The sequence below is a fragment of the Perognathus longimembris genome, chromosome 11 (genome assembly GCF_023159225.1).
Source record: "Perognathus longimembris pacificus isolate PPM17 chromosome 11, ASM2315922v1, whole genome shotgun sequence".
Classification (NCBI taxonomy): Eukaryota; Metazoa; Chordata; class Mammalia; order Rodentia; family Heteromyidae; genus Perognathus; species Perognathus longimembris.
Window position 1 is genome coordinate 34,563,296 of NC_063171.1, and position 72,089 is coordinate 34,635,384.

Sequence of the window (72,089 nt, forward strand, 5' to 3'; positions counted from 1 at the left end):
CCATAGTAAGAAATACATGTTACCTAATAACCCTCTGCTCACATACCTTCTGATAATTAAAGCAAAATTTTCATAAAATAAGCTAACTTTCTAAATGTAATGCATGCAAATGTATTTATCTATTCTATGTGTCTATTCTTTTCAATTCTACTTGCCTATTCTAGTCATTTAACTTAAAATGTCAGGTCAAAAGAAGGTCAAAAGAAGAATTTACTTTACAATCAAATAACAGGTCCTGATCAATAATCTGAAGAATATATTATACGAAGTATATCGTTTGGGTTTGGTCATGTACGTATTGAGGATTAAACCCATGGTCAACACTTGATAGATGAACATTCTATCACTTGAGCTATGCTTCCTGCTTTTGTACATATATCGTTGAGATAAGGGCTGGCTCTCTTTGCCTGGACTGGCCTTGAATCAGGGGCTGTTTGCCTGTACCTCCTGAGTAGCTGAGATTACAGGCATGAATTTCCACATTCAATTTATCTAAGATATTTAACACAAATAATTTTTTTAAGTTTTTATTATAAAACTGATGTACAGATAGGTTACAGTTTCATACATTGGCATTGGATACATTTCTTGTACTGTTTGTTACCTTGTCCTTCATACCAACACAAATAATTTTTTTTAAATAGGAAAAATTAGGAGAAAAATCTTTATTGCTATGTCCAGAGCTTAAAGATTATGCAATGTTGCTTACTTTCAAGTTGTACTTCAACTTACCCTTTAGGACTCACATTGGATCTCAAGAGGATAAGATTCAGTTCAGGTTAACTTTGGTGGAAATATTCTTTCAGTGATAAGAAGCAGGGACAGGCTGAAGGGAAAGAAAAGACAAATGCGAACAGGTGAATGGCCCTGTGGTAGGATCCAAACTTTATTACAATAATATTTGTGGAATTACCAGAGTTTAGGGAATACTATCTGATAGGTAGATATGTATTTTCCTTTTGAACTTTGGTCCTACTTAATCTCTATTAAAATTTTCACGTGTGATCTTCCTGATCATTTTTAACACCTCCCCACACATATAACTGCATAGAGAGCATATAGTAATTATTTGTGTGTTTTACTTTTTGACATTTGATATATGGTCTCACTACATAGCCACATCTAGACACAATTTCTCTATCCACTGCCTCAGCCTCCCAACTGCTCGGATTTCAGGAAGTACATAGTCATGTGTTTTGATTTCTCTAAGTGATGGTTTTGTGCCCATCCTTCCAGATGGCGTGAGGAGAAGTAGTTGGTTCTGAGAGGCTCTCACATTCCTCTACTGTGTACTCACTTCATACTGTATTTGGATCTTGAGAGCAAGGAGAGTCTTTTTTTCTAAATTTTTAGCATCCATCCAAGTGCCTAGCACATGAGAGATACTCATGTACAGTACACATTCCCCCACTGTGAATGAATGTGGGACTAAATGGTCTCCAAGGGCCCTTGTCAATATCTCTGACCAATCTGAAGTAGCCCAAGTTACTCTGCTTCCCAAGAAAGCCCTGCTCGTGGCCTTCACCTGCCTAACATTACTAACTTCAAACATGAATGACCTGTGTACCCTGGCTGAACCAGAAGTAGAATGTTGTGGTAACAGTGTTCTAAAGCCAGTCCTGTAATGATGCTGTGTCTGCAGCCCGGGAAGGATCCCAGCCTCCACCTCAAGCACACTGTGTGCTGTCGCCAGCCTGCAATTTCCAGGGAAGCTCTTGATTGGCCCAAAGAGCCCCAGAGGGCTGGGAGGAAGCTTGTATTTATTCTGCAAGAGAGAAAGGCAACCCCAGACAGTGCTGAAGTTTTCAGAGACCGGTTCTGCTGTTCAGAAGTTTTGTGCAAAGCTGAGGAGTTCAATAACTTGCCAAAATGTGTAAAGGACTTGCGGCTTTGCCCCACTCATGCCTGGAAAGGTGAGAACCAAATGATTTTAGTTTAAGAGACAATGGTATGGTGAATTTTTACTTGAAGTCTACCACCATAAGGTGAGAGAGGCATTGTGGAGATTGAGGTGCTTGATTTGGGGTTGGAAGTGTCGCTTAACTGTAAAAAATAAAGGTTTTGAAAGATCTAAACTGGGAGACTGACATGGCATGAGATATTCCATGCATCATTTACTGTTCAGAACAACATTCCAAGAGGATGCCTATTCTAAAGGTACTTATTCAGAGTAAAAATAATGTGTATTTTTCTTTTCCTTCTCCTCTTCTTTTTCTTTTTTATTCTTCATTTTGAGACACAGTCTCACTCTACAGCCTAAGTCTGGCTAAGTGCTCACTATATAGCCTACCCTGGCCTAGAACTTTTTATCCTCCTGCCCACAGCCCAAAAGTGTTGGAATTATAGGTATGTGCCACCATGGATGGCTTCAGAGCAAAAGAAAAGAAATCTATGTTTAAGAATGTAGATTCTAAAATCGAACTAAATGAGTAAAATCTTGCATCTAATCATTACTGTATCTCTCTGACCAGTATCTCTAACGTCTCTGATTTTCAGTTTCATTATCTGTACAATGAGAATACTTGAAAATGTCTACCTCAACGTCTAGGTATTGAGAACAAATGAATCTATGTGTTTAAAACTCTCCTATAGTGACTTGTATTAAAATCAGAAAGTCAGCGAAGAAGGCAGGTTTGCAATGAGCAAAGGGATTTCTCATTGTACTTTGCACCATGGTTCCATTGCATGGAAGAAGTGAATTTTCTGAGTGAAAGGCAAACCCTTGGAATGCAATGTTTATTGATTAGCTAGAGTTCCTAGACAAATGGAGCCATCCTTCCCTTGCTCTCTGGTTGTGCTTGAACTGGAAAGCATTCTAAAGGGAATCTTAAGTAACTAAAAATAAATAGAAGAAGAACAAATACCTATTTGAAAATTTAACCTGCCAATCCTACAGAGATAGGGATGTTTCTCCTTTTATTAAGAATGGATTTAATTAAATTTAGTTTGATCCTTCACTACTGAGTAAACAAAAGAGACCCTTACACAATCTAACTTTATTCCTAATTGCACTAGGAGTATTTGTCTAAGGAAGTCATATTATTTAGTGGGACATCTGAACTTCTGTTCTTTTGAAAATTTGAGTCTTCTTTCTGATGATTCTCATCCTACAAACTTCAAAATGATTTTTAATCAGATAACAATATAGCACTCTGTTTTATTTTCCCCAGAAGTGTTTTCTAATGATCGCTAGACTCCAAGGAGTCCTATTTCCTGCTGTAAAACCACAGATTTTATGTGCAAAGATGCACAAAAAAAGAAGCTGGTACTGGTTAAGTCATAACAGTTAGGAGGTAACTAGGGTCCTTGCTATTGACTGGACCCACCACGGGAAGGAAAATGGGTTCCATTGCTGGGTACTATTTATTGCTGCTCCTTTCTCTTACCTGATTTATAAAAAGCTCAAAAAACAGGCAGAGCACAGAGATCTGAAAGGCACCTATACTCCCTTGAATATGAGAGGACCAAGATGGTTTATTTCTCAATATTTCTGGCTATGGGAATTGTTACTAGACTTTTTCACAATGTTAGTGGATCCTTTTACCCATTTGTTATTTGAAATGATTACACACTTACATATAGTAGATAAGTCTCTTCTCATTCAGTGGTGAATAAGCAACTCCAGAATGATTGTACGGCCATCAGTCTGCCAGCAATTTAGGGATCCTGTGACATACTGCTTGGCATTTGGTGAGCAATCAATGTTTGGTTAAAGTTTTCACTATGATAAATGACTATGTTCATTAGATTAAAGAAAGACAGAATTCTCTTTGTAATGCAATATGCTACAAGTTGCAATTTGACTCCTTAGCATAGCTTTCCATTAAAAACTGATTTGTGCCAGGCGCCAGTGGTTCATGTCTGTAATCCTAGCTATGCTTCAAGGCTTTCAAGTTTCATACAAAATAAATGATGGCAACATGGCAAACATTGCATTGCAAAACATATCAGTGGGTCTTTTGTTTGTTTGTTTTGTTTTCTTTTTGGTCAGAACTGGAGCTCAGACTGTGGGCTTAGGCTCTGTTCCTGATCTCCTTTTTGCTCAAGGCTAGTGCTCTACCACTTGAGCCATGGTGACACTTCCAGGTTTTTCTTTTTTTCTTTTTGCCAGCCCTGGGGCTTGAACTCAGGGCCTGAGCACTGCCTCTGTCTTCTTTTTGCTCAATCCTAGCACTCTACCACTTGAGCAATAGCGCCACTCTGGCTTTTTCAATATACATGGTGCTGAGGTATCAAACCCAGGGCTTCATGTATGCAAAACAAGGCCACTAGGCCACATTTCCAGCCCACTTTTTCTGTGATTAATTGGAGATAAGAGTCTCATGGACTTTTCTCCTCAGGCTGGCTTTGAACTGTGATATTCAGATCTAAGGCTCCTGAGTAGCAAGGATTACAGATGTGAGCCACCATCGCCTGGCACAAATCAGTTTTTAATGGGAAGAATCAAACTGCAACATGTATAATATTGCATTGCAAAGAGAATTCTGTTTTTTTTAAAAAACATAATGACCATATTGTCATTTATCATAGTGAAAAGACTACTGGTTAGGAATGGTATCTAAATTTGTGTCCTGGAGCAAGTTATCTCACTTTCCTTAGACTCTGTTTTCTAATGTAACAAGTGACAATGTATCACTGCTTTCTAATATCCTTTGTGGCCCCAACCTAGTATAAGTGTGGTCGGACAAATATATTTGATCTCACACGAGAGATACAGCTAAAGACACTGTTTTTCTAATTTAGTTTTCTCTGAAAGTTTGGGAGAAGAGTGGAATAAAGAACAGCAATCTAGGGCCCAGTGCTGGACCTGCTAGAAAATTTTAGTCTGGAAGAAGAAAGAGAAAGAATATCTTTTAGGCCATTCAGCAGGGCTGAAGGTGCAAAGAAATGAAGGTGAGTGCACAGCTAATTTGACTACTGCGATAACATCTGCATACAGTCCCTGTCAACTTCAGAGACAGCCACACTTGGGCATAGCCTCTTGGACAGCACATCTTGCATATGATTCCATGGTGTCACCATCTGGATGTGGTTTGTCTCACAAAGATTTATATATTGGCAGTTTGCTCCTCCACCAGTAGGGTCATATGTTTGTGGTGTGAAACCTGATGTAGAGACGGGGCTCTGATCACTGAGAATACTTGAGATAATCAGCTAACAGCTAAAGGTTTATTTGGACTCTCCGTTTGGGAAGTTCCTTCCATGATTGATTGGCTCCATTGCATTTGGGCCTAGTACATCATGGTAAGAGTGTATGGCAGAGCCAAATGGTGCACCTCATCACCAAGGAACAAAGGGACAGATGAAGCGGGGGGGGGGGGTAGGGTCTCATAGTCATCTTGTAGGGTAAGTCTCCAGTTATGTAAAGATCCCCTAACAGCACTTCTTTGGGGGACCAAGACTTCTACAGAAACCTTTTAAGACAACTTGTGATCTTAGGATGTGCAGCTCAGGCATTAAGGACTTCTTGGCATTTGTGAGGCCATGGGTACTACAGTACATCACCACCATACCCGGCCATTTGAGTGTTTTCTATGCTTTCCACTGGGATTGGGAAGAACAATATTAACAGTGACCTGTTAGGGGACAATGGAAGACAAAGCTGTTTTGTACTAAATGAAGAGAGATTCAGGCTGGAGAAAAGGGAAAGATGAAATTAGCAGAAAAAATGGGAAAGAAAACATCCAGCATTTCTATCATTTCTCTGGAAAAAACCTTTGGAACAAAGTATGTCTTGTTTCTAATGATGCTCTGCCTTTGACTATTGGTGAATGTTAGGCAATTGTACAGCTGTGATTCTTTCTCATGGAACTACTACCACACCACCTCAATGAATTACATTTTATGTGGTACCTTGTTGCTCCTTTCCAATCTTGCTTTCATTTAGTCTGGGCTATGTTGAATTACCAGATGCCAGTTCTAATTATTTTCAGATCCCAGAAGCTTACATTATGAAGGGTCTGAAAGGTTATCTAATTTGTTTCTCTTTCCCCAGAAAGAACTACACATTGTGGAATAGATGGTATCTAGGGAGAACGTTTATTTATGTTTCTGGGGCAGGGTTAACGGCTTTTGTCTATCCCGTTGGCCAGAAAGCAAAGGAGCTAAACTGTAGTTAATTCAGCCTGGACCAACCCTTACAAACAGGAACCAGGATATGGCTGGAAGCCAGGAGATAGCAGGTTCCTATCTCTTTCTTCCTTTAAAGTTTCACTCAGTTCTCAGATAACACTGGATCTGTACCATATTTTAAAGATTGAGTCACCCCAAGGATCAAGACAGTAAAAGCTCAGTTGTTACTGACTGCCTGAGAACGCCATTCCTACTTCATTTTTGGAATACAAAAGTGAATTCAGAGTCCATTCTTGCCTTTAGGAAAGAAGAGTGGCCATAACTTTATCTCTATCCGTTGCTACCTGTATGAACTGGGGAAAGCCACAGAACCTCTCTGAGCTTCATTTCCTCAGAGACAATATTTATCTTGCTGGAAAGAAATGCTATAAAAAATAAAGGGAACAATGCATATAAGGTGACTACTTTTGCTAGTTGGGCCCTGAGTAACCTTTCATCTTTCTTTTACTTTTTGTATGTCGTCAGAAAAGCATCATTGAAGTTAGTCGATCAGACATCAAGACTTTTGATAAAATCTATTTTTTCATATTTCTGCATCACAACCTCATCTTTCATTTCATAAAAAATAAAAATAATTTGTATTTAGTGCAACATTTTAAACTATTTAATCCATCATTCCTTCAACACATTTCACCTTTTAGAGAAAATGTACTGATTTTTCCAAAAACATTAGAAGACTAATTAAAAACATAACTCATTTAAAAATTTAGCAAGAGACTTTTAATACCAATACATTTGTAGTAGATATCCAAATATCTTCCATGATCTTTTTTAGTTGGGATGTTTGAATCGTGATCCAAAGTTTCACACACTGGGGTTAAGTGAAACTCTCTTAAATTCATGTGCCAGTACTGACTGGGGCTAGAATTCAGAGACTGAGCTGTCCCTTAGCCTTTCTGCTCAAGTGGAGCACTCTGCCACTTGAGCTATACCTCCCCATCCAACCTTTAGCTAGTTAATTGGAGATAAGATTCTCTTGGATTTATCTGCCTGGGATGGCTTTGAACTGGAATCCTCAGATCTCAGCCTTCTGAGTAGCTAAAGTTTAGGTGTAAGCCACAGGTGCTTGGCTCCAGTTGTCTTTTTTTTTTTTTTTTTTTTTTGGCCAGTCCTGGGCCTTGGACTCAGGGCCTGAGCACTGTCCCTGGCTTCCTTTTTGCTCAAGGCTAGCACTCTGCCACTTGAGCCACAGAGCCGCTTCTGGCCGTTTTTTGTTTTTTTCTGTATATGTGGTGCTGGGGAATCGAACCTAGGGCCTCGTGTATCCGAGGCAGGCACTCTTGCCACTAGGCTATATCCCCAGCCCCTCCAGTTGTCTTAATTGCCTCTCTCTCTCTCTCTCTCTCTCTCTCTCTCTCTCTCTCTCTCTCTCTCTCTCTCTCTCTCTCTCTCTCTCTCTCTCTCTCTCTCTCTCCCTCCCTCCCTCCCTCCCTCCCTCCCTCCCTCCCTCCTTCCCTTCCTCTCTGTGTCTGTTTGTCTCTCTGTCTCTGTCTCTCTGGAATACTTCATATGTAAGAACGAGTATAGAAAGTCATATAATATGTGGGAAACTCATGGGGAATACAGGTGTCTCGAGTCATAACCTTGGCTCTTCAAACTATCAGAGAATATCAACAGGTATCTCTCTCTAGGCATGCTGTCCAGTTAGATGATCCTTTATACTTCTTTCAGCTCTACCAACTTCTTATTATGAACTGGACATCTTTTATTTTTGGATACTTTCCACTGGCATTTCCTGCAAGAAGCATGTTTAAAAAGCTTTTTTTAAAACTAATTTTAATCTCAATGGACTCAATTTAAAGCCTCATATCTCTTTAAAACACATAGTCATATCAGAAAAAATTGTTCCTAATTTGTCAAGGTGTATGAAGACACTGTAGAATGAGACTATTTGTTCTAGTGAATTCAATAAAGGAAAAAACACGGTCTTGACACAGCAAGAGGGTGAATTAAAATCTTATACTCTATAACTCTAACAGACCTCCTCCTCCTCCTCTTCGTCTTCCTTCTCCATCTCTTCCTTCTTCCATATTTTCTATTGGATTATTTTCTTTTTAAAATTTTTATTGTTATTATGAAGGTGATGTACAGAGGGGTTACACTTAACATAATTCAGGTAAAGAGTACATTTCTTTTTGGAGAATGTTACCCTTCCCCCTCCCCCAGTCTTATTATTCTTAATGTTGGTTTGAACTTTGTTCTTTTAAGAGTCTAAATTTTCTGAGGACTGGGAGGCACAAGTAAATCAAGGACACAGACCTGCATGACTTCAGAGGTGTGATACCACTGTTCTTCCACACTATGCCACACTTTTCTGCAATCTGTGGCCTGTGGCCTCTGGGTACCATCTGAGCACTGACCACAAAGAGATACCAGTGACAAGAGTCCGTGTCTGAGGCCCAGATAGGAAGGGTCAGGCAGGTTTCCTAGGCCTTTACATCATCCACCAACTTTCATTTTTCAGCTGGGCAGAACCCAGAGTGCTGAAAATCCTTGGAAGTTCTGTGAATTCAGATTCTGACTCTAGGAGTCCACACTGGGTAACATGGGTAACACATTGCAATTTCAAACCATAGTGTGGACATATGGCTTGCCTTTGGACCACATATTGGAATTTGGCTTTTTCTTAGGAAACCTGTAGGTACCACTAACTTAAATATAGGAAGCATGCATTATCCACACCAGCAATACACATGCATCTTTGGGCTCATTTACTTGGAGCATAGCTTCTCCTGGAAAGGGAAAATAGGGTATTTCTTAGCAAAGCATTCTACTCAGCCTTCTTTTTATGCCCTTAAAATGGAAATATCTAAATATCTCAGGCTTTCATGCATTCAGCCAAGCAGATTTTAAATATTTTGGACAGTAGGGACTTGATGAACATATTGGCTCATGAGCAGCAAAGGAAGCCAGGCCTATCACTTCATCTTCCCTACGCCTTCCTTCCCAGCTGCTGCCCTGACAGAACAGCACCAAGCCCAGCTGGACACAGTCTCACTTAGACCCTTGAAGCCCTCTATATCCTAGAAAGATGCTAGAACTATCCCATTTGACTCAGAAGAGGAGATGGTAGCATGAAGTAAAGTGCTTGTGAGAATCTGAAGTGCTCAGCTTTGCAAGTGTTTATTATTAGTAGTGAAATGTAGGGAGCTATTTTTGTCAAGCTATTACTTATTTTTTCTTGTGAAGAACATCTGTTCCTTGATGAGGCCCTTGTCTATGGGATTCAAGAGGTTTAGGAAGAATCAAAATGTTCCATTCAGAAGTAGCTTCCTGTATTTTGGCAGCTTATTTTAAATGGTGGTTGACAAGAGAAGCTTGGGTCCATGGGCGTGTGCGACCAAATAACTTACACATTAGGGACTTTCTCAGAAGGCCTAGTGGTCTGGTGGTTACTGAATTATTACAAAGTTCCAGAAACTTAGATCTAGCTTCTCAGTGTCCTACCTCCAAAACTAGTATGTCACCTGAACAAGCTCATACACCCTTGACTTTGCATGCACATACTCCGGATGTTTTTTTGTGACTTCGGTAAAATGTGGATTGTTGACATCAGAGATTTATACAAACAACTGAAAGTATGCCTGATCATGGCAGGAAAGAGTGAGTTTTCTTTCACAGAGATGAGTGTAAATTGTGAGGAAATTTTTCTTTCTCAAACCCATATATATTTCTTTCTGTCATGCTTTATATTTTATGTTGAATAAGTAAAAAAACTTTGGGTTCATCTCCTCATATACAATTCAGTTCTGACACTGAATTCGAGTTTTTCACACCAAGAAATTCTCAAATTGTTACAGATATTCATCAGGCATCTCTGTTACTTAGTTCATTTTCCGTAGCTATAACAGAATACTTGAAGCTGGGTGATTTATAAAAGAAAGAAATTAATTTTAACTCATAGTTTTGGAGGCTGAGAAGTCTAAGAGCATGATTTTCACATTTCATGTGGTCTTAATGGAGGCTCAGTGAATAATAATTAAAAAAAGCAAGCAAGATCCTTCATGGAGTAGCTAAAACCAAGAGTGACTCAGTCTATAACTGGCTGCTTCATAGTAATTAATTTAGTCCCATGAGAACTGTATTAATCCCTCCTCATGACCTAATCACCTCTCATAGTTTCTATACTTCTCAGCACAATTATACTAGGGACCAAGTTTCAACACAAATTTAACAGAAGTCAAACTACATGAAACCAGAGCAGTGCCTTACCAATCAACTCAATTCTAACACTATCCGGAGTTAGAGTGAAACTCCACAGGCTAAGGACTCAATCCCACAAAACTGGTCCCAATTCATTGCTAATCATAACTTTTTCCATAAACAGAGGTTTCCCCACAAGTCTTCCTTTGAGCACAATCATTTTATACAATGTCTCACAAAATCTAAGGGAATATTACAGGCCTATCACAGATAGATAGAGATGTGCATGTCAAGGCATTTGGGAAAGGATGTGGAGCTTTCAGGGTCTCTATGGGCTCACCACCCCACTGACAGCATGCTATGTCATCATTAAACTGCTGAGAAGGTCACTGAAACTTGTACTTCAGAGAATTACCTGGAAGCTTCATCGTTCTACCAGGGTAACAAATACCAATGAGAAATCAACTTTATAAAGGGAGAAAAGGTATTTTTATTCACACTTATAGACAGTTCAGACCATGATCCATTGGCCTTACGCTTTGGGCCTATGTTAAGGTGGAAATAGTAAAGCAAAAGTACTCACTTAATGTACATGATGGGGGGGGGCGGTAAGGAAGGAGAGGTAGGAGGAGAAGGAGGAGGAGGTGGTGGTAGCGGCCAGGGACCCACTATCCCTCTCCAGGAAACATCAGTGACATAAACCTCCCACTCAGTCATGCCTTCTAAAGGTCCCATCACCTACCAATAGTGTCATGGATGGGAGGCCAAAACCTTACATGGGCCTTTGGGACCAATCCTATAAGCGTAATTTCTTATTATTAATTCAATATCTGCCTTTGTCTCTCCCCACCTCCCCAAAAGGATAGGGAGTGAGGATGAAAGTTCCAAGTTTCTAGGCATGACTCTGTCTTTCTGGAGATCAGCCACTATCCAGGATCCCAGCAAGCATCTTCTCATACGAAAATAAGATGTTGCTATCACTCAGGAAATTCCAAGGGTTTTCAGAAACTTATGTCAACAGCCATAATCCAAAACCAAATGTAAGAACATCTTTATTACTCAGGAAATTATACACTTTTTAAGGGATCTAGGCCAGGAACATTCCTTATTATGCCACAGTTTGATTCCTGTTCCTTGGCCATGAGCCTCGTATAGTAAAATAATTACAAAATCAAGATACTGGCACTCTATTAGGATCACATTTCATTTTTAATGACTAATTCAATCCATCATATTATATGGAAATACCATTCAGTTTTGCACACACCCACTTGATACTATTAGATTCCAAAACCAAGAGGGGTCTCAGAAACATATGGATTTATACTTTCTGGACTCTGTCCTATTTGAACTATGAGATATCATCACTCACTCTTTTGAAGTTGTAACATGCTATTATATTTCCTTATTTTCAAGCTCTGTTTTAAAATTTTCTTTGCCTCAACTACTATTTTCCCTCTCCATTTATACCTTAAGTTTTGTGGTTCATTTTTGCTATTGTTGTTGTTTCATTTTTTTTACTTTGGGAAAGGGATACATTTGCCTACCATCTTGGTCTTGAATTTCTAGCTCAGAAAGATGGTCCTCACCAGCCCACTTCCATTCATACAAAGGTGCAGGCCTATTGGCTTCCTTTTATCACTGCACACTACAGCTACAATCACTCTTAACCCCAATTTTACTAAATTGGATGAGAGCAGAGTCCCCTTCAGTCTTGTGGAATTACCAGTATTCTCAGCATTACATTTGTAGCTTGGCTGTGTTAACCATCTCATGAAGTAAGTGGGGGAAAATGTGAGATGATGTGGGAAAATGTAAAAAGCATAATGAGGTATAGCATCCTTCCCCACTCCTTTTTCCCCCGAAGAACATACTATTCATCCATTACCTCCTCTCTCTTCTTTACTTCCATTCATGTTGAGTGTGAGGACACGTTTCTGAAGGTGTGTAAGCCCACTTTCACACATTTATCTCCACCACCTCCCTTCCATTTTAGATAACCAATGCTTCAACTACTTGGGCCCCTTCCCCATTGAACTATCATTCAGAGAAAGATATCTCTCTGTTTTGAAGAAATGACAGTCAACCATCCAAATCTGCACCATAGCTATTCCATTTCTTTTGTACAACTCTGAACTTATCATCTAACACCAGGGAAGCAAAGCCCAATCCAGATTCTGTCTTTTCCTATTTACAACCCTTTAAGGCTTACTTGGCAGGCATTAGTCTCACTTGCCAACTATGTTCAGAACCTTCCCACCAGGGAATCTTTTGCAGAGAAGCTCTTTGTGTCTTGAAACACACAAAATAATGTGTGCAGATTCAGCTCCTTGCTGTTATGCCGTTATGATGGATACAGGCAGTCACCACCCCAACCTGTATGTGTTCAGATGGCAATGACATGTCTTACTTTAATGCAAATCCTCATAGTCATTTCCAAAGGGCTGTGCCCCCTACTGACATTCCTTTAATGAGGTCAGTTTCCACTGCCCTTCTGCAGGCTATTGGCCACTACCTGTGAGTCAGTAAAAAAACAAAACATCATTACTAGGAAGTCAGCATACAATTCAGTTCAATTCAGGGTTCATTTGTTGTTGTTCTTTTATTATACCGACAATCTTCTAACAGGACTTGTCTATTTGTCTTGGAATTGCTGCCCACAAAGCAAGCATTGCTTTATGAGTCAAGTGCATTTACAGGGCAGCATCCAAGTGAGGACAGAATTGGCAGCTCCTCACCCCATTTCAGAAGCAGTTCTAGGGAGGGAGCAGTTTCCTGTTTCTGTCTCCTCTTAGCCTCCCCAAGGAGCATGATCTTTTCTATACCTACCACTTCTGCTTCATCATAGAACTCTTCTGGGCACTGGCATTCATCATGGAATGTTTCTCTGACATGATCCAAACAAGACATTGTGGGGATTTCAGGTTTCAAGAATATTTCATGTCTTTGGTCATAGAGACAGTTTGAACTAATGTCCCATAGCAAGCTACGAACTTTCACTCACCGAGAGTGGTAAAATAGCCACATGTCCCAGAGATTAAGATGTAAACATCTTTGGAGGGCCAATATTCAATCTATGATGGTGGGAGATGAGGAACAAGTTACCATGTAACTTTCTCTCTTTGAACCTGTTTCTATGTCCTCTTAGGTTTTCTTGTCATTTGAAGTAAAAATTTCTCAGGTACAGGCCATGTCTTATCTAGGGTTTACATCCTTTTTTCCCCCTTGGGATTTTTCTAAGCACCCTCTCTGGCAAGGCTTCCCCAAATTTCCAGGTCCCATGACAGTTTTCCTTGATGTCTATCCATTGTGACTTGCTTTTATAATAGATAAAATTACATTAGTCTGAAATGTCTCTGGTTTAAAAAAGGGTACTCAGCCCCAATCAGTCATATAATATGTATTATGTTCATTAAGATCTTGGTGTTGATCTTGTGGCAACTGGCAATCTGCTTGGTTCCTGGACTCTTTTCCACACTAAGACCAGATTTAAATTTAATATCTTCTTTCCCAGTAATCAAACAATATCCATTTATTTATTTATTTTATCATCTTTAAGTAGTTGTACAAAGGTTTTGCCACTTAACAAAACTGTTTGTGAAATTTGAAGAAAAAAAAAAAGAATTCAGCCAGACACCAGAGGCTCACGCCTGTAATTCTAGCTACTCAGAAGGTGGAGATCTGAGGATTGCAGTTTAAAGCCAGCCTCGGCAAGAAAGTCCATAGGACTCATCTCCAATTAACCACCAGAGAATGGGAAGGGGTGCTATAACTCAAACTGGTATCATGCTAGCCTTAAGCAAAAGAGCTCAGGAACAGTGACCAGGCCCTGAGTTCAAGCCCCAGGCCAGCAAAAAAAAAAGTAAGAATCCCTTCAGTGCTTAAGGACAATAAAAGCACATGATGCCTAACTGTCCTGAACACAGGAGGAAAGGATCTCTCAGAAAGCATGTGTCTAGGTTAAAGGAGAAAGTCACTAGGGCAATCTGACCTCTCTTTCTCTCTTTGTCTCTCTGTCTCATCTGGTAGTATACTATTTCTTGCTTCCTGAGGTGTGGGTAGTCCTAACAGGTTTATAGTATGCTACTATTCTAGCATTTGGGAGGCCAAGACAGGAGGATTGAAAGTTTAAGGTCAGCCTGGGCCACATAGTGAGACTCTGTTTAAAAACATTCCCCTCTGGATGTGGCCAAAAGGGAACCCTACTTCATTGTTGGTGGGAATGTAAACTGGTTCAGCCACTCTGGCAAGCAGTATGGAGATTCCTCAGAAGGCTAAATGTAGAACTCCCCTACGACCCAGCAACCCCACTTTTGAGTATTTATCCAAAAAACTACAAACAAAATCAAAGTAAAGCCACCAGCACAACAATGTTCATTGCAGCGTAATTTGTCATAGCGAGAATCTGGAACCAACCCAGATGCCCCTCCGTAGACGAATGGATCAGGAAAATGTGGTACATATACACAATGGAATTTTATGCCTCTATCAGAAACAATGACATTGCCCCATTTGTAAGGAAATGGAAGGACTTGGAAAAAATTATACTAAGTGAAGTGAGCCAGACCCAAAGAAACATGGACTCTATGGTCTCCCTTATTGGGAATAATTAGCACAGGTTTAGGCAAGTCACAACAGAGGATCACAAGAGCCCAATAGCTATACCCTTATGATCACATAAGATGATGCTAAGTGAAATGAATTCCATTTTATGGAAATGATTGTTATATCAGAGTTGTAACTACTTTCAACATCCCATGTGTATCTGTAGTTTCTACTATTGATGATGTTCGTGTATCACCTTCTTGTGATTGTATCTACACTATCTCTGTAATCTTATCTGAGTGTATGGGAAACAGTGTGTACTGGTATTAGAATTAGGAAATTCAAAGGGAATACCAAAATTGAGAGACAAAGGGTAAAATACGAGAGAAACAACAACAAAAGCAATACTTGCAAAACTGTTTGGTGTAAGTGAACTGAACACCTCAGGGGGGGATAGGGGGAGGGGGGTATGAGGGACAAGGTAACAAAGAGTACAAGAAATGTATCCAATGCCTAACGTATGAAACTGTAACCTCTCTGTACATCAGTTTTATAATAAAAATTAAAAACAAAAAACAAAAAAAAAAACATTCCCCTCTGCCACCCCTCTCCCCCGAAATTCTGCCAAGTAGTTAGGGCTTAGATCCCTTACCTTCCTTAAAGGGTTGCTACACCAGCTCTGAAATGTACTAGCATTACGACTTTGGGTGAGTTCATCAGCCATTTTACACTATAGTTTTATCGTCTTTAAAATAGGGGAGAATGTTTACCTTACAGGGTTATGAGTATTAGATAAATTGTAAACATTGTCAACATTGTGATCATTATTATTTCAATTCATTGAATCATCATTAAACCCAAAATTAATGGCCATTTACACCTAGTTAGGCAGGACCAGTGTCCTGATCAAGATATATTTGTACACATTAATGGACATGCTAAATTGAAATCCCTTTGTAGAACTATTTACAGATAATAAACCTGGAGTCTCATTAAAATATGAAGTGAAACACCTCAAAAAAAAAAACTGTTTGTGAATGCAATGTATTTTGATCAATGTCACCCCTTTCAACATTCTCACCCATCCCTCCCCTACCACTCCTTCCCTCACTCTTTTTAATTTTGTAAGATATATGTTGAATGCTTGATTACATTCTCTCCCTCTTCTCTTCATTCCTCTACTCCTCTCCCCATGACCCCACTTCACTCCATTCAAGTACCTGCTTCCTGGTGTTTATTTTGTTGAACTTTGACTGCCTTTCTACAGAATTATTTTAGTTTCCCTTGAATCTATCCTATTTCAGTTAGTAAACACAAGTTGAGGGAGTTAGTCTTATTCTCCAGTCTCTTCAGTGTGTAAGACCTACAGGGCAGCTGCGTTGCTGGCTGGAAGGAAAGGAAGGGATGCTCTAGCTAGCAGTGCTGAGGAGAAATATCCAGGCGAGAGACCTTACAATATATGTATAGATGTTAAGCCCTTCTTTGAAAAGCTTAAGAAATACTTTAGGAAAATGTGAACTTTCACATTAAAATTTGAAAATTTCTGGAGAAATAGGAGAAGGACAAGAAGAGGGCTTTGGGCTCCAAACAGATACCCCTCTTCTCCCTGACAGCAGGAATTCACTAAGATCATTCACCTTCAAATACCACCCCTTTTGGGAAGCTTTTTGTAATTCCAGGGAAAAGTTATCACTCCATTCTCTGAACTGTAACAAAACATTTTTTTTTACTTAAAATCTTTTTTCCTCATAATTGATATTACTATTTTTTTGAGACTGGTTTTCATTACATAGTCGAAGCTGGCCTCTAATTTGGAGTCTTCCTGCCTCAGTCTCCTGACTGTTGGGTTCATAACCCTGTATCACCATATCCAGCTCACATCTTACTCTATTATCCTCAGATTGAACTTTGGTTGGGTACTTAATATTGTATAATTTAATTTTTAGTAAACCCTGCAACAAAGACATCATTACTTGACTAGCGAATAAAGGAAGTAATTCAAATGAGGAATCATTTCTTACTTACTTTGCAAAATATCACCATAGTATCTAGTAGATTACACAACAAAAAGATTTCACATTTTGCTCATTTGAAGGATTTAGACCTATAAGAAACTCTCAAAATATGACATGATTGAGCAGAGACTAGATTAGGAGAAAGGAGAAGGTAAATATTGTAAAAGCACATTAAACCTATGTATGCAAACAAACAGCACAGTGAGCCCTACCGAAAACTGTTCAAAGGGAGGGTAGTGACAAAAGAGTAGCGTAGATGAGTTTGCTGGATTGAAGTAATTTTATACCAGATGGAACTATCATAATGAAACTCCATTGTATTATTAATTGATGCTAATAATTTAAAAAAACAGAAATTCAGCTTGCCATTTTATAGATGAGGAAAAGAAGAGTTAACACAAAAATATCTTAATGTAAATTAATATCAAAATGTAGGTGTGAGTCAATAGTCATTTTTTAAGAACAGAAATCTTGAGAACAATACCTGCAGTTAAAACACTCTTGAAAGACAAAGAAGAGACCATTTGAACTCTAACTCTATGCCACAATAATGGTTCTTTTATTCCTCCATATTATGCTATTGTTTTGCCAAACCATTTTCCCAATTTGGCAAAGATAAATATTGACCAAGTATTCTCTTTGTGGTATTGCATTTATATCTATCACAGAAATGCTTTGTGAGAGACCACATTTCTGGGAGCTATAGCTTTATTAAGTAAAAGAATATTTGTTAATGACTACTAAGATCTCAATTAATTTTACTCTTATTCCCTTTCCCTCCCTTTCTTCTCCAGTACCCGTTATTACTTATTTTTCTCTAGTGTTACATCAAGTGAATTAAAAGTAAGATGTATCCAGAATAACAGACGTTCAGTCTCTGAAGCCTATCAGCATAATTTAACTCAAAAGAATACAGCAATGCTCAGGAGCTGTGGATACCACCACTGATCATAGACACTCCCGTGGGAATCTCTTCTGACCCTTCCAAAACCTTTGGAACTTGAAATGGCCATAAATATCTGTCTTCCTCCATTGGAAGGGAACCATTTTCCCACTACTTATTATTTGGCTTTCAAATTGAGTTGCCAAAAGTCCAGCAATCCAGCCAACACTATTTTGAATAAGTTGGGGAATTGAAGGTCAAAGGGAAATGAACTGTTTCTGTCCCGTTCATCTTGTCCCTCCACTGTCTCCTTCATTACCCCCAATAACCTACTCTGAGTGATGAGTATGACAGAGACTGGCCACAAAAGCATGGGAAATATCTCAGTTTTTCATGGGAACCCTTGAGGAGGGTGTGGACAGTGCTTGGGGAAAACAGTAACATTCTAAAATATAAAAGACAAGGGGGTGTTAGGGAGCAGTAGAAGCCTCAAAAAACTCCGTTTTGTCATTCCACATGACTGTCCCCAGCACAACAGCCAGCCATGGATATTTTCTATATTTTCAAAATTGTTTTCATGGTGGAGAATTCTTGAGATGATTTTATCTTGAATTGAGGTGAGCTTATCTTGAATTCCAGCCTAGAAGATCTTTCTTTGTTCATCATATTCTAAGCTGATTGTATTCTATCTCTTGTATCCTATCCTGTTGATTCAATAAATGGTGATTGGCCAACTCTAAGTACAACATGCTATGACAGAGAAAGGGACAGTAGTAATACACAGCATTCTCCAAATATTTTCTACATAGTGAATGTTATTCTGAATGCTCAGATGTGTGGACTTCCTACCCTGGTGACATATCTGTAATGTAGGAACTCTGTTAAAATTATACAGAAAAATGAGGCCAAAAATTGAGAGTAAAATAAAGTGATTTCAAAAAGAAAGAAAAAGAACTAAGCCACAGACTAGTGGTTCACACGTAGGATCCCAGCTATTCAGAATCTGTGGTTGGTAAGAGAGAAGCATCCCAAAGAGCTGGAAGTTGTTTCTGAAAGGCTGGTTTAGTATTGAACCAGGAGAGGAAAGTCATGGGGAGGATGTCACAGAAATTCAGTCCTGGAAAAAGATGGTAACTCAGGTATGGAGAAGAAACAACATGTTTAAAGAATTTCCTAGGATGAAATAAGAGCATCTGTGACCAACTTAGCTATTAGGAAAGAGAAAGACAACCTAATATAGCTAAAGGAGCAAACAAATAATCAGAACATGACTGTTAGAGACACAGCTATAATGGGATTTTGGGAAGAAAGTTTGAGTGGAACAGGAATGCTAGATTCCATTCCTTGGACACTGGAGCCCTCCTTTCTGTGGCTTTCTCATGAATATGCTAAAGATATTGATTGTTATAATTGTAAAATCTTAACACAAAGAAGAGGTTCAAAGTTCTCTTTCTAATTTCCCTCCTTTTTCTTTCTTTCTTTAAAGATAAGGAAAATCAAATAACCTAAGATCACCCAGCAAATTGGTGACTAGACTTACAAGATGTAGTAAAAGGCAGATGTTGCACTGTTCTCCCACTTATTTCCTGATATATCATGTTCTATGGTGTGTTCTGTGTTGAGAGCTGACACCTTTTTCTGCAAATAAGGTAGATGTTTTTCTTCACCAGTATCAAATTCACTATATGTAATAATACAGCAACAAATCAGCAAGGTAATTTATGGAGGGCCACACTAAAGGTGCCAGGCACTGATATGAGTACGCTCATCATAAAAGCATTAAGAAGTAGGGACTATTATTATCTCTCCATTTTACAGATTAAGAAAAAAATAAGTAAGGTAAGGTTTAGAAACTTGCCAAATGTGTAGTAAGATAAATCAGAGAAGTTTGATTTTAGTGTCAGAGCTCTTCATCTGTCTTTTTAGTTGATAGACTTGAAGGTGGATATTAATTAACCTTCCTTTCTTCCTAAGTCCTTTCTTCCTTCTTTTTCTGTACCACTGCTAGGACTTAAACTTAAGGCTTGGCCACTGTCCCTTAATTTTTTTTTCATTCCAAGGCTGGTGCTTTACTACTTGAGTCACAGCTCCATTTCCGGCTTTGGGGTGAATATAAGAGACTCACACACTCTCCTGCCTGGCTTTAAACCATTATCATCAGATGTGCCTCCTTAGTATGAATATTCTTGATAGCAGCATAAGGCTCCACTTGACTCTCTAAGAACAACCATCTCAATGTATAGAAGGGCTGCTCTACAACCTCGTCAAGTTATATAACCTGAAAAGGGCTTTTCACCAATTAAAGTTAGACTCTGTTTTCTGTCAGGTTCAAGGAGGAGATTTCACACAGTTCACCATGTTATTTGTGATGGTAATGATGGACTAGAGGTCTGGAAAGTATCTTCTGAAATCATTTGGACAGATCAGGTGGTCATATGGCTTTGTTCTCCAAAACAGCTGCTGTTAATCTGCTGTTGATGACTTTTCTTTGGTCATGGAAACTTTGCCACATTTATTGTTCACTATTTCCATGGTTCCATCACAATTATGGATAGTGGGTTCTCCTGAACTCCTCCTGTTTGAATTTCAGCAAACTTTTCTTTCTGTGGGAGATTTTTTTCATACTTGAAACAGTATTGTTTAAAAAAAATCCTTTTCAATGGATGCATTGTTATTTGTAAGTGTTTTGTTTGAAGCTTTACAGACTCACTGTCACTCTAGGGTCTGTGACTTTTGTGTGAGTGTGGTTGTAGCTGCCAAGGGTGAAGCCAGTTAGTATGTACCGTATATCAATTCCTCTCCATAGTCTTCTGTCTCCCTGAAAGGCTGCATGGGTGTGTAGTGTTATTGGGGAGGGTGTGATCAGTTATGGACCTTTAAACCAGTATCCTACAGTCCTATCTCAGGGACTGGCTCTCTTCCCTCCCTAGTTTTCTACTTCATTGTTTTCACTAGAAAGGAATAGGTTCTCAGTCTTCCTCTTTGGGAATAAGCCAATCCATCTCCTCAGTGAGTTACCATTTTGGATGACAGAGTCTATAATGGAATATTACCTTCCATTCCCTGTCCACTTTGCACTCCATAAGACAACTCTCTCAGAGATGAGAAGCACAAACACCAGTGCTGTCATTAAGGGAAAAGAAAAATGCGAATAAAAACTTCAGTAAGTCAATAGACATATGTTATTGTTATCATAGTTAAGAGTTGTTTCAGATCACCTGTTTTCTATTTGCTTTGAGGAGGGGTAACTGCCTGACCCTGTAAAGGAGACCTTGCCTCTGGATTCAGAAGTCCTACGATTACATGAAAGCTTGATGGTCTCATATGGCTTTCCACACTTAGATACATCAAGTATCTGGGGAGAGAGAGAGTCATTTCTTCCCCAGGTGACAACCTATGATGACCACACTTCATCAATTAGAACAAGGACTAGTAATCGCCTTGTTTAGTTTGTATTTGTCTGGGCACAAACAAAGGGCCTACAAAGATGGCCCCTTCCATGTTGCTTGGAGGTGTACCAGGGCCTTGATCTCTCATTTGATTACTGCTTTACAGTCAGAATATCCTTGCATATCAGCCTAACTTGGTTGCTACCTTTTCTACTACAGAATCACTGGAAACTGCTTCTGGCCTTTCCCAGTTCTTCTTAAATTACTGTCTTTGATATTTCACTCCAAAAGACATGGAATCTATCCTAACAACCAAGAAGAAACTTAGCTTAATGAATTGACTATTAGTACACCAAGAGTACAAAAGAAACTGCTACAAAATGCTAGGTGGCACGACTGTTAGTAAAGTGAGCAGATGAGAAGAAGGAGAACAGGGAAGGAGAGGGAGAAGATGGAAGAGAAGAAGGAGGAGGTGTGGTGGTGGAGATAGTGGAGGAGGAGGAGGAGGAGGAAGAGGAGGAGGAGGAGGAGGAGGAGGAGGAGGAGGAGGAGGAGGAGGAGGAGGAGGAGGAGGAGGAGGAGACAGTGACAATAATAATACTGTCTAAGGTACTACATGCCATTCATAGGGCAGGCCCTGAGATTTTATAAAAATTGTCTCTTGTATTCCTCACAGAAACTTCTTACTTCAGATCCTAATGATATCCCCAGAGATAATATACAACTTGCATAACTTCACTGAGATAGTAAGGAGCTATGGAAAACCACTAGTCTAAGTCAATTTGTTTTTCATCAAGTCTTGATTAGTTTTAGTAGATAACTCCAGCTATTAATAGTAATGGTAGGGAACGTTTTTACTCAGTAATGACACTTCAACTTATAAAAGGAAGACCATGTGCAATAATGGAATCTAACTGTGTCCTGCTTTGGGAGCATACTGCATACTTATTAACAAGTTGATGAAAAGTGTTTATATAACTTATTCCATAATCTTGACAAAGTTCCAGATCTCTGTTCTCTGATTGCTACTATATGAAAAAGATTCACCAACTCAAAATAATATTCTGATCCAGGAGCTGGTAGCTTACACCTGTAACTTTAGTTACTCAGGAGGTTGAGATCTGAGGATCATGGTTCAAAATCAGCCCCTGCAGGAACGTCTGTGAGACTCATCTCCAATTAACCACTTGAAAACCAGTTCTGTGGTTCAAGTAGCTAGCCTTAAGCTGAAGAGCTCAGGGATAGGCCCAGAGTTCAAGTCCCAGGACTGGAAAAAACAATTCTGAAATGGGATTCTGATCACCTTGTAGTTCGTACCAGGCAACAAGATGTCTAAGAACCAATGGCTGCATATAGGACTAGGAGATGTCAAGCCACGGGTGTCAGCTCCAAGTGTGAAGAGCTAGATACATTCATACAAGCTTTCTGTGGAATGGGCATAGTAGATATTATGGGGACTGTGGACTAAAATCATCACTTGTCCAAATAATCTCAATATAATTATTGTGACTTTAGAGAGCGCATTACTGAATGTACACTAGCATGTCCTGCTAATTGATATTGCTTCTTCAATGTTAAGCTGCAGTCAGCTGATGTAACTATAGAAGCCATCTTTGGAGCAAACCCTTTCTAAAAAGCTTGCTGACCACCTTGGAGAAATAAATTCTTGATTAGGGCAAATAGTCAATTTTAACTAACACATTATGTCACAGTATAGCCACTTAAGTGAGAACTTTAATGGCGATGGATGTACCTGTAGTATTTCTTCAGCAAGAGCCTGGAACAAATGTGCTCCCTTACTTTATCTCTTCACTAACTTTAGCCCATGCTTCCTATGGCCAGCAGGGGTCATCTGCAGCACAGATGTGGCTAGATTCAGTTGACTGAATTCGGATTGTCCCATGCCAAGACCCTTCTTATAGAAACATGTCCTGAAAATCTTACACATCTCAACTCTCCTGTAGCTCTTCTTCCTTCTTGACTGTTCCTAACATAAGTCTGAAATTGATAATTAATTCTGCCTTGGATTGTCACAATCTTATACACAACCACACAAGACTGGTCTATGCCACTGGGCCACTTTTGTTATCTTCAATTCCTGATGAGTTAGCCTCAGATTTCCAATGATTGCAATTATCACCTAGCATCAGAAAATTCCCTGCATAGTGTGAAGAACTGCATGCTTGTTCAGGTGTCAACTTTCCTTTCCTTTTTCCTCTTCCTCCCCTCCACTTCTTTCCTTCCTTCTACTCTCTCCTCTTCTATCCAGACTCCTGTCTCCTTCCCTCTTCTCCTTTCCTTTTGTCTTTCTTCAAGGTGCTGGGAATTGTACCTATGTTCTTGCATGTGCTAGGCAAGCAGTCTACTGCCAAGTGATGCCAATACCCCCAGCCCCTTATCTATTTCAGTCTCATTAAAGGGTAGAAATTGAATTCCGGTATTTTGTGGTCCTTACAATCATTAATGGCTCTTCTCTCCTGTTAACGAAGTTAGAAGCATCCTGGTCCTCCAAGGGTCATTCTATGGTACACTCCAATATTCTACGCACCTCATACCCAACTTCAGTTTAACTAACCCAGCAATTCAATTCATTCTTGTATTTATTCATTCCCTAGTTTATACAGCAAGTCTTTATCAAATACTTATTAAGCTCTAGTTTCTGGACAAAATGCTAAGTATATAGATGTGAGAAAAACTGATCTTGACCCTGATCTTGGGGAACTGGCACTCACCTTGAAGAGAGAGAGGTAACAATTAAAGATCTAAGTTCAAACTGGTAAGTATCTGCTATCACACTTCTTTTATATTACTATACCAGTAGTTTTATGTTATTATATATGTTTCCTGAGTCTGTGACCTACATTTTGTATTATTACATCACACCTAATTCTATCAATAAGTGGAGATCTGTATATATATTACATATATATCTATTGTAGAGTTTGCATGCAATGGAAATGTGCCCTTTGATTGTTTGAAGTGTCTCCAAGACAGGAAGCATCCTTATAAGCATTGAAACTCTGGGTACAGGACGCTCTATGCAATAGATTGTCAATACATTTTACTTGAATGTAATCACATTTCTGAAAAGTCAACTGTGTATTTCTTAGTGTTCCTTTCCTTACAAACAGCAGGAAAAACATTTCCATTTAATTCAGCAATTAGCAAGTGGACTAAGGGGTTCATGGCTTCAAATTTTGATTTCCTGGCTCCCATAATCACACAGGGAGCAGACTTAAATTACACAACCCTACACTTCTTCAAAGTCTTTCAGCTTGAAACCAATGGGATGAGTCATCCCAGGGAAAAATTCTCTTCCTCTGAGATTTTAATTAAAACTTTTACCCAGTCATTTCCAATTGATTTTTCATTTCAAAACAAGTTTTCCTTTGTGAAACAAAAGGTTAATAAGAGGAAGGGGAGAAAGAGAAGAGGTGACAACCATTATTTCTTGTGAATAAGCATCAATATAATTTAGCCAGGAAAAAAAATACCCGGTGTGCAGTCAAATAGAGGCAGAGATTGAGTCTGGAATTGTAAACAAACTAAGTTTTGTTTTTGTTAGATAGGGTTGTTTTTGACATTATTTTAAAGTCAGGTCCATTCCTGTTTATCTTTAAAAGGTAAAATAATTCAGTAAATTCAAGCTTTCTTTTGGTATTCTATTTGATTTTTTCCATTCCTTCCGCACCCCTACCTCAGCTTTGGTATGTAGTCAGAGTAGAAGAAAGAAGAAAGTGGTAATGAAATATTTCTCCAGGAATCCGGAGGAGAAAAACACTGTGTGAACACTGATTTTCCTTGTGCAAAGAGTAAAATGTTTGGAATGGTTTGAATTTCAGCATTAGCCAATTCTTCAGCTTCTGTTACTGTTTTGTGGGCATAAATGTAACCATATTGTTCACTTTCTGTGTAGGCTTACAGTTCTGACTGAGTGATTGGACTTCTCGTCTTGTATATGCTATTTAATGTCCTGTTCTTAAGAAGACACTAGGCCAGTAGGTAAAGCCTTAGAAAGCAGTACTTTCTAAAGCCCAGCATTGCCTTTGTCCAGGGTATCCTCAGGACAATTGTGAGGTGTCCTTGTGTGTGTCCAGTCTGAGAAAACAGAATTTGCTTTTCTACAGGTGGTGTTGCAAACCAGAGTTGATTTCTAGAGCTCCCCACTCATATCAACACACAAAAGCTATTTAAGAAGTGAGATTGATAGAATAGAACTAAGGTTCTATTCATCCTGGTTTATACAAAGACTTTGTGGACTGTCTTGAGACTTTGGTCATCACCTATAAGTAGTACTTTTAAACTGGGAAAATGCATCCAGAATCATGAAGCACACTGAGTTTATAGGACAGAGTCCCTTCACTACCTACAGACAGATAATTCATAGAGACACTTTCCAATAGGTTTACTTCTTTCTTTCATTCATACCATATGCTCTGCCGCCTGGGTAAAGTTCATTCCTTTCTCCATCACCCAGCACTCTGTCAAGAGAGGCCAAGTGCAGCTTTCATCCTTCCTGGGCAGCATTTCACATTCAAGCAGTACAGGCTGCTTTTGCATTCCAACAACCACATTTCCTCTTCTTTTTCCAGAAGGCCTCTCTTTGCCTTGTCGATGTCTCCTCGCCCTAGTGGCATTGGTACTTCTCTGTAGTGTGGTGAGTGTGGTGCTGCTTTCTGCACACCCTCTCAAAAGGGTACTTGAAATTGCTATCAACTATACGCTTACTGAAGCCAACCTGACTCAATAAACCTGATCAATAATTAAACTAGTAAGAAAGAAATAAGGTAATGAATGAATAATTATTTGGCAACACTTACTTCCTTTGTTCTCACTACCCTTTAATGTACAGCTATGGGGTGATGTTCCTGAAAGGGGACTTATGCACAAATATCCTTCTGCCTTTTACAAAAGTAAATGGCTCAAGCTGGCTATGGTGTTGTGTGTTGATTGTAATCATAGCACTTTGAAGGTTGAGGCAGGAGAACTGCAAGTTTAAGGTCAGGCTCTTATCTCCAACAAAACATCAATTGTTTCATAAGACATAAGAAAAGGGAAAAAGAAATAGGAATTGAGAGAGGAAAATACAAATTAAATTAAAAATACACCAAACATTATTACATGTGAGATATTTTCATTATGAATCTAAATAGTCTCCAATACTCAAACAGTGGTGAATGCACTGTTGATTCATGCTTCAAACTAAAAGTACTTCAAACATGCATTTGACTTATGTACAGGAATTGAGGGGCATATATAATACCACCTGTCAGCCATCAGAGGAGAGCCTTATATTCTACATGCATTTCTCCTATACCCTGATAATGTTTCCTTCATATTTCAGATAAATGTAACGCAGGCAATTCTTACCTCCAGTGATACAATATGTAAAAGTTTGTGTCTAGTGTGTTTTGTTCTAAGTAATATAGGAACTTTTGTTGGTTTTTTGATTTGGTTCTGAAAGCTGAAAAACACAGATTGAGTTTGGGTGAATACAACAATTATTCGATTTAGTCCAACTTCTCAGATTTAAGATTATATGTCAAATATTGTGCTAAAGGATTCCCAAGAGTTGATGTATTTACTCATTGGAAAAGTCTGAAGCTACACAATGCTATAGGACCCAATTTCTGGACAGGAAAACATTAGATAATCAAAGGAAGACTTCTTACTCAGTAGGTTACATAAACTCATTTAGCAGAACATCCCTTAATGCTGTGTTCCACTGAGCCTGGCATGATAGGGCTTCAGTCAGTGAGAAGATTCCTCCAAGGACAGAAGCAAAAAGAAATGCGAGGGGAAAAAGATGCTTAATTCTTAATCATGGTTTTGAAATCATATTTACAATACCAAAAGAAAACTTTACATAACAATTAGGTACTTAGGACTGTTTTTCTAAGCTGCTGGAGTAGGTTTCCTTAACTTTTCTAACATCCATACTTGTTAACCTTGACCATTCTATTTAAATTGTCTCGTTGCCATCTCTCTATGGATAAAGGAGGCTTGTGTTTATGATGTCAAAATCCTGTCTGGACACAATGTGAGCCTCATCACGGCTCTTTAAGACTTTGGTTATGATTACCATTGACTGGTAGACAAATGTTAACTGATTTATGGGGCCAAAACGACGATATTTTTAGCCCATGTTGACAAATATTTTTGAAAGTTTACTATGTTGCCAAGCAATTGTGCCAGGCACAAAGGTTAAGAGGTATTTAAAACTCAATTTCTACCTTCAAAGAGTTCTATCCAGTTGAAAAACAGGCACATAAATCAATAACCCTAATGCAATATCATAAACACGCTTTATGCATAAAAGCATGTGTAAGGTGTTCACACTGACAGGAAAGGACAGTTCTGGGTTTCCTAGCACGCAATGACTTGTCTGTAGGTTAATGTTTAAGATTTACATAGTGCCTTCTAAGCTCAGAATTGTGTTAACATGATAGGATGATTAATTCTAGATTCAAAATGGAGCATGAAAATAGTTGTAGCTCGTGATGGAGAAGTACCCAGAGTTTTGACCATATTTACTCAATAAAATGCTGAAGCCACAAGGACTAATGAACATGGCTGTCATCTACCCATAGACAATTAACACACATCTGTGAAGGCTTGCTGCATATGAGCTACGCCAACAGCCATCATGGTACAATACCCAGAGCTTGGAAAAGAAAACTTTGTATACAACTATCAAGCAGATTTATACTTTATAACTAGAAATGGCTCAGGAAAATATCTAGTTTAACTCTCACATTTTACAGAAAAGGAAACAGAGGATTGGTGGTACAGAATATTGTGAGATCTATCTATCTATCTACCTACTTATCTACAATGGAATATTATTTAGCCAAAAAGAAGAAAGAAATTGTGGCATTTTCAGGGAAATAGAACAATCTGGAAATCATTGTATTGAGGAATTAAGCCAGATTTGGAAGGACAGCAGTCGTATGTTTTCTCTCGTCTGGGCAATAAACCTAAAATAAACACATATGTAAACACATACAGTAATATATGTGCATATATGTATATGTATACATATGAATATATGTATATATGTGCATATATATATACTAACTTTAGCAAAATGTGTATCAGAAAATTGAAACATGTCTCGTCTGATGTGTATATACAAATGGAATCGGTGAGCCTAACAAACAGGGAGATGGGGTGAGTACAGTCAAAATACTTTATGCACATGTGTCCAAATGGAACAAGCAAACCTGGCAAGATTGGTTTGAGAAGGAAGAGGAGAGAAAAGGTGACTCAGATCAGCATGAATTGCATACACAAATGGCCATATTAAAATGAGACCCACTTGTACAGCTAATCACTGCCACTTTTTTCCAAATGTCTTAAATGTAATCAGTGACTGGGACCAGAAGATTTCACAAGGGCATTCTAGAGACTAACAGCTTGGCCTCACTACCCTTCCGTTTCTTAAGCCATAAAATAATAAGTAATATTACTAGGGCATCTGAAATATGAAAATAAGAGAGTACATGTAAAACCACTAAGATTAAGAGATGATGGAAATGAACCACAGTCACAGAAAGAGCTGGGGAAGTGCTTATTTTAGATCTTTTATGTCTTTCTGCCATAAGAATGAAGGCAGTGGAAGGAGTTTTTCCCATCCCTGTTTGACACAGAAAGAAATCTCTTCTCAATATCTAAACACTCACCTGGTATTCTTGTTCCCCTTTGCATCATTTCTCTCAGGGCCAAGGAGATTAAGATCAAGTTGGGAATTCTCCTCCAGAAGCCTGACTCAGCTGTTGACCTTGTCATTCCATATAATGAGAAGCCGGAGAAGCCTGCCAAGACCCAGAAGTGAGTCATGTTTGGATTCCACTCATTTTCTTCCAGATGACAGTCATTCCTTAAGTGAATAGCACCAGCCATATCTATAGAACTACCCACTTCAATTCTTCATTGAAGATCATAAGAGTCCTTGGAGAGTTGGTTTGTAAAGAAGCAGGCTTTGAAAGAGAAATGATTCCATGTCAGGCAACATAATTTTGAACACTGGTAGAGTTTTTATAAAACAAAAACAAAAACAAAATCAGACCTGCCTTATCTTTTAAAATGGGACCCTATTTTTCAAATTGCCACCAGATATGCCCCAGTGATTCAGCAGACAACATGTGATCATGTGCAGCATTGGGTTAGGTAACTATCCCTGATCCCATTATGCCCTGCTAAGAAATGTCCAAGGCTCTTCCTCAGGCTTTAATAAAGAGAAGGACATTGTCCTTGAAAAGATGAATTAAGCAATTTAATAATGTCTTCCAAAGGTTCATCTGAGGAAAGATAGACTACTACTTCTGGGAGAAATGAATATTTGCCTATTTCTATTTAATGTATATCACATTTCCCCTAACTTATGAGTTAATATTCCTCCTAAGATTTATTCTGTCCTCCCTCTTTTACCCTCATTTAGTTCCCCATCATTACAACTTCCACATCTCTCATCAACTTGGGCATGGTAGGAAATAGAAATATATAATGTAAAATATATGATGCTGTCCTATATATATACTATATGCTATGTATCTACTATATAGTATATAATGTATATCATACAGTACATGGTATAGTATATGGCTGTATATATACACATGTGTATATATATACCATACATACAATACAGATTATATATCTGATATCTGATATATACAATGTATATCATATATGTATCATATCATATGATATGTATTGTACATATGACACATATCATAATATATATGTCCATATAGATCTATAGTGATAGATCTCTCTATATGTAGGTCTTTATCTATATAGAGATATGATTGAAGGTATATGTATATATACATAAGTAAGTGGTAGAGCCTGGTACTGACATACATACATGTGGTAGAGCCTGGTACTGACATACATACATATATGTATGTATATACACATATATGTGTATATACATACATATATGTGTATATACATGTATATGTATATACATACATGCATACATATATGTATGTCAGTACCAGGCTCTACCACTTACTTGAATCACACCTCCAGTGTGGCTCTTTGCTGGTTAATTGGAGATGGAGTTCAAGCTTTAACCACAGTCTTCCATTTCTCAGTCTCTTGAATAGCTAGGATCACAGGCATTAGTTACTAATACCTGGCAAGAAACTATAGTTCTAAATGGACTACAAGCTATGGCAGTGAATCTAGATCTCACTGTTCACATGGGCCCTTGTTTGCCTATTCATCTTTCTTCCAGAGCTACCTATATCATTCCTGTCTAAATAGATCCTCTTCATCTTCCCTTCAAAAAGCAGTGATACCCTCAGAATTCAAGAAAGGAGAGAGGGAAAGGGAAAGGGAAAGGGAAAATCCTCTATGTCACCTAAAAGCTTTGAGATCACAGAAACATAGGGACAATATAGGAATCCCTTTTAACCTCCATTTCTTGTTTTACATTTAACACTTTTAGAAAGTAGCTAACCCATCTTTTGCCCAAGTGACCTTCAACTTAATATATCTGACTTGGTTGGGAGATTAAAAAATGCATTATAATTTATAAAAAATCCTAAGTGGATATTTCCCTTCTGTTTTCACTACTTCAAAGTGATTGCAAAGCAGAAGTGGGGCATGATTGGGTTTACTGCATTGCCAAATAAAAAGAAGGAAAATTAATTCAATATGAAGCATGAAGTTCAGAGTGCTTGTGAAGAGTGAGAATGACATTTCAAAGTAGCAACATATCAAGATGTCTACTATGAAAGAAATTGTTTAGTAATTGTTGACTTGGTGGGATAAAATTTAAAAATATATATAGTCCTACATTTCCTGCTTTGATTCTCTAGTCTAATATCCCACATAAACATTTGTACTATTTGGCTAAATAAATTCACAAGCAAGCTTGTCCTGATATTTATTGGGTTATTTGCCTCTCTTGCCTTCCATTCATTTTCTCCTTCTGAAAATTTGATTTGTTTCAGAAAAGTTGTTTCCATCTCCAAAGAATTTCTCTCTTTTTCTCTCTGTTGTTTACTACCTTTTTCTTTTCACGGTGACCACTAAGTTTCTCACTCTCTTCCAAATCCATAACCCTATTTAACCTCTTCATGTCGGGCAAATTTCTATGCCTTTTATCTAACAAGGAAAGTCTGGTTTTTGTTTTTCTTTTCTAGAAGGAGAGAAAATGATTTGCAATGCACTATTGCACACAGAAACTCCCTTAGGGCAATGAGGAAAGAAGTCTGCCAAATAGTGGGCATGTTTCTGATCTGGACACTAATGGGAGTAAGTTAAGACTTGAAGAGTCTCTCCAAGAACTCTAAAATATCATGATAAAACATTCTGATATGAACTCTGTCAACTTTTATTACCCACATTCTCTCAGAGAAAAAATTAACCCTCTTGGCTGAAAGTATTCATAATCTTCCTTAGCATTCTTATATTTTAGGGAACATTTCTGTTTCTTAATATATTTTTAATTCTTGATTGACAAAAAACCCATTTATACCATTGGGGAATTAAAAAAAAAGCAACTGCTGATATTCTTATACCAAACTCCAGCTTTGGTTACAGATGTACTAGTTGTAAGAAATACTTTTCCTTGGGCCTTCTTCCCTTGGAAGAAACAAGTACCCTTCCCTGTTTCACTGTCTCTGCTCTCCATCCCTTTAGCTCATAACATTCACTCTCTCCTTGGAGAACTCTAGAAATCTACATGTACTGTTCCTAACATTTTATCTTCTCATTAGGCTTAAATTTCCTCCTCTCCCTCTTCCTCCCTTTCCTCCCCCGTGAAGCCCTTCTCTCCTGCCACTTCTTGGATTTGTCAGCGGCTTGCCATCTACCTCCTTGTTAAAACTCTTTCTTAACTTCTGATCCTCTTTTTGTCCCACATCTTCTCTTCTTCTAAGTGCCCTGTCCCTCATAATACTCAAGGCTCTGCTTCAGATCATCAGAATGAACAATAAATAAAATTAGTGACCCACATGAGTTTAGTTTGTAGTGATTAGTTATCAGTACACACATGTAATCCCAGCTATTCAGGAGGGGAGGCATGGGTAAGAGGATAATAGACCAGCCTGGAGTTGGCAAAAATCTGAGACCCTATCTAACTTTTAATTAAAGCACAAAAAAGAAAGGAGGAGACATTGGCTCAAATGGTAGAGCACCCGCCTAGGAAGTGCAAGGTCCTGAATTTAATCCCTAGTAACACAAAATTTAAAGAAAAGAAAATTAATACCAAAGCCAAGCCAAACAAACAAAAATCCCACCTCTGGCACATAGAATAGTTAAGATACTTTCTGTGGTTACAATCCATGCATGGAAATGACAGCAAGACAGCAGATACAATCAACGTTCATAGGACTCATGGTTAAAATATATTTATCTTCTTCTGTGTCTTTCAATAGCCAGACAAACTCTGGGTAAATTGAGACAGCATGCATTCACTTACTAATTTGACACATATACAATTATTACAGGCTGTCCTGCAGTAAGTTCTGCTCATGATCAATCTCAAGTCCTTTGGTATTTATTGAGCTCTTATCCTATGGACTATACTGACCTGTGAATCATGGGTGAGTGACAGATGGAGAAACAGGAAACCTGCTGTTTTGGTTGCATATACATGGGCTCACAATTGCACATACACCTTTGATCTTCACAACAAAGTTTGCATATTCAAATGCAACTGTGGAGAGACAGACCACAGAATAGGGTGGGATGAGATGGGGTCTCCATAAATGATAGTCTGTGATTTTTCACCAGCAAGTATACCATTGTCATACCAGAAGTTTTGGCAAGTAAAGTGTGGTAAGAGTGGTTGAAAGCAAGAGAGAGCTGCCAGTACCATGCACCATGGCCACTTCCTGAGCCAGATGGCATTTAGACCAAGCATTATAAAACACAGTTAATCATTCCTATAAACACTTGTCTTGTCATTTGGAGTCCCTTCCTCTCCTTCTGTCATACACCCACACAGAAACTTTGTGCTCACTCTCTGTGTGGTGAGCTTGGACCTTGCAAGCCAGTATGCTTTACTGGTCATTTAGAAATCTGCATCTATCTTGTTCCCAAAGAAGTCAGACTTAATGAAGGTTGACAAATTTCTGAGAATCGGGACAAGATGAACCCGTTACTTCCTAGGCTGGTGATAAGAACACTGGGATGCATGCTGCAGGAGACAGGTCTCATTTGACTGTGACCTTAAGTTGATCTGGACTGATTTCACCTCCAAGAACCCCCTCTGCACATGTCCTTTTCAGGAATTTAATCTTGGCTGTGATGCAACCAATGTTGACTTGGTTCTAACAAGACCATTTGGGACAAATGAGATCTGGTAGTAAAGTTTGGTGTATCTCCCCATGACATTATTTCCTCCTGAACTCCTTTATATTAGCCAGAGGAAAATGAGGGCAGAAGGCGATTGCATTCTGCAAGAATATTTATAAAACTAGATGATTCAGTGAGTCAACTCCCTTTGGTCTGAGCCAGTTGCTTTTGTTCCATAATTCAAGGTCTTGCTGCTTCTGCAAACAACTCAATTTGGTAGGTATCTGTTTTATAGGAAATATTGAACCCCCAGTGAAGAAATTAAAGTATATAAAGGCTTATGCTGAATATGTAGGTATGACGGAATATATCCATAGAGAAAGTTCTTGGTATAAAGCAATATAGAAGAGTCAGAGGAGTTATTGACCTCTAGAAATTTATCATTTTTATAGTTAACCATAAAACCAACCAGAAAAATATAGAGACACACCTCGGCTCCACATCATATCACTTTTCCTCCCTGTATCCCTTCCCATTGGCAAAAGAGAAGGGTGTTCACTTGTGAAAAATAAACTTCCAAGGAATTAGTGTGCTTTCAATCTATTATATTTGTCTCTATAGCATGGAAAACAGAAAATGCCTCAGGTAACTTCACAGGGTAGTTACTGTCATTTTTATCAAGTTAAGTTTCAAAGAGTGAACACATAAAACATGATAAAAAATCACATGATTTAAGATTCACAGTCTGTACATTGAAATGAGGAATCAAAATGTCAGGAAATAATCACAGTTCTTTTAGCCAAGAAATCCACTGCTACTTTAGACTCCTTAGACAGACAGAATGAGGTTGAATCTGAGCCAGAAATATGAAAAGTGAAACAACTATCATATTGATCTCAAATGCTAGCCTCAATCACTGAAATCCCTCAAATAGCATTTCTTAAAAGTCAGAAGCAAAAGTTTTCCTGAAAACTGATAAACAATTTTAGAACTAAGAAAATTTCAATTTTCAAAACATCCCTATTGCCCTTCATATTGTAATAAATGCCCTCTCAGTCTATTTTGATTTGACAATGAAGAACTCACATCCTACTGCAAGAGTTAAATAAGGTGTTCCCAGAGGGAAAGAATGCAGTCAACCATCCCCTGGCAAAACCAGCTTACTTTGACACATTCTACTGTGACAGAAGGATTGGTGGTTGGAGTTGAAAGCAAATTGCTTCTGGGTATCTGCATATATAAATGTTAAAATAAAAGCAACATTGCAGATATAAAAGCAAATCTGTCATCAGACCCATTGTTAGAAAAGAATTCAAATGTCCTTGTCCTGAGAACAGCATCATTTCCACCAAAGGAAAAAAAAAGAGGTCCAAGGCATTACTGTGCATGTTTAACTCCTCACCTATGCCATCAGCCTTTTCTGTCCTTATTCTTGATTTTAGGCCCTCGCTGGACGAGGCCCTGCAATGGCGTGATTCTCTGGATAAGCTCCTGCAGAACAACTGTAAGTACACATTATTTTTTATTATGATCAGGATAGAGACAGAAACACAGAACACCTTAGTTTAGCCCATCTCTTTCTTCCTAAACTTTGGTTTGGTGAGGATGGATTGTAGTTGTACAAAGATCTCTGCACAGTCATAGGTTTGATAGCTCGAACTGCTACCAAATACTCCCCTGACCTGACAAGAGTTGTGATCTTGACGTTCAGTTTCCTCTCCTGACAGCATACCATTTTTTTTAATGTTCAAACCAATATAAAGGTCAGAATTCTTTTCCAAATGAAAATCAACACAACAGTGAATACTCCTTTTCCCTAACCCCAAGTCCTTACTTATTTCCAATACTCATGGTATCAGTTTCAAAGCACTCGTGGTCATGATTCACCAGGTTAATTCTGTAGCTAGTCTTCAGACAAATTGAATTGCCTGTTTGTATAAGATTTCTATGTAATCCCTCTGTACTCATTCATGTCTCTTATTTGTTGAAATTCTCTCTTTCCTGTAAGAGCTAACCTGCATGTTAAATCCAGAATGAATTATTCACCCTTTAGACTTCCAGAACCATTTGTCAGCCCATCTTTTATGCTGATCAGTAGTTTTTGCCTTGTGTTCTTTCTTCTATCTTCCTTCTATGAAAGATTCCTGAGGAAGAACCAGTGGAATGACAGACATAACCAGCATCACCAACCTGCCCCCAAAATACTTAACCTACATTCCCACACACCAGCACCTGCATAGAGAACAACTATAAGTCACACTTTTGCTACTCAGTTCTTAGGAGCTACTTTTGTTTGAATCTGCTAAAACTAAAAATGTGCTTGCAGAAAATATCTGAGATTAGCTGGGATTTTTACAAAATAGGCAAGGAAGATAGACGCATTTGAGAAAGACATGCTTCCAGAAGTTCACAATTATTTCTGGCATTTGATAAACATGAAACACTTAAATTCAGAGAAGAACATATTTGTTGAGTTATGAGACATTTGGTATTCTTTTGTACTAAAATAGGCCATTTGCTCTCATGGCTGATATAGTTATCCAATCATTCTATATGCCAAAATTTTCTTCAGTGAATATAAAGGCAATTGGCACCAAGTCTGTAAATAATATAAAAGCAGGCAAGCTGCTACTCTATATCTTTTCTGCCTAGGATTTTCTACTTCATTTTAAAACTAACTTTCAATCATCCAATGTCTTTGACTTTGTTCTTAAAGTACATCAACTTCTTGAATGTTCCATCCTCAATGCTATTCCTGGCCCCATATGTTTTCATCTATTAGGTCTATGGGGGTTGATGACAAGTATGTTGTTTTTGTAAACATAAAAATAGATTGTGCTAGGGTGCTTGTGTAAGTTAATGACACTATTTCTCCCACATGATCGTTTTTGAGAGAGAAGGGAGAGTGAAGCACTCTAGTGGCAGTCAAGTTTCTGGTAGTCAAATATTTCCTTGATATACCCTTGGTAATAGTAGCATGGGTCCAGGCTCATTTTTTGTCTCTACCATTGCCTTTTCCCTTTGTCCCTCTTCTTTTGTGTTCTGTGTTTTTAATTTTTTTTTTCTTATCTAACTCACTGGCCACCACACTTGTCATGCAAGACAATTATTATAATAATAAAAGCCAAAGCTAATAAGTCTATTCCTCACATGCTGGATATTATTCTAAGCACTTTATATATATATATATTTGCCTATTCAATGATTGTAATATTTTGACTTACTTACAACAATAATCCCTCTTTTCAGAATAGAAAGCTGAAATGAGAAACTAGATAGTCTGGCCATAAAATACTAAGGCAAAAGAAAAATCCGAAAATTTATTTTTTCTTTACTGTTTGTATATTTTGGTCTATGAGTGGGAAGGAAGGAAATGCTTCCCTTTGTGTGCCTTATTTAGTTCAGTGAAAACCTGTATTAACTATTAAGTGCACAGATTTGGGATAGAAGATAGGCTGTAAAAGAGAGGTAGAGGTAAGTGAAACTCAAACCTAGAAGTTAAAGGGGCAAACCATCTCAATGAAAGAACAGAAGTGATCTTTTCCTGCTTAGAGACAAAAATACTCAAGAACAAGTAGTCAGCAGTAGTGAAGATGCCCCAGATATGACATTGGGTTAGATTTTGAATAATGACAAAGCTTAATCTTAAATATGTTATAAATAACAGTGACCAAAGCCAGCACTTATGGAGATATATAATGATAATTGTTTGACACTATCTAAGAGCGGTGTCTGAATTATTTAATCTTAACCACAGCCCTATCAAGTAAGTTTCCTTGTCTCCATTTGACAGATAAGGCAACTGGACCACGTTACTGCAACAATATAGCATGCCAGGATTCACTCCCAGGCAATCTTGGCTGTAAAATCCATGCTTTCATTCAATAAGCTATATAAAGGTACATATGCATTGTTAGTACCATTTCCTTCTCCTTCTCTTCTCCTGTGGGAAGAGATTTGTGCTACTCTTCTTTCCAGTGTTTCTTTTTTTCCCTTTATACAAAACTGAGTCGGGTTGATTGAATTCTGCTTTTATTCACCAAGTGATCCTGTAGGTGGTTTCATTTGTTCTAAGGAAGAGATGCTACTTTATTACCTATATCACTCAAGGGGGACAGCTTTCATGTGGGCAATATCTCAGAGTATTGTATTTCCAGAAGATCGGATGAGCTTCATCTGCTTTCTGAGAAGTAGATGCCTGGGGAGGTAAGGTGAGAGATGTAGGGAGGCTCATGCAGGCACAACAGTGAATGTGTTACTTTCTAGAGATGTGGGCTGGGAGTCCTCCTGGAGTGTCAAGGGTAGAGAAGGTGGCAAGACAGAGAACATATGTCTATTCCTATATAGCTATTTAGCTTGGAGTCTTTTCAACCCTTGTCCCAAGAAGACATCCTCAAGGGTGATAGGAATTCAGCAGAGAAAGTATCATTAGAAAAGTATAGATTAGTAGGGATGCATGGCTACTAGAGAAGGTATCATTTGAATGTATGGATCAACAGGAAAAAAAATCCACAGGGTAGGGAGGAGAAAGAGCAATGTGAGTCATTATAGAGGGTCTTAGTTTAAAAAAAAAACCCTAGGAATGCTCAAAAGCCAGGTGACAGGAAGAATAGATTTAAACATCTCCTGGAACAATTGGGTATAAAGTCATTTATGAGTTAGGTTCCATGTGTATACATGGACAATGTCTTGAAATAATTTTGTGGAATTCAACTAGAGCTATAGAACCAGTATTCAAGGAATTGACTCCCTGCTGTGGAAGTTCTTTTCTAGGCTCATTTCTTGGATATATAGTAAATGTCAACTCTGTTGTCAGTTCCAGATACATGCCCTCTCATCTTAAATAGCAATGTTTAGGAGGACTCATGTCTTTCTTTTTGCTCTCTGTTTTACAGTGATGTAGAATGGGTGATTCAGAATGCCTGGTAGTTTATTGGGTTATGCGGTTAATAAGAATTAATGTGCCATGAGCTTATTTTCTACAACTATTTTCTCCTCTGCAGTCCTAGATCTAGTTTGTGAGAACTCATAAGGCTTCATTTCCTGGCAGCTGAAAATCCCTGGGAACTTTTCCATTTCCACAGAGACTATCTGTCATCGCCTGTTGGAAACACAATGAAACCTTTAACCATGACACAAAGAGAACTAGTCCTTTTTTCTTCTCTCAGTATATATGTTGACTCTCATGTCATTAAATGATGACAAGCAGTGATGGGATCCACTAGAAAATATGAGTAGAGATAAAAAGAAAATATACCTAATTTTAACCAGGCAAGGTTATCAAATGATTTTAAAGTAATTCCTGTATTCCAGTTTCTAGAGGAAATTGTTTATCATTCCTATCATTATTCCATGATAGGTTTTCAAGTATTGGTCATAAAAATGTTTCTAGAGTAGGTATAGGGAGAAAGGATTCAATTATGAAGTGCTGTGTTTGGATGCTGAAACTGACGCTGGCTTTAATCCAGGTTAATTTTCACTCCAGGCATTGTTTCCTCAGAACTGAATGTAGTTTCAGAGACTATGAAGAGCATGGGAGATAAAAATATACCTCAAGTAAAGCCAACACTGGAGGACACTACATCTCTAATTTAATCATCACTTTTTTTTTTTGCTTGTGTGTGAAGTCACTGCATTAAGCAATGTCTAATGAATGAAAATTCATTCTGTATGGAAAAAAACCCACAGAAGACAAACTCTAGGGAAAGAGAAATTGATTGAAACTGGGTCAAAGGCAATGCATTCTGAATAGTGACTATATTCTGAAAGAAGAATGGATTGTTTTAGAAGCAACTCCTGATCAGGACATGTTGGAGGAAAATGGGAGAGTCCTTCTTACCTCTGCCCTGAGGGAAGATGACAGCCATGTGATGTGTATACATATTTCCATTTTCCATCTCTCTTGCCTGCTTAAACCATCCCATATATTCTATTCACCTCCCATGTTGGAAATTAATAAAGAAAGGGGAAATGAATGGAGAGTCAAAAGATCAGACCTCAAAATTTTCTGAGATGATATTTTATCTACATATGTTTGTAAATGCATACATGGATATATTTCTTAGAACATAAACTGAGATTTGTTGTAGCATTACTACTGAAGCCACAATGGCAGTAGTTACTTTAAATTCAATATATTTAAAAAAACAGGTATGTCATTAATGGCCACAGTAACTAATTACATGTAGCTCCTCTATCTGACCCTACCCTTTAGTTCTCACCTTGACTATTACCACCTTCCCTCCCCTAAACCCCAAATGATGTTAGAGCATTCTGTCTCTATAATTACCCATCATGTACTTTTTCCTTCATTGCATAAATATTCAACGTAGCTCTTCATTTTCTTTTAACTATAAGTTTCGCTGGAAAGCAGCCATGTTTATTTTATTTACCACAGTGACTAATCATAGTGCCTGAAACATAAAAATTACCTGGAAATCATTTTCAGAAAGAAATTAGCAGAATAATGCATGCTAATCATAATTAATACTATTTATAATGTCAAACCGTATGTGAAATGGTTGTTTCTGCTTTGGAGATTGATATGTGTCCAGAATGGCATCAGTGTCAATTGTGTCCCTGGATGTTACAAATAGCTAAATATTTGTCACCCAAATTCATACTGCATTCAGTTGTACCAAAGGACAAGCTGATAAACATCTATCTGTCCAGTGCCAGAGGTGCCTTTGAACATCTGTGCCATGACATTTGTGCTGGCCTTGTATTTTTCTGTCAGTCCAAGTAAAGTAGAAAGCAGGCAGCCACTATGAGACAGTGTCTGTTCTAAGAAGCTGAATCACGTGTCTCTTTGGGAAGTGGCTCAGGACACTCAATCGATGCATGAACTCTGAGTCAGATAGTCTAGGTCTGAGTCCTGGCTCTGTCACTTATAGTTGGGTATGAGCAGTCACTTGACTTCTCTGACTTCATCAGTAAAGTAGAATACTTACAGGTAGCACTTGCCTCTTAGCTGTGAATAAGAATTGAATGAGTAACATTCATATGGTTCTTGCATCAAGGACAGAAATACATAGGAAGTGATTCCAGGCTATACAGCAGGTGATAGCACTTGTTAAGTAAATTATTAAGCCACCTTATGTGACTCTTTTCTTGCTAGATGGGCTTGCCAGCTTCAAAAGTTTCCTGAAGTCTGAATTCAGTGAAGAAAACCTTGAGTTCTGGATTGCCTGTGAGGATTACAAGAAAATCAAGTCCCCTATAAAGATGGCTGAGAAGGCAAAACAAATTTATGAAGAATTCATCCAAACTGAGGCACCTAAAGAGGTTGATCTTGATTTGGGGAGAAGGGGGAAGGAGGTTGCATGTGGTCAGTTAAGGGTCAGATCAACACATTCCCAACAAGGATTCAGAACTGAGACACAGACTCAACACTTAGTGCTGAGGTCTGCCCCTATTTGTGAGTGGGCTTTGTAAGCACCAAGTCAGGCACTTAACAACTTGAATCCAGTTCAGACCACTTCATGCAGCCTCAAGTTGGAGAGATGCCAATGAGGACATGGAGTCGTGACATAGAGTCTAATGTTCTCCTCTATGAAAATAAGAACAATGGATATGAGTATTTAAACTAATTAATATCTACTGAGGGAGGGTTCCTACCATTTGTCTTTTCTTTGTTCCTCTTTTCTTCCCCTCATCTGTCTTCAGATTTCACCTTTCCCCCTTTTCTGTTCTTCCCCATCCTTTATTTCTCTTTCTCTGGCCTTGGGCATTCATACTCTAGTTGGGACAAGTAGATTTCTATGCAGGAAAATCAAAATAATAAAAGATAGTAATGCTAGAGACTGGCCACTAATTAACTAGTAAAAACAGCATATGTGTTGATGTCAAAGAAACTTTGGGGAAACTTTATCTTTTCCTTTGCTGTTGATTAAACTAAGTTCCCCTTAACCTAATCTGAACATTACACATTTCATAGAAACATGTTTGGAATAAGGAACAGAAATGACTGAACAGCCCTTTGTGTAGAAAATTACTTACTTGCCATAATTTGAAAGGAGAAAATTCATGACATCTTTTTTCCCCTACAAGTGGGTCAGAATGCTGTCATTTCAACATACACTAAATAAGAAAGTAAATATGCCTTAATAGATGATTCTCTGGATTCAAATATTCTTATGAGTGTGCTTTGACCCTTCAAGCCACTGAATTCTCCCACCCCCACCGTGTGTGTGTGTGCATATGTGTGTGGGTGTTAGTGTGGGTGTAAGTATTCTTAGGGTTGTTAGGATTAAATAACACATGTATGTGTTGGCTACGGAAGGACTAATACCAATTAGATGTCTTAATGTTGATTGAATCTGAGTTACCCATTTATTGAAATATCAATTGTCTTACCCTGTTACCTATAAAATAGCAGTGGTACCTTTTATATTTTATAACTTTTCTGCTATTTTTGTTGTTGTTTTTGACAAGTTTTCAAAAGCACTACTATGGTATCTAATTCAGGGTAGCCTTGGGCTTGCAATTTGCCTGCTTTGCTTCCTGAGTGCTACCATTGTGAAATGAGCCACCATGCCCAACCTATATTTTACAGACAAGAAATCCCACCTGTCTTTCCATCCATTGACAATTCCTGCAACCTACACTGACTCTGTGACCTGTTTTTCTGGTCGACAGGTGAATATTGACCACTTCACTAAAGACATCACAATGAAGAACCTGGTGGAACCTTCCCTGAGCAGCTTTGATGTGGCCCAGAAAAGAATCCATGCCCTGATGGAGAAGGATTCCCTGCCTCGCTTTGTGCGCTCTGAGTTTTATCAGGAGTTAATCAAGTAGTAATTTGATCTGTCTACAGCAATCATTCCACGAGTTCTGCTTTCTACAGTAACAATGAATTTTCCAATTACCTGCATATTTAGCTTCCCATAGCAGCTTTGCTTAAGGATACCCAGGGAGTGCTGTACTACATCATTCAGTATGTGGATCTGTTGTCTGAGGGCCTTTCATTCTTCCTATCCCATTCAATTGATCTCTTCTCAGTTTCTGTCAGCCTTCATTTGTCACAGAAAAATCCTGCCTAACACAAAACTATCTCAGAGAAGAATAGGATATAATCAAGGGCGGGGTAGATCGTTGCCACCTAAGCCAGTAAGAAAAAAAAGAGAGAGAATATAGCTATGAAAGGCCAATTTCAAAGGAACACAATTGATTTATTGTTTTAATCTTGATTGAAAGAGATCACTTGCCTAATTATTTCTGAATTTTTGAAAGTAGTAAGATTTTGATGAGATAACCACTTGGTTTTCTAATAGTGCTTTCTTCAATAGCATCTTTATGTTGGTTGGATATGACACGATACATAGGAGATACAACCATGAAGACATTGTTTATACAAAATCAATCTAAACATAATTCATATTAATCCTGACTTTATTTCTCGCCCCTCTCTATGTATGTTCTCTCTATAAATCATTTTTGAATTGGTGACTTAAGATCAACAATGAATTACTTGTTAAAATACCTATGCAACTGAGATATAGGCCAAAATTTAATTTTCAGATGACTTGAAATCCTTCTGAGTGTACAATTAATCCTCAAATTTCTAACTCTAATCATATAAAAGAAAAATGTTTCCATGCTTTGGAGTGGCCTATTATCTCAATAGCAAAAGGTCAATATACTAAAAAGGGACAAACATTCTCAAAATTAATTATAGTTAATTATCCTATGATGCCATCTGTTTCTTTAGTAATGATGATTATCTTCAAAATACCAAATTGTCTTTGAAAAAGTACTGTCACTATGTGAAAGCTTTCTCATATAGAAAGCTTTCTGAAAGGATTCTGAATTTTGCAAAATAATGTACCCTTTCAGCAACCCCAGACTTCCTTCACTATCTTACTTTCTGAATTAGTTTTAATTATAGTCAGACGTTCAGATTCACACTCCCGACATGCTTCATACAGCTGATTGATAAGCTATGGTATTTTAATAGGTTTAAACTTATAGTTCTAAATTTCTTTATTACAGGTCTTGCTAGAATCTTTCACAGATTTTATGAAGTAATGATTCACATAATTTAGTAAGAAATATACGTAAACTAAACCATACATAAAGATAGTTAAATTGAGGACATTGAGTTAATTTCTAAGAAAGAAGGTGTTTTTTACAGGACTAATAAAATTCTTAAATGGTTAAGTAGATTACATTGTTTAATTTTATATTTTCTCCTTTTCTTTCCCTTTTTCATTCACACACACTGCTAGTTTCCCACCATGTTTATCTCATTTATTCACTTATTTCTGAAGAATATTGAAAGCTAAGTGACTTTGTTATTCTTCTCTTTGGGAAAACACTGTGGATGTTGGCATGATTTTGGTGGTTTTAAAGGATAATTTGTCCTGAATTATTGACATTTCACATTCTCAATATGAATTGAAGTGGCAGTGTCCACAGTGACAGTTACAAGTATAGGGATTCATTTATGTTAGTCACTATTGTCTACTATAGAGAATCTCCTTCAGTTATCAGTCTACAGACATATGAGCTCAACACTGCAGGCACGGAGATGTTCTCATTCTGTGCTCTTGGGTGGGGTCGGCAAGACACTCAGATGAAAAGTCCCAGGATGTATTATGGCATTATTTTCCTCGGCATCTTGCCATTCTGCACCAAGTCAATAAAAAAAATAGTCTCAGACATTGAAATCTTAAGAATCTAGGAAAGTTCATTCCTCCTTGAATGCCATACATTTTAAAGAAAAACTAATCTAGTTAAAAGTTTTAATATTTTTCCACATTATTCAAACTAGTCAAATTTGGTAATTGCCCATGGAATTACCTAGGTACCACAGATTCCACTCAGGTGATTGTTGTTATGAAGACTCTAGTTAGCAAACTGACTGTATGTCCTGTATGGAAGGCTGAAGTGTCAGAGGATGAGGAGAGCCTTTGCTGATCCCAGAGGCACAGGGCAGGAAAGGGCATCTCAAAATAAGGTTGTGAAAGCTTCAAACAATGAGAGGGAAAGTCCTGAAGTCAAATGGCAGCATTATATCTGCACATCTACCTATAGCTGTATAGAATTTTACGTTTAAAGAATCCTATGCATGCATATGTATTCTTCTATTATATAAAATAATAAAAGGAACATAAATATTCTAGACCCAATGAGAAGCCATATGTACTAAAGTTGCCCTAGAAATTCTTTTAGGAAAGCTCTTTGAAACAAAAAATAGAGCACTATTTTAAAAACAGCCAGGAAGAAAAAGCAAAACTTCTATGTTGGTAGCTGTTTCCAAGTAGTTTCCATGGTAACTCAAAGAAAATACGTTCTTTTAAATCTGGGAAATTAGAAAATGTGGGATGTTCTTTCCAGGAAAAAAAAAGATAACCTCTATCTATCATTGCTCTCCCTCCCCCACTTCTTCTCTACTTTCCTTTGAGTAAATTACCTGGGAAAATATGAAGCTTCATGCAAGAGCCCTGCAGTCTTTGCATTTTCCTCCCTTATGAAAATGGAACCATAGTCATAGTGGATTCCGGATGTAGGAACGTGTTGGAACCAAGTTTTGGTCAGTGGAAATAGAAGTATTTGTTTTTTGTTGTTGTTGTTCTTGAGAGAAACCTATGATTAGCCTAGGTGCTGGCTCCTAACCTAAGTTTTTCTGCTTGGATTTGATATAGCTTGGGGTTAGGGTCAGAGCAAAGAGCTAGACTATCAGTTCCAGAGTAGTTAGGAAACTATGTTCATGTTTGTTTAAAAGCAGTGGTGGGTCATGTGAAGAGCCCTCCATCCTTCTCTTCTTCCTCCTCTAACACACATACATCCCATCACAGATTTAAAGATTTGAGAATCATCTGAACAGCTAGTTATATTTTAGCTAAGTGACCTTTACTTCTGAATCTATTTCCTCTCATAAGCCATTTTCCCAATTTCTTGAGAATCTGGATTGTTTTGGAGAGGATGGGTCATGAGATAAAAAGACAAGAAAGCAGATAAAGGAAGTTGTAAAGAAGTGCCCAGATTTACGAAATTAGTCCATTGGCTAAGAAAGATTTAAGAGCAGCCCACTTTAACTGAACATCAAATTGCTTGTTGCTGTCATCTTCCGGATTTCCAGGGAGGTATTTCTTAACCCGCCATGCAGCTCATTTTAACATCTTAGAGAACTTTTACTAGGAGAAAAAAAGAAACTTGGAGAATCTCCTTTTGCCATTTGACTTGCATGTGCCAGAAAGCAAAGAGTAGAGAGCTCGGTTTCTAATATTCAGTCATTCAAACCTAAGAGCAAGGCAACTCTATGTAGGTTTTAGATATTAAGTTTTGGTGTATCTTGATATATCCTGCCTGGATTGGTTATGAGGCCACTCTGGCTTATTATCTATGTTAAAAACATACATTTAACATTGGCTTAGGGCAAAGTTCTTTAGTTAACAACTTAGAAACTGCTTCTTGTGTTAAATATACTTTTTAATTTTTTAACCAAATCATCTGTCAAACCAGAGCAACTGGTATCTAAAGAAATGCTTTCCCAGCAACAATTTTGGAACTGAAGGGTAAATTCTTTCCACTTAGGAGACACCTACGAGTTTGAATGGAAACTCATACCATAGAGCGACAGGCAAAACATATAAAATATTTGGAGTACTATCTTCAACCCATAGTTAAATAATAATCTTATTTTTTCTGGTAGAAAAACTATAACACAATCTTATTCATATCTATTTGAATAAAGATACGGCAAGTTACCTACTTTCTCATTAGTGATATTTTCCTCCCTGCATATCCCTGTAGTTCCCTTTCCTTTTTCTCTCTGTAGCAGGAAATATTTAAAATAGTTGGGTCTAACCAAGGTTACGTGATAATGAGTACATTATAAGCAAGTAACTTCTGGTATAAGAAAATATATAGGCTAATGCAGACAAGACAAAGGAAAATGTTGAGAAATGCATTACCAGAGAGGAGGAATAAACATAATATTTTCAAAACTCCATTTTACATCATATTGTACCTGGAAACGAGGGAACTAAAGTTTGTGGGGTTTTTTTAAATACTGCAACTTGAAAATCATCTTTAGGAGGTAAAGTCAGGAGAATGGAATAGAAATAAAAGGCTGAAAAAACCATTTTATCTGCCTTAGTTCTATAAGCTTTAAATTCTCGAACAATTGTGCTTATCTTCTGTTTTCTTAACCCACTATTTTACATACTATACAACTCTTGCTTCTTGATAAATAAATCACCAGATATATATCTGTAACCACAATCATAAATGTTATATTAAACATATACCCACGTAGAAGCCTTGTATGTGTCCTTTTTGACGCCTGAGCATCCTTTCATGCATTCTGTATCAAGAAAGATTGTTTCTTCACCAGGCTTCTAATGCCAGATGAGCTCTTGATCAATGGAGCAGTCTTTGTCAATAACAGTCCACTGCAAACCATCCTAATATCCAAAACTCAGAAAAAGTTGCAAAGTGCCCCATTTCCATATGTTCCTGTAACTCCTGTCCCTCAGGTCCCAATGGTAATTACTTACTGACCTAGGTGCTATCACCATTAGGAAGTGACTGAATACATCATATTCTTCGAATTCTGCAATATTTGATGAGTTTTGATGAATGTAGTGCTTCTTTTCTTTTCCTGCACTGGTTAAGAATATGAAATCCAGATGCCACTGTAAGCATCGTAATTCTGTGACCTTAAAATTTATGCTAAGATAGTTTATGTAAGATACTAAGGTCACATAATGAGGAGGATTGGAACTGGAGGGGGGAATCTTGTATTCAAGATGTTCTTCTCATTTACTATTTGGTGAAATCCTGCCTTCTTAATATTTCAGTTTGTTTAACCCATAACAGATGTGGATGAAAGAATGCAGTCACAATAGTCAATGAATATCCTAGGAAACTAGAAAAACTGACGAGAGGTATAGTGTTGGGTGGGATGGGAGAACAAGGAAAGTGTTGATATTGTTCAAAATACAGTACAGTCATTAACTGACATGTTGAATTGTAGTCCATTTGAACAACTACTTAAAGATGATAAAATATAATTAAAAAGTAAAAATACCAAAAGTAAGGCCTAAGAGAAGGCAATCTATGCTCAGCCCTTGGCAGCTAGACCTCATGGCCAATGAAGACTCTACAATTGAGGTCACATTTTCCAATCACTCTCATAAAGGACATTGTAGCTGATGGCAGGCAGCCAGGGTGAAGATGCCCATGCTTGACAAGTGGTGCCTGTCACTGCCACAGGAAGGAACACTCTGTGACAGGTGAGAAATAGATGCTCACCTCAGTTTGTGCTGCTAAATGCCTGCAGCCTCTTTGCTTCTAAGCAGAATTCTTGGAAAACATAAAAGACATTTAAAAAGGAATTAGTGCCTGGGAGGCTTTAATGAATGAGAATGTGTGGAGATTGATGTCCCCTTATTTCTTTTCAATGAACATTTATTTTGACTGCTTCTTCATTTAGCAACTAAAGCCCTAACCTACTTGAGTTTCTCTCATAATTTGAATAGTGATGAGTGAGTAGAAAATAAAGAGAAAAACCCATGTTCAGTAAAATGTAAGCATTGGAGTCCATTTTGCAAACATTCTCACATGGTCAGGTTGTATACTTCCTCTTCCTCTCTATGCGAAGTTTTACTTCAGCTGAGATGACAGTCTCTGAGGGATAGCAACTGAGGCACCTATTTGCCTGACCAGGTCTATCAGCCAAAGTGCCCCTGTGATCAGCCATAGCACATACAAGAAATGCACACAGTCACCTTCCTTACTCCATTCCATGTCAAAGCAGAAACTGAGGTCCACGGAGTTCTAACTGGATAATGATTCTGTATAGTTCATAGTGTGGATAGTTTTTTTAAAGTTCTATGTGTGTCATAACAATAGGTGTTCTTAAAGTTGACATTAAAGAGCTACAATGGTATTGGTCCTATTTGGTGCAGATAAATTGCTGCGTCTCAAAAAAGTAGATCTTTTTCTCCTCCTGTTGTGATCATTTTCCTAGTTGGATATCCTTCTGAGTGAATGACTTGCTATTCTGAATGTAAAATATGGTGTTAGAAGGTTATCAGCCATTCATACATTAACAGAAACAACTTTGATAGAATTAGGCATATTGCTTTTCTTAAAATTTCCTTGAAGAAAACAGCAGAATAGTGTACACTGACTGAGAGGGGGCTTGTTTTGGTTGAGGGAGAGTGAGGTCTACATAATATTGGCTTTTGATGGTTGGTAGGTAATCCATACGTGTTATATAGGATTCCATTCTCTGTTAGCACAAAGTTCATTTAGAGATACAGGGAAATCTTCTCTCTTGAATAATATGGTAGTCAGGGTTAGGCTGTTGCTTTACTCTTTACCTGGATATGAAGAACTGGCAAAGTTCTCATGCTGTTTCCCATGTTACCAGTCATAAATACCATTTTCAGTTCATTCCCCTTTGTTTAACAATGTCCATCTCTTAAGCTCAAAATCTCATAGGAAGAGCAACACATAAAATTCTCAGCAACTTTTTGTAACAAGAAAGGGATGACATAAAGTGGCTGGTCATATTTTTCTTCTGTTTAAAAACTTTTACTGGCTTTCATAAGCTCCAGATCCAGGAGCCAGAAAAAATTTGTACATGCATAGGCATTCTTTCTCATCCACTGACTGAGTAACACATACCCATGTGTTCAGATTCATCCAACTATTCTTAATAGCAAAATACACATTCACTCAAATATTTCCCGAATTTCTCTGAGCTTGTCATTTCAAATCTTTAATTCTTTTAGTAATCTTTTTATTTCTGCAATTGCTCTTCACCTATCTCTTACATCCATTTCCTTTTTAACAGTAATGTTATTACCTTTAAGTAGTTGTACAAAGAAGTTGCCATTCACCAAAGCCTATATTCACCAAATATAGTACATCTTGACTAATGTCACTCCTTTCAACATTTTCACCCATTCCTCACAACCCACTCTTCTCCTTACTTATCTTAATTTTACCTTATTTATTGAGATTTTTGCAATTGAACAAAGCAATTTATGTGGACAATGCATCTTGATCTGTGTTACCACTTTCAACATCTTCACTTCTCTTCCACCTACCCAATCCCTTATATTTCTCAATTCTGTGGTATATACAATAAATTCTTGCCTGCATTCTAGCTCCTTCTCACTTCATTCTTCTACCCCCTCTCCCCTTATCCCCACCCTCCCCTCTTGCAAGTACCCATTTACTGGTACTTGTTCTGTTGGGCTTTGACTTAATCTTTTAAAAGAGTTATACCATTTGTGCTTTCCATGGATTCTATTGCACCTCGGTTAATTCATTTTTAACCCCTAGCTTACCATCCAGTGTGTTTGCTTATAGATTTATAGGCACAGTCTAGCTACCACAAACAAGGGAAAGCATTCAATCTGTGTTTCTCTGGGTCTGGCTTACTTTGCTTAATTTAATTTTTTCCAAGTTGTTCCATTTCCTAACCAAGGGTACAACACCATTCTTTTCAATGAATTAATATGACATTAAGGCTATTCTACAATGGATCCCCTCAAAAAATCACTCTGAAAAGGTTGTTCTAATTGTACCATTTTGATGGACACAACCTCAGTGAATAGCATCCTGTATCCTCAGCACCATAAACAAAATTCTGTAAATCAGCCAGGCATAAACAAATTTCGAAAGGGCTCTGAATACATCTTAATTTCTCAAGTTCAAGGTCTTAAACAGAGAAACTCATTTTATTGAACTTCTATTTTACTCAGATAACACTAATGTTTTTTTAAAGAATTGGCAAACAAACTTGAGCATATGGTTGGGATTGGGAAAGGTGGAGAACAATGGAAGGGGTGACATTGATCACGATGCATTGTACTCATAATCTCAGTAAATCGAAATCTCTTTGTATGACTACATGAGATGATAATAATAATATTTTAAAATAACTTAGAAACAGATATCATGTTTCCCAAAGAAGCTACCTTCACCTCCATTAAACTTCATCTAACATCCAGCCAGATTGGATGAAATTGTTCTAGTGTGCTGTAATCCCACCAAAGCTAAGTCTCTACCTTTTAGATCAGATCATTGTGTAGAATTAGGGAATACTATTTAAAGAGTATTAGAAAAAACAAAGATTTGTTATTTTAACTTTGGGAAAAAAATTCAGACATGAAAATGATCAACTACCCTCTACCTAAATTCCTGGGAAGATTGGCCAAAGCAAACTAAATGACTGTGAACAATATCATCAACAAACAGTATTTCTCCCAGACCCTATTGTCCCTATTGACCCTATTCTATGTGATGAAAATAAATTCAGAGAGATAGAAAAATGGTCACCATGGCAGAAAGGAGAGTATTTGCACCATCAACAAGCTCAGAACTCCCCAAGAAAATAAGCACCTCCCTCATCTCCTTCAAATCTGTGTTGTGAGTTTAATTTCCTTGACTCTGTGACTGTGCTGCTTTTCCAGATAAACAGGTCAGACATTTATCAGGTGCTTTGTTCCTGTACATCTCCAGACAATTTGCTAACCATAAAAGAAAGGAGACAGAAAATAAGTGGATTCTTCCTGATCATTTTAGGGCAAGTAGCTATTGTGACTTTTCACTCTAATGACATTTCTGTTTCCCTTTAGGGGGTAAGTGTGCTAGGAGGCTAATCTCTCTCACTTCCTTCGATATTTTGTTCCTCTAAAAAGGTTTAATAACATTTGGGAATTGTGTGTCTTCCTTGTCTAGTCTTATACAATGACTAACTATAAGTACAGGAAATCAAATAACATATTTTTTAGTGTATATAAAGGGTCTTCTATTTTTATTAATCAGCAGTCTGCAGATGCAAATAAAGGCAATTGAACTTTAAATAAAAACATTTGTTCAGATTCTAGCTCCTTGTGCCAAGCAAATGCTAAAAAGAAATTAATGATCCAGATGCTATAGTTTGATAAAAATGAAACCAGAGGCTCTTTGAACTATAAGTGTAGATATCAAAAACTGGTGCACAGGTAATAGGCCTTAGGGCTTGGAGGATGGCTTTTCTACAACTTTCATCTTCTTCTTAATCCTGACTCAGTATCATGTGGTTTGGAGTCACCCCATTTGACTTGTAGCCTAGGTTCTTTCTCCCTATGACTATAAGCAACTCAAATAACTCCCTTGGCCTTTTTTTGCTCTTTCACAACATTTAGGAATACTTTGATATTCTACAACCCAGAAAAGCAGTGAAATTTTTTTAAAGATACAAAAAATAGCTAAAATAAAGCTGTATTCTCAGAATCCACACAGAGCAGTTTCCTTCCTCTCATATTACTCTTCTGTGAATCATTAGGGCTTGATCAGAGAAAGAAGATACTACTTTAGGTATTATCCAGAGGGAGAGTTATAATGTGTTATCATTTCTATCCCATTGCCCCCTTCTTCCAGAAAGTTCTCTGTGTTGTGAGATCATGCAACATCATCCCATTGCCACGTTAATTTTGAGCCTTTGGTTGGTCTACCAGATATCTACTTGAGATTGTTTTTGGCCTTGCTAGTCTAAGTCTACTCAAGGATTTAATGACTTCTGCTTGTTTCATTTTGCCCTATTTCATTTCATTTGTTTATCATAATAACTTGGTGAGGTGGGGAGGTAGGATGGAAAAATGTTTACTTTAAAAAAAATCTGATGGGAATAATTAGTACAGGTTTAGGCAAGTCATAGCAGAGCATCACAAGAGCCCAATAGCTACACCCTTATGAACACCTAAGATGATGCTAAGTGAAATGAACTCCATGTTATGGAAACGATTGTTATGTCACAGTTGTAACTACTTTCAACGTCCCATCTGTATCTGTAGCTTCTATTATTGATGTTGCTCTTGTATCACCTTCCTGTGGTTGTACCTACACTATCTCTGTATCTTATCTGAGTATATTGGGAACCGTGTATACTGGTATTAGAAGTAGGAAATTGAAAGGGAATACCAAAATTGAGAGACACAGGGTAAAAAAAGACAAACAACTACAAAAGCAATACTTGCAAAACTGTTTGGTGTAAGTGAACTGAACACCTCAGGGAGGGAAAGGGAAAGGGGGAGGAGGGAGGGGGGTATGAGGGACAAGGTAACAAACAGTACAAGAAATGTATCCAATGCCTAACGTATGAAACTGTAACCTCTCTGTACATCAGTTTGATAATAAAAATTTGAAAAAAAAATCTGAAATTCAGCAATGTAAAGGCCTTGGGAAGTTGCCCAGTACTATCAACAGAAAATGTTAGCAGAGCTATTCATAGAGAGTGGCTTTTGTTTGGGAACACCTTTCCCAGTCTCTGTACTGTGGCTGAAGACAAAGATGACAAACTCAGTGTCGTAGCATCTTCTCAACACTAGACATAGCATAATGGCAGACCTTGCATAAGTCTGTGTGCTCTGCATTGAAGATCCACAGTATGTGTAAGTAAAAGAGATGATCCACCTGATCCAGTGATACCATCCTTGGACATATATCCAAAGGGGTGCACATCAGGATATTTGCATGGACATGTTTATAGCACCACTATTCATAGTATCCAATCTATGGAAGCATCCCAGATATTCTACAACTAATGAATAGATAAAGAAAATGTGGTATGTATACACAAAGAAATACTACTAAGCCATATAGAAGAAGGATAGATAGATAAATAGATATATAGATAGACAGACAGATAGATAGATAGATACAGATATAGATATAGATATATAGATATCACTAGTAGAAAAATAAGGGATAAAACTGGATATCATTATGTTAAGTGAAGGAACCCAAGTTTAAAAGGACAAGGTCACTTTATTCATATGCAGAATCTAGACCTAAAATAAATATAAAATATACAGGATGTGTGTATGGGGAGAGAGAAAGACAGAGAGAGAGACAGAGAGACAGAGAGAGGGACAGAGACAGAGAACATGATTGCAATTGTGAGACTGTTTTGGGGAAGAGAAAGAAAGGGAAGAAGAATAAATAATAATGGAAGTTGGATAATATTGCATTTATGTAAAGAAAATTCTTCCTCATTATCTTTGTGCTGATCCTGGGACTTTAACTCAGGGCCTGGGCTCTGTCCCTGAGCTTTTATTTTGCTCAAGGGTAACATCTATCACTTGAGCCAGAGCTCCACTTCCAGCATTTCAGTGATTAAAGGTTTTCACAGGATTTTCCTTCCCAGGATAGCATCAAACAATCCTCTGATCTCAGCCTCCTGAGTGGCTAGAATTACAGGTGAAAGCCATTGGCAATTGACTTATTTTCCTTTACAAATCCTTTTTATTAGAAGTGAAAAATAATAGATCTAGTTAATAAAAACAGAAGCAGGTACAAACACATACATGTTTGTTTGTTTGTTTGTTTGTTATCAAGCTTACATACAGAGCTCCTATTGAATTCCTTGCTCTTATCATAGGATATTACAGGTTGAAATAGCAAGGGCCAGCTGTTATTTCTGTTTCTGTAAAGTCTAGAGTTCTTGACTTACATCTGAAATGATGTTCTATGTACATTTGTGAAGGATTACTATCATTTGTTTTGCTATAATTATCTTGCCTTAGTATTTCATGACTTCTCACATTTGGCTGTTTGCTTTAAAGTCATTTCTACATGTGTGACCATATTATCTTCCTATGTCCAGTTTCTCTTCTCTGAGTTTGGCTCTGGAAACCCAAATTTCCTTTTGAGGGTTGCTTATATTCTAGACATTAATCCTTCCTTACCATCTCCAATCTTCTTGCTCTCTTCTTTGACTTCTTTCTGATATTGGTTTTTAATTTGTATAATAGAAATTATTTGATTTGCATTTCTTTTATGGCCAGTGATGTAGAGTACTTTTTCATATGTCTCTTGGCCATTCTCATTTCCTCATCAGAGAAGTCTCTTTTTAAGTCCTTAGCCCACTTTTTGAGGGGGCTATTGGTTCTTTGCGGTTTTGTTTTGGAAGAATGTAATTTTTTTAGTTCTGCATATATTTTAGATATGAGGCCTTTGTCCATTGTATGGCTGGTAAAGATCGTTTCCCAATTAGTAATGCTAATAAATCAGCAACTGCAGGAAATTGCATCCCTCCTCTCCAAAGGATAAACAGTTAATTTTTCTAGATCCTGAGAGGGATGACTGGAACAAATTATATTGTACCAAAAAATAGTGGCACTTAGGAAGGATAAACAGAAAGACCCTGATCCTAATTCTCTGAATTTTACTGTTTATAAAATCTTTGCTGGCACTCAGCAAAGTCTGTGATTCCCTGCTTCTCTCCATTTTATGTTTTGTCCTGAACTCAACTATAGTGCTCATTGTGTTTATTTCACATGTACACATTTATTTGAATACTGACCATGGCCTATGCTAGTTAGGAATGTAGACATAAAGTGAATCCAGTGTCATCTAAGGATATGTGTGTACATATGTGTATATATGTACATACATAGATAGTATACCACAATAAATATCCCCCAAAATAATTAATGACAGGTAAAAGCTCACAATTCAAAAGTTCTGGGAGAGGAAACTAGCCACCAAATGACCCCTCTGAATAGAACAACACAGAAAATGAGTTTGAGTGTACATCCATAGCACACTGAGACTACCACTTAGTTCCTACATGAATGAATAGCACTGCAGACAATCAACCCTATCCTCCTGACTCCTAGTGTTATTTCCTTGCTTTATCTTCATAAACTTTCCGCAATAGTCACTCATTCTCTAAAGACTCCAATGGAAGTTCATTTATCAGTGAAAATAGTCTGATCATATCTCTAAATATGGACTCCTTTTGTTGGTGCCTTCTTGCTAAAATAATAGCATGCTAAGTAGTTATTTAAGACTTCCTTTCCATGATCACAATAACCTTAAAAAATAAATGGCAAGTAGCTTGGTTTGAAATGAGAAAAGAGGTTTTGTAACTCACCCAACACTACAGTGTTTCTTAGGTCTATCCAGATAGTGACCTCTGTGTCATAATTTGTATGATCTAAGGAAACAGTACAGGAGAATGATTTCAAAGCTACTTTCTAAGTGGTGAATAAATGAATACCCAGACCCAAGTGAAGCTCAGTTGATCTTGCAAGGTAGGAAAACATACAATTACATCCACTTTGCAAGTAAAGAAGTCAAGGAGATCAAATCACCTGCAAATCCCAAGAATCGTAGGGAACAGATGGAAATGTCATGGTTTCAGCTTGTGCTTCACCACCCCCTCGCCACTCCTCACCACTGTGAAGCAGCAACATCTCCAGGGCTGGGCATATGGCCTAGTGGCAAGAGTGCTTGCCTCCTATACATGAAGCCCTGGGTTTGATTCCTCAGCACCACATATATAGAAAATGGCCAGAAGTGGCGCTGTGGCTCAAGTGGCAGAGTGTTAGCCTTGAGCAAAAAAGAAGCCAGGGACAGTGCTCAGGCCCTGAGTTCAAGCCCCAGGTCTGGTCAGAAAAAGAAAGAAAGAAAGAAAGAAAAGCAGCAACATCTCCAATGCCTTCTTTTTGACTTAATGCCCTTTCACAAATCCAGATTTGTTATGTTATGTTATGCAGAATTGTTATGTCTAAGTTAAAAATCCCAGTTCTGGCACCATGTCACTCCATTTAAAAAATATATTTTTAATTTGCATTTTATTGTTATTGCAAAGGTTGATACACAGAGGGGATAGAGTTACATAAGTCAGATAATGAGTACATTTCTTTTTGAATAGTGTCACCTCTTCCCTCCTCTTTTCCCAGTTTTTCCCTCCCAATTTCCCTCCCTACAGGTATGTAGTTCATTTTCAGCATAGTGTCCAGTGAGTATCACTGTTACATCAGTTCAGTCTTTGTCCTACCATTTTTGTGTCCCCCCCCCTTACCATCCCAAAGACAGATAAACAAGACAAAAATAATAGAAAACACAAACATCAACAAACAAAAAACCCTCTTGTTTCTACCCTGGAGTTCATTTTGATCAACACCATTTTATATGATCATAGGCACATAGCTATTGAGCTTTTGTGATCCTCTACTAAGCATATCCACCTTTGGTCTCACTGTGTAAATGTCCAGAGTCCTATATAACTTATCATGTCCCAGTATGTTTTTTGTCATTTAACATTTTAACTGGCTTTTGTAGCTCTTAATGGAGTTTCGCTTGTTACTCCAAGATCCACTGGCTCGAGGATTTCTAGCTTTCTTTACTAAATTTAATCTCAGAAAATTCTCACAGGACAATATGTTTTAAACTAACTGTAACTACCTTGGTCAGGGCTGGGGAGGAGAGAAGGTGGGAGCAAAGAGAGTGACAAGGTAACAAGTTTAATGAGAAACATACTCATTACCTTACCTATGTAACTGTAACCCCTTTGTGCATCACCCTCACAATCAAAATTTAAAAAAAAAATAAGCAAATAAAAATTTCCCATGTTTTTCTTGAGTTTCAAAGCAAATTTACTGGGTAAAGTGGATTTCTTTTTTCCCCCCTTCTTTATTATCAAAGTGAAGTACAGAGGGGTTACAGTTTCACATGCAAGGCAAGTACATTTCTCTTTTTTTACATTTATTTTCTTTTGGGGAGGGTTAAGTTATTACATATATTTCACAGTATACATTTTGACATTCACAATGATGAATATTGTCATACTACTCTACATAGCTTATGAGGTCTATGATCTTTAACAATACAGACACTTTCTCCATTTTGGATGATATGTACCTTAGGTTTCTTTTGTTTAGCAACATCTGTTCCCTCCTTCTTCATTCCTTCCTTCCCAATCCCACCCATGAGATGCTTGGTTCCCTTTCCTCAGTGTCCGATATAGTGATGGTTCCCTCTGCTATTTTGTTGTTGTTGTTGTTATTGTTACTATTCTCACACACTTCCCACTCATTCTGTGTCTTCTTTGTTTATTGCTGTATTTCGGTATCTTGAGACCGGTTTACTTTGCTCTATCTCTTTGTGTTTTAATTCTAACACCTGCAGATCAGGGAGACCATATGCTGTTTGTCTCTCTGTTCTTGACTTGTCTCACTCAGCATGATTTGTTCTAGTTCCATCCATTTTCCAGCAAATGCCATTATTTTGTCCCTTCTAATGGCAGTGTAAAATTCCATTGTATATAGGTATCACAGTTTTTTAATCCATTCATCTATAGTGGGGCATCTGGGTTGTTTCCATATCTTGGCTACTATGAATAGTGCAGCAATGAGCATGGAGGTACAGGTGTCTTTGTAATATCCTGGTTCCTGTTGTTCAGGATAGATGCCTAGGAGTGATATGGCTGGGTCGTAGGGTATTTCTGTGTTTAGTTTTTTGAGAAACCTCAAGACTTCTTTCCAGAGTGGTTGCACTAGTTTGCATTCCCACCAGCATTTGTTGTCCTCTGAATTCAGAATATAGGCCATTCTTACTGGGGTGAGGTGGTATCTCAGTGTTGTTTTTATTTGTATTTCCTTTACAGCCAAGGATGTTGATCATTTCCTCATGTGTTTCTTTGCCATTTTTATTTCTTTTTATGAGAAGTGTCTATTTAGTTCCTTTGTCCATTTTAGATTGGTTTGTTAGGTTTGGAAGGGGTTAGTTTCTTGAACTCTCTGTAGATGATGGATATTAGGCCTTTGTCTATTGCCTTGCTGGTAAATATCTTTTCCCAGTTGGTTGGCTGTCTTTCTAGTTTAGTAACATTGTCTTTATCTGTGCAGAAACTTTTTATTTTAATATATTCCCATTTGTCTAGTCTCTCTCCAATCTGTTGTGCCCCTGGGACTCTGTTGAGGAAGTTCCTGCCTCTGCCAGTAAGTTCTAGCGTTTGTCCTACTGTGTCCTGTAATATTTTCAGAGTTTCAGATCTGACATTGAGGACTTTAATCCATTTTGAGTTGATTTTAGTGCTTGGTGACAAGCCGGGGTCCATTTTTAGTTTTCTGCATATAGCTTTCCAGTTCTCCCAGCACCAATAGTTGAAAAGGCCATGCTTTTTCCACTGTATGTCTTTGGCTCCTTTGCCAAAAATCAGTTGATTGTAAGTGTGTGGTTTTATTTCTGGGTCTTCCAATCTATTCCATTGTTCTTCAGGTCTATTTTTTTTGCCAATACCAAGCTGTTTTTGTTATCATAGCTCTGTCATAGCACTTAAAATCTGGGATTGTTATACCACCTGCATTGCTTCTTTTGCCTAGAATTGCTTTGGCTATTCTAGGTCTTTTGTTGCTCCATATGATTTTTGGATTGTTTTCTCTATTTCCATGAAGGATGTCCTTGGGATTTTGATGGGGGTTGCATTGAATTTGTATATCATTTTTTGCAGTATGGCCATTTTTACAATGTTGATGCTGCCTATCCACGAGCAGGGAATGTCTTTCCATTTCCTGGTATCCTCCTTGATTTCTCTCTTCAAATATTTGTAGTTTTCATTGAATATGTGCTTTACATCTTTGGTTAGGTTAATTCCTAGATATTTTGTTCTTCTTGAGGTCACTGCAAATGGAGTTGTCATCCTGATTTCCCTTTATGCTGTACACTGTTGGTGTACCGAAAGGCTACTGATTTTTGTGCGTTAATTTTGTATCCTACTACTTTGCTGAATTGGTTTATTAGTTCTAGGAGTTTGGGAGTGGAGTTTTGGGGGTCGTTCAAGTATAAGATCATGTCATCTACAAATAGGGATATCTTAATTTCTTCTTTCCCTATGTGGATCCCTTTAATGTCCTTTTCTTGCCTTATTGCTTTGGCTAAGGATTCCACAACTATGTTGAAGAGCAGTGGAGAGAGTGGGCATCCTTGTCTTGTTCCTGATTTTAGGGGAAATGGTTTTAGTTTTTCCTCACTAAGTATTATATTAGCTGTTGGTCTGTCATATATGGCCTTAATTGTTTTAAAGAATGTTCCTTTTATTCCTATTTTCTCCAGAGCTTTTAGCATGAATGGGTGTTGTATTCTGTAGAATGTCTTTTCAGCATCGATGGAGATAACCATGTCGTTCTTGACCTTGGCTCTATTGATGTGATGAATTACATTCATTGATTTCCATATGTTAAACAATCCTTACATCTGTGGAATGAAGCCTACCTGGTCATAGTGTATGATTTTTTAAATTTATTTCTGAATTCTGTTGGCTAATATTTTATTGAGGAGCTTTGCATTTGTGTTCATTGAAGAGATTGGTCTGTAGTTTTCTTTCTTTGTTGGGTCCTTTCCTGGATTGAGGATGAGTATGATATTGCTTTCATAGAATGAATTTGGGATACCTCCAAATACCTCTGCTTCTATTTCATGGCAGAGCTTGAGGAGTGTAGATATTAATTCTTCTTTAAATGTCTTGTATAATTCCGTGGTGAACCCATTCGGGCCTGGGCTTTTCCTTATTGGAAGCCTTTTGATTGTTTCCTTTGTCTCTTTGTATGTTTTTGGCTTATTTAGTTGATTTATATCTTCTTGGTTAAGTTTGGGTAATTTGTATTTCTCTAGAAATGCATCCATTTCTGCTGGTTTTCCTTCTTCAGTGAGTATAGGTTTTGAAAATAGCTCTTTATGATCATTTTGATGTTCTGGGTGTTTGCTGTGATTTGTCCTGTAGCATCTCTATTCTTATTGATTTGAGTTTCTTCTCTTTTTCTTTTTTTTTTTTTGTTAATATTGCGAGAGGTCTGTCAATTTTATTGACTTTTTTCAAAAAACATCTTTTTGTTTCATTAATTTTATGTATAGTCATTTTAATTTCTATCTCATTGATTTATGCCCTAATCTTTGTTATCTCTCTCCATCTCGTAGCTTTAGGTTTATTTTTTTTTCCATTTTTCCAACAGTTTTAGTTGATTCATGAAGGTGTTGACTTGATTTGCTTCTGTATTCTTTTTTTTTTTTTTTTTTTTTTTTTTGGCCAGTCCTGGGCCTTGGACTCAGGGCCTGAGCACTGTCCCTGGCTTCTTCCCGCTCAAGGCTAGCACTCTGCCACTTGAGCCACAGCGCCGCTTCTGGCCATTTTCTGTATATGTGGTGCTGGGGAGTCGAACCTAGGGCCTCGTGTATCCGAGGCAGGCACTCTTGCCACTAGGCTATATCCCCAGCCCTGCTTCTGTATTCTTGATGTGTGTGTTTAGAGCTATGAACTTGCCTCTCAGTACTGCTTTTGCTATGTCCCAGAGGTTCTTTGTGATGTATTTTCATTTTTATTGAATTGTAGGAACTCTCTTATTTCTTCTTTAATTTGTTCTGTGACCCAGGTGTTGTTCAGTAGTGTGCTGTTCAGCCTCCAGGTATTGAGTAATTTCTGCTGTATGCTTTGTTGTTAAGTACCAGTTTGATTCCACTGTGATCAGATAGGATTCAAGGGATTATGTCAATCTTCTGGTATTTTCTTAAGTTCTTGGTGTGAACTATGATATAATCTATTTTGGAGAATGTTCCATGGGCTGCTGAGAAGAATGTGTATTGGGTTGTTGTTGGGTGAAATACTCTGTATATGTCTATTAGTTCCATTTGTGCTATGGTATCATTTAAGACCTAGACTTCTTTACTTACCTCTGTTTGTTTGACCTGTTGTTTGGTGAGGGTGGTGTATTGAAGTCCCCCACTACTATTGTATTTGGGTCTATCTTTCTTTGTAGGGCTGAGCATATTTGTTTTATGTATTTAGGTGCTCAATTATTTGGTGAGTATAAATTAATGAGTGTGATCATTTCTTCTTGGACTTTTCCTTGTATTAATATGAAGTAACCTTCTTTGTCTTTCTGAATTGATTTTATTGAGAAATCTAGCTTGTCAGAGATTAAAATGGCTACCCCTGCCTTTTTGCTGGGTGCATTTGCATGGAAGATCTTTTTCTATCCCTTTACTTGGAATTTGTTTCTGTCTTTGGCTATGAAATGGGTCTCTGGAAGACAGCAGATAGATGAGTCCTGTTTTCTCATCCACTCTGAGGTTCTTTGTCTTCTATCTGGTGTGATCTCTTGTTGATTGTTTTCTTCTTGTTGTAGTCTTCTTAATCTATTTTGCAGTGGCGTCTTGTTCGTGTATTCCCTTAATTTTTCATTGCTATGGAAAGTTTTGGTTTCTCCATCAAATGAAAATTCTATCTTTGCTGGGTATATTAGTCTTGTTTTTTAGAGCTTGGAAAGTTCCTTTCAAGGCTTTTCTTGCATTGATGGCTTGTGTGTGGTCCACGGTGATTCTGATCTTCTTTCTGTTGTAGTATAGCTCCTTCTTTGACTTCACTGCTTTTAGAATTAGCTCTTTCCTATTCAGGCCTAATGTTTTAACTATGAGGTGTCTGGAGAAGTTTCTTCTAGGATCTTGGTAAATTGAATTTCTTATAGAAAATTAAAGTATTTCTATCACTCAAAAGTAAATATATACCAGAAATACGCTGAGAATTAACATCTTAATTGTCAGGTCCTGTTATGGTTCTTAGTTTTTGAGATTTTTTTTTGCCAGTCTTTGCCAGCAGTTTTGGTGCTTGAACTCAGGGCCTGGCACTGTCCTTGAGCTCTTTTTGCTCAAGGCTAGAACTTTACCACTTGAGCCACATCACCACTTCTGGCTTTTCCTGTGTATGTGGAACTGAGAAGTCTAACCCAGGGCTTCCTGCATGCTAGGTAAGCTCTCTACTACTAGGCCAAACTCCGGGCCCTAGTTCTTAATTTTTAACTAGAAAAAAATGTTGACTATGTGGTGAAGACAGGGTTTGGAAGCTATTGTTGCATTGGAAATTAGACTCAGATGTAAGGTGCAGAAGAGCAAGACCAAGCTGCTCCTACCATGTGAGATGCATACCACAGACAGACTGAAACCCTTCTTCTCATTATGATGGCAAGTGTCCAGCAGAGCAAAAGGCATTTAATCATGGGTTGAAATATTCTTTTATAGCAAAAGCCACTTGTTCCTTCTCTCTATGAAAGATTCCATATGCCTTCTGCCAATGGAAGATTTCTTTCTTTATACACAATACTCCAGGGGAACCTAGCGGTGTCTCCTTTAATTTAATTCAACTATGAAACTATCTACCTACAAAAACATTAGCACTCACAGGTTAATAGATTAGTTCTATTGCCCTTCCCCAACTGCCAGCAGTGAGTTCACATCTACATTGAGACTGATTTGCTGTGAATCTGGTTTCCAACTGTGCCTCCATTGGTTTGCTTAGCTTGGCAGAATGGTTGAAAGAGTGCAGGGCAAATCATTTACTGATTTGTGATATAATACAGATGATCAGTCAAATAGCAGAGTCACATATGAGGAAATATGATGCTGGACATAAAGCCACTGGATTGTTTGCAGGTTAACCATAAAATCACCATCTCCAAGTGTTCAGACTAAGTTCATATCTTAAGCATAATTATTAATTTAAATGTAAATGAATAAAAATCATTGATTAAAGAATGACTGGATGGATCACATACAGGGTCCAGTGATTTATATTTATAAGATATATAATGGTCAAGAGTCAACTCAATAAGAAGATGCAACAATTATATAACGTGTGTATACATACATACATACATACATACATACATACATACATACATGTTACTAACTAGAGTTAGTCCCCTAGACTTCCCATTTCAGGGGATCTAGTTACACCCCAGTAGCCCCACCTCTTTCTTTCTTTCTTTCTTTCTTTCTTTCTTTCTTTCTTTCTTTCTTTCTTTCTTTCTTTCTTTCTGCCTACATAACTATCTATCTACCTACCTATTGGTCTAATATCCATCCATCCATCCATTCATTCATCCATCCATTCATTCATTCATTCAGTTAGAGACAAGGTCTCACTGTGTAGCCTCAGCTGATCTTGAACTCAAGATCCTTCTGATTCAGTCTCCCCAGTTGGGAATACAGGTGTACTTGCCACCCTACCCACTCAGGCATCACATTTTAAAGGTCCCATCACATCAGCAATGTCATTCCAGAGGCTATACTTTGGCTTATGAACCTTTGGTGATTCACTCAAAGCAAGTCCAAGCCAGAGTGCTGACCCAGTCAGGCTTTCATCCTGAAAACCTCTCCTAAATCACGCTTTTTAGCATCACCCCAGGTTCCCCATTGCCACATTTTTTGTCCATTCACTTGTCAATGAACCATTCATTTATTTCCGTATTTTTATTCCTGTGATACCTTAAATTATTTGTAACTGTTCCATTTGGGAGTATTAAGCAGACTGGCATGGTTGCATACCTGACATACCTAATATGCAGGATTTTTTCATCTTGCAAAACTGAATTTCCACAGACATTAAACAAGAGCATCCCACAACCTTCCACTCCCCACTACCTTTCTATTTTGTCAATTATTTCTACCAGTGAGACTACTGTAGATAATTCATATAGGTTGAATCACACAGTGAACATGATTTCAATTTTTTAACATAAAATGTCACCAGAGACTAATAAATTGAGAGTTACAAGAACCTAGATGCCCCTCAGTAGATGAGTGGATCAGGAAAATATGGTAGATATACACAATGGAATTCTATGCCTCCATCAGAAGGAATGGCACTGCCCCATTCATAAGGAAATAGAAGGACCTGGAAAAAATCTTATTAAGTGAAGTGACCCAGACCCAAAGAAACATAAAGCCTATGGTATCCCTCATAGGGAATAGATAGTACATGATTAGGCTAGTCATGGTAGAAGATCAAAATACCCCAATAGCTACACCCATATGATCACATAAGATGATGCCAAGTGAAATGAACTTCACATTACAGAAACAAGAGTTATACCACTGTTGTAATTATTATCAACATGCCATGTGAAACCGTACCTTTTGTATTTTTTATTGTCTGTTTGTTTGTTTGATTGTTTTGTTTAGTTTTGTTTCTCCTGTATTCCCTTCCTGTGGTTGTACCCCCACTACCACTATATCTCATTCAAATACCCTGGATACTGTTTATACGGTTATTAGAACTGGGGAAGGGAAAAGGAATATCAAAATTGAAAGACAAAGGACACAAAACTAAACCATTCCAAAAGCAATACTTACAAAACCATTTGGTGTAAATCAACTTCACAACTCTTGAGGGGAGAGGGGAAGAGGGAGCTGGACGGGGCGCGGGGGGCGGGGGGCAGAAATGACAGAGGAGGTAACAAGTTGAACAAGAAATGTACTCACTGCCTTACATATAAATCTCTAACTCCTCTCTACCACACTTTGACAATAAAAAAGTTTGATAAAAAAGAAGGCAATACCATTTTACATTTATTTATTAAGATGTATGCAAAAACTTTCCTGTCATCAACAAATTCATCTGAAAGCAGGATAGGTGGATTAATCTCAGAGAAAGACATTTTAAAACAAAGAGAAGCTGCTGTGATTAATTCATGTATTAAACAGACCTGTATTAAGATATAGTGTCACAGTTCAGAGTTCCAGAGCTCTTTCCTTTCTTAATGGCATGTAGTTGATGGCATGTGGTACAAATTACGTCATGCTAGATTTAAGAAAGAAGATATTAATGCTGACATCTATTAAAGTAGACTCCCATTTATAGTTTGTGTGTGTGTGTGTGTGTAAGAGAGAGAGAGAGGAGGGAGGGAGGGAAGAAAGGAAGGAGGGAGGAAAAAAGGGAGGGAAAGAGCGAGGGAAGAAGGAAGAGAGAGAAAGAAATGTATTGATGGTTCTTGGCCTCATTATTTTGCAAACCTTAGGAAACAATCTACCAAGTTTCACAAAGAAACTCCATTCATCAAGATGCACTGTACTCATAAACTCCTTTGTTAGATAGAACTTTTTTGCAAAACTACACACAAGCAAAAATAAAATCAAATTATTGATTGGTTGAAACTGCATTGAACCAATGATTTACTTTAAATTGAATTATATATTGAATATTTCTCCACATTGAGATATCTTCTTTCCTAAATTTTAACAATTATTACTTTCTACATAAAGTCCATGCATAGCTATTATGTCTTGATTATATCACTCTAAAACACATTTTAAGTCCTAAATTCCAATATTTGTGAACATGACAGTATTTAAAGGAGATTATTTGTTTATCAAATAAGTATTATTCATTAAGATGAGGACAAATTCAGAGTAGGCCTAAATCTAGCATAACTGGTGTCCCATAGGAAAAGTTATAAATACATAAACAGAAGACACTGTGACGAATCAGTGGTCAGAGTTGAGCTGCTATAAAACAAAGAATGCCTAGGGATGTCTGAATGGAGAATCAAAGAGGATCCCCTCAACAAAAATTTAATAATGAGCATGGATGTTCCAGCACTTAATTTCAGACTTCAAGCATCTCAAACAAATAGAGAATCTTTCTTTTTTTTTTTTTTTTACCAATTAACAGTACATCTTGATCAATGTCACCCTTTTAACATTCTCACCCATCCCTCCCCTACTTCTTAATTTTGTAGAATATATATAGGATTCTTGACTACATTTCTCCCTCTTCTCCTGGTATTGCTTTCAAACTACCTATTTTGTGGCACTCCTTGTTGGCTTCATTCCTAAGAAGCTTGCCATTTTTGTTGTTATCTCAAATGGTATCTTTCTTACTTTTACAGTGTTTTAACTACCCATGTATCGTAAATAAAAAATCCTTTGGATTGTTTTATTGATTTGGTTTTTTATTACTTGAGTAATTTTCAGATTTTTCTGGGACTTGTGTATTTATGAATTGAACAGAATTTTGGTTCTTTTTCCTTTTGGATACTTCTATAATTTATTTTTCTAATTTTGTGTATTGGTTAGGACTTTCAGAACAAGATTGGATTGTTAGAGTGATAGCAGGAATAGGTATACATGTATTTTCAGATTTAAAATAATATTTTTTCATTTTTATATAGAGTTTATTGAATATCATAATGCATATGTTCACCCTTCCTCCCTCCACTCCTGTGCCAACAAAAATTATCAACACAATATCATCAATAAAAAATAAGTTTTAATAGTTCACTTTAAGATAGAACACTGTAGAAGATTTTTTGTAAATGTCTTTCTTCAGATATAGAGACATTTAAAAATTTTTACTCAAATAATTCATCAGCAGCAAAGGATGAATTTCTACCAAATATTTTTCTGCACCTAACAGATGCTAATAGCATACATTTTATTAATTCCTTAGTAAAAATAAAATATACTGAAAGTATTGCATCACTTAGAATCTCAAATAAAATTAACTAATCCTGATGTGTTCATCTTTTTCATCTGTGAAGTTCATTTTGCAAATACTTTTTAACATTTTAGCTTCTTTTCCATCTGTGAGATTTCCCTGCAATTACTGTATATGTTTTTCTTTTTACTTTTTTGCCAGTCCTGGCACTTGAACTTAGGCATTGGGCACTGTTCTTGAGCTTCTTTTGCTCAAAGCTAGCACTCTATCACTTGAGTCACAGCATCACTTTGGCTTTTTCTGTTTATGTGGTACTGAGGAATCAAACCCTGGGCTTCATGCATGCTACGCAAGCACTTTACTACTAAGCCACATTCCCAGCCCTATTGTATATTTTTGTAAGTGTTATTAGTATCAACATTGTTATAGCATTGTCACAAAATGAATTGAAAATATGTTAACTATTTTTAATTCATTCCAAAAAGAAAAATCCATATGGGTAAGACAAGCCCATCCCTTGAATGTAATAGAGTTCACCATTAGTACTTACCTGAGGTTGATTTAATTTGGCTAGTGATTAATGGGTTCCTGGGGTTCTTGACTCTTTATGAGCCAGTCATTTACTCTTTTACTTTAAAAAAATTTTTTCTTATGTTCTCAGATATTGTGCAATATATAATATTTAACATTATGAAATCTCTAATGTGGTTTTTTTTATACATCACTTTTTCTTAATATCTGATTATACTTTCTCTGGAAATCAATCACTAAAGAGTTTGGACTATTTTATTAGCCTTTATAAAAATAACAAATGTTTGGTTTTATGATTTTCTTTATCATACAACTTTTCTTTTTGGTTTATTTCTATCTTTATGATTTCTTCATTTTTCTTGTCCTTTATCTAGTTCTCATTTTGTCTGAAATTGGATGTTAAAAATCACATTTTTTATTATTGATTTACTTTATCTGTCATGACACTTGAACTCAGGAGCTGGAACTTGGTAGATGAATGCTTCCCAACTCAACCATGCCTCTAGACCTCTCTGTTTTTCAGATAGTGTCTCAGGTTTTTGCCCAGGATGACCTTGGAATAAATCCTCCTACTGATGTCTGCCCTGGCACTGGGATTATAGGTCTGAATTGCATCTCATTTGGCTTACTTGTTGAAATAGTTTCTCATGGCTGGTCCCAATCTCTGACTCCTGAGTAACTGGGATTCCTAAATGAAAGCCATTGTAGCCAGCAAATGTTCTTATTTTTCACTACAAAGCTTTTAACTAATAAACTTGCTAAATAATTCTTCAACTTAATTATGCAAATTTTTATGCATACTGTTTCCATAATTAATTTGAAGTTGATTTTGCTTCTATTATAATTTTCCCTTTGAGTCATTTTCTGAATTATCAAATGAACTTTATATTCATTTGCAACTTAATTATATTATTCAATTGCTTTTAGTCTTTATGAAAACAATCCATTGACATTTCTTGGGATTCATTTTATATCCTGACACATGATACATTTGGTAGATTTTCCAAGACACTTTAAAATAAACCTTTGTTCTTCAACTGTGCATTTAAAGTTGAGTTTATAAATTGTGTCATGGAAATTATCTAAGTTCTTTCTGATTCATTTTATGATCAATTAATTACTAAGAGAAGGGATGTTCTTCCACAATGGAGCAACTGGTATCATACAAATCCTCCTGCAAATATTGTAGAACTATAGAATGTAGTAGAAATAAAAAGTAGTGAATGCTATCACAAGGTGACACAGGAACAGCAGGCTGAGATACTAGAGTGAAGGAAAGTGCATTGGCTTCCTCCATCTGTCTATCACATATTACCCTAGAAAATTTGCTAACCAGGATTTGTAATAAATTCCCCAAAGATAATGGAAAACTGGAATTTGCAACAGTATCTCTGAGCTGAAGAATGAAAATGGGACAACTAGGACTTGAATATCCCATCTCTATGACCAAAAATACTATAGAGAAATGATTGTGAAGTTCTACATCCAAACTCTCCTGAAACAAGAATCAATTCCTGTGCTGCACACTGAAAGAACATAGACTAAAAATCAACACCACATCCTGCATCTGCTAAAGTTGAATTTTTTTAACATTGTTGGAGATAAAAGTAATATTATGTCATAGTTAAAGTTTGTGTAAGTAAAGCTAATGATAGAATTTTTCCAATATTTTTGGTCACACTTTTGTGGCTTCATTTGCCGTTACAACTCTGACTCACTTGGAAATTATCTTAGCAGAAGATCCATAATAGACTTTGGTTTGCCATCTGGCTCTCCATTTGCCTCCAAAACATTTAGTTAATAGTTAACTTTTCTTACCGACTTGAGATGCTGCTTTTGTTGTAAACAAAATGAGTGTCTTTGGTGGTGGTGGGGGCATTCCTGGGGCTTGAACTCAGGACCTGGGTGCCATCTGTGAGCTGTTTTTGTTCAAGCCTAGCATTCTTCCTCAGATCAACTAGTGGTTTTTATTTATATTTTTGGTGGTTAATTGGAGATAAGAATCTCACAGGTCTTTCCTGATGTGACTGGCTCCAAACTATGATCTTCAGTATTGTTTCCCATTGTAATGAATAATGACACAATTTGCCCAATTATGTAGGCTAAAACTTGTCTTCACCCTCCATTTCTCTGTCCTCTATACTTTGAACTCGTTTCTTCCATAAATTCCTTCTATTTGGGTCTCCCTCAGAAACAGACACAGGATCTGACCATTTTCATCACTTCTACTGTTATCTTGTGCCCAAGCTATTAGCAAGTCCATTTAACTATCCCCTCAGCTTCCATTCTTGCCCCCCTTTTATAATTAACCCTAATCTAATCTTCACACTGCAGTCTGAATGGTATTTTTATAAAACATAAATTAGCAGACAGCTTTTTAATTGCTTCCTAACATGCTTAGAATTAAATCTAAAGTCTTTATCATAACCCTGTATGATTGAATGCTCACCTTCTAAACAGTCTTTCTTTTTTTTAAAATTTTTATTGTCAAACTGATGTACAGAGAGGTTACAGTTTCATACATTAGGCATTGGATACATTTCTTGTACTGTTTGTTACCTCCTCCCTCATTCCCCCCTTCCTCTTCCCCTTCCCCCCCCCCATGAGTTGTTCAGTTCATTTACACCACACAGTTTTGCAAGTATTGCTATTGTAGTCGTTTGTCTTTTTTACCTGGAGTCTCTCGATTTTGGCATTCCCTTTCAGTTTTCTAGTTCTAATACCAGTATACACAGTTTCCAATGTACTCAGATAAGATACAGAGATAGTTCAGGTACAACCACAGGAAGGGGATACAAGAAGTTCATCAATAATAGAAGCTACGGTTACATATAGCACGTTGAAAGTAGTTACAACAGTGATATAAAAATCGTTTCTATAACATGGAGTTCATTTCACTTAGCATCATCTTTTGTGTTCATAAGGGTATAGCTATTAGGCGCTTGTGATCCTCTGCTGTGACTTGCCTAAACCTGTGCTAATTATTCCCTATAAGGGAGACCATAGAGTCCATGTTTCTTTGGGTTTGGCTCACTTCACTTAGTATAATTTTTTCCAAGTCCTTCCATTTCCTAACGAATGGGGCAATGCCATTCTTTCTGATAGAGGCATAAAATTCCATTGTGTATATGTACCACATTTTCCTGATCCATTCGTCTACTGAGGGGAATCTGGGTTGGTTCCAAATTCTAGCTATGACAAATTGTGCTGCGATGAACGTTGTTGTGCTGGTGGCTTTAGTGTATTCTTGTTTGTGGTCTTTTGGGTAGATGCCCAAAAGTGGGGCTGCTGGGTCATAGGGTAGCTCTATGTTTAGCCTTCTGAGGAATCTCCATACTGCTTTCCAGAGTGGCTGAACCAGTTTACATTCCCACCAACAATGAAGTAGGGTTCCCTTTTGGCCACATCCCCTCCAACATTTAAAACAGATACCCTGAAAACACTAAAGGAAGGAATAGGAGAAACACTTGGGCTCCTTGGCACAGGACGGAACTTCCTTAACAAAGACCCAGAAATGCTACAAATCAAAGAAAGGATGGACAAATGGGACTGCATCAAACTGCAGAGCTTCTGCAGGGCAAAGGACATAACTCACAAGATAAACAGAAGGCCCACAGATTGGGAAAAGATCTTTACCAGCCATACAATGGACAAAGGTCTCATATCTAAAATATATGCAGAACTAAAAAAATTACATTCCTCCAAAACAAAACTGCAAAGAACCAATAGCCCCCTCAAAAAGTGGGCTAAAGACTTAAAAAGACTTCTCTGATGAGGAAATGAGAATGGCCAAGAGACATATGAAAAAGTGTTCTACATCACTGACCATAAAAGAAATGCAAATCAAAACAACATTGAGATTCCATCTCACCCCAGTAAGAATGTCCTATATCAAGAAAACTAACAGTAAACATTCTTTTAAGATTTATCTGTCCTTTCTATTTTAAATACCCCCTGCCCAAAATATCTGTCTCTGTCCCTTCCTCCCTCCCCCTATACACTCTGTATGTGTATATGTTAAATATTCCAGGCATTCTTTTCATTAAGCTTTTGTAATTGCTATTCTTTTACCTGCTTTTTTTTCTGTCACATTTTGTTCACTAACTTATACCCTAAGCTCAATTTTTCTTCAAATATTCACTTCTTAGACGAGTGTCATATTCTGTTCACTAAGTGTGCTTTATTGCTTTTTCATTTTTGCAAGAAATTACAGGTGCCTAAGGTGGCATACATTCACACAATATAAATATTACTGTTGGTTTTACCTTGTTGCATCTGACACTCAAAGATACTTCAAATCATGACACTAAATATTCTGTTGAAATCCTTGTGTTTTATCTTTGAGTGCCTGGGTTCTACTTTCCAGTAGGGAGCATGAAAAAATGAGTCTGAGATGCATTTCCCTGGCTTGTTCTCTATGATCATATTTCCACAGCTTCCTTTATTACATGGTCCTGACAAACACCCCTCTTCACCCACTTCTTCAAATTCTGGAGGATGAGTATTGAGCTCATTTGCTTCTAGCATAGATCAAGCTTTTTTCTCCTTCTTTCAGCTAATGTAAAATGGAGAGAGTATTCATTTCATTTGATTTTCAAAAGCTGTTGGCTGCAGTTCTGGTGCAGTACCACAATACTACTGTACTCTGAGAAATAAATTCCTTGAACATAAACTTTTGAATTCATTTGGGAGAATACATTTAACATGATTCAAGCATATAACAAAAATGCCAGTGGCAGACCCGAAACAACATGCAATTGGAATAGCGAGGTAAGAAGAACTTCTTCATGAGAGCATCCATGTATATCTGTGAAAGATAAACACAACTAGCTCTTGAAAATACTAATAGCCTTGTTTTTTAAATTCCATATTCCCCATAAAAACTTCTGATTATTACATGGCTTAAAACTTATCCTGAGCCTTTGTGAAGGGACTGTTACTGTTTGGAGAATACCTTGATAAGGTGGAGCTTGTAGGAGAGATTTTGGAATCATGAGTTGATTTTAAAAAAGAACAAGAAGCTAAATTTATGTCCAACAATAAAGAGATTGAGGGTTATCTTTATTGCCAATATTCTGTTTTCATTCTTTTGGTAGAAGAATATATATTCATGTATCTCTGATATGTTATTCAAAATCCATGAAATATTCATCAATAAAAACACAATAAACTAAAATTTTGATTGGAGAAAATAT

General features: G+C 37.5%; 1 protein-coding gene across 1 annotated transcript; it reads left to right on the forward strand.

Moving 5' to 3' along the window:
- The first annotated feature begins 1,760 nt into the window (after positions 1–1,760).
- Positions 1,761–46,625, forward strand: Rgs5 (regulator of G protein signaling 5). The gene is made up of 5 exons (XM_048356672.1): positions 1,761–1,913; positions 28,827–28,937; positions 34,805–34,866; positions 40,480–40,646; positions 42,000–46,625. The coding sequence occupies exons 1-5, from the start codon at positions 1,870–1,872 to the stop codon at positions 42,159–42,161; spliced, it is 546 nt and encodes a 181-aa protein (XP_048212629.1). The 5' UTR covers positions 1,761–1,869; the 3' UTR covers positions 42,162–46,625.
- The last annotated feature ends 25,464 nt before the right edge of the window (positions 46,626–72,089 follow it).

What these genes read in the sequence shown, in the direction of transcription:
- Rgs5 (XM_048356672.1), top strand. Translation starts at nt 1,870, where the DNA reads ATGTGTAAAGGACTTGCGGCTTTGCCCCACTCATGCCTGGAAAG. An exon ending in AAGCCTGCCAAGACCCAGAA is followed by an intron (nt 28,938 to 34,804) that starts GTGAGTCATGTT and finishes TCTTGATTTTAG; the next exon opens with GCCCTCGCTGGACGAGGCCC. An exon ending in AAACTGAGGCACCTAAAGAG is followed by an intron (nt 40,647 to 41,999) that starts GTTGATCTTGAT and finishes TCTGGTCGACAG; the next exon opens with GTGAATATTGACCACTTCAC.